The 72,089-nt window shown below is 37.6% G+C and overlaps 1 long non-coding RNA gene across 1 annotated transcript; it reads right to left on the minus strand.

The window, feature by feature from the left end:
* Positions 1–13,426: 13,426 nt before the first annotated feature.
* On the minus strand, positions 13,427–42,069 carry LOC136291822 (uncharacterized). Its single transcript, XR_010721753.1, has 4 exons — positions 42,043–42,069; positions 27,276–27,341; positions 15,484–15,540; positions 13,427–13,469 (listed from the first exon to the last, which is right to left on the minus strand). It is a non-coding gene; the product is annotated as an uncharacterized lncRNA (long non-coding RNA).
* Positions 42,070–72,089: the final 30,020 nt, after the last annotated feature.

Here is a 72,089-nt window from a genome sequence, read left to right on the forward strand (position 1 = left end):
TCCGTGATTCTCTGATTCTGTGATAGGAGTTACAGCAACCTGCACGCCTAGAAGCATTATGTCTTGGAGATTACATTTTTGTTAATTTTATACATTGCTTGTCTGTGAGGATCTAGATAATGATCAGAGTAGGGAATGTCAACCACACTAAAGTCCACAGTTCATGAGAAGAACATAGGGAAAAGGTCTGTGGTAGAAATTAAGCCAAATTAAATTTAAATAGTAAATCATTTACAAAGGTGTCAGACTAAAAGTTTGTTTAGGACAGAAGGAGATGGGAGCGATCTATTGGTAGATCTGTGGATCTTCAACAAAGAGATGACAAGGGAGTCTTTGGTTGTGGGTAAAATTACACAAGGCTAAAAACCCTCAATTTCTTTACCAAGAACTGGAGGATCCTCCAGAGGATGTATTAAAGAAATAATTAGAGAAACAGCCAAGGAAAGCCAGACCTGATGAATCCCAGAGAGATTTCAAGGACAGCAGAAGCAGAGAGGCCAAGATAAGTTACAGTTATAAGAGTGAGTCTGAGATCTGGCAAAGTAGATGCCATTAGATGTTGTGGAAAGAATGGTTTCATTTAAGGGCAGAGGAGGGAAGCCAGATTGGAAAAGCTCTAGGAAGAAAAAGTGTAAACAGCATATTCAGAAAGCTTAGAGATGAAAGAACAACTGCAGATGGGCCAGTAGCTAGAGATTGAAGGAGTCAAAAGTGTTTTATTTATGATGTGAGTCATTTAACATATGGTATAGCAAGTAGAACAGACTAGAAACAGTGAAAACAACAAATTAGAGGAGACCAAGAGGTCAACGAAAGGAACAACATAAGGGAAGAGAATGGGCATATGGGAGATGAAGAACCGGAAGAGAGAGGGTAAGAAGATGCAAACAGAAAAAAACCAAACACATGAAGCATGTTTGTATGCACAACCATGAAAGAAAAATCTGCAAAACGGGGACAGGGTCCCAAGCTAATAGGAAGAGGATATATCATGTCACATGTTTAAAAAAAAAAAAAAAAAAAAAAAAAAAAAAAAAAAAAAAAAAAAAGAAGGAGAGTGAAAGGGTGCATAAGTGAGTAGAAAGAGGATGAGAAAGAGAGAGAGATAAAGAGATAGAGAGAGAAAGAGATAAAGAAAGAAAGAGAGAAAGAAAGAGAGAGAAAGAGAGAAAGAGAGAAAGAGAGAAAGAGAGAAAGAGAAAGAGAGAAAGAGAGAAAGGAAGAGAGAAAGAAAGAGAGAAAGAGAGAAAGAGAGAGAGAGAAAGAGAGAAAGAGAGAAAGAAAGAAAGAAAGAAAGAAAGAAAGAAAGAAAGAAAGAAAGAAAGAAAGAAAGAAAGAAAGAAAGAGAAAGAAAGAAAGAAAGAAAGAAAGAAAGAAAGAAAGAAAGAGAAAGAAAGAAAGAAAGAAAGAAAGAAAGAAAGAAAGAAAGAAAGAAAGAAAGAAAGAAAGAAAGAAAGAAAGAAAAGAAAGAAAAGAAAGAAAAGAAAGAAAAGATCAAAGGCAGAACTTGCTAAGACCTTCTGTCAAGAGAAAAGGAGAGTTTAAGCAGGGACTTAGAGGTGGTGAGGAGATGGGCAGAGCTGCAGTATTAGAGTACAATTAAATTTGAGACAGCACAGCTGTGCAGCTAGCCTGATAGTAGAACTGAAAAAGTAAAGTTGAGTGGTGATGAGTAGAAAATGTTTTTTTAAATGCAGTAAAAACTATGGGTGTTGTATTCCCTACTTTCAAACTTCTCTTGTGAGAATTAGAAAGGCCCATTGGAAAGGGCCATTCTTCAGGACAGGATGAATGCTTCATGATAGTTTCTGAACAGAATTGTAAAGCTCATTAATGGGAAATACTATGTGAGAATAAGAACATTTATGATAGCCATGAAATCACAGAAAAGTCTGAAATTAGCACAGGTAGTTTTATGACATGCATATTTCAGTCACTGAGTTATTTTGTGTAAGCTTAGCCTGAATGATGGCAAACATTTCCAGCAAAACATTTCCAGTTGAATACAGTGTTATTTCCCCGCATGGAAGACCCAGCCCTCTCTTTCCATAGCACAGTGTTCCTTAGTGTGGTCTGAGAGTCCTGCGGAGCACACGTGCAGCAGCTGCAAGGCTAATGCAAATCACAGAAGGCAAGACTGCGACCGTAAAGAAAGATACAGAGACAGTTAGTCATGTTGGCTGCATTATGAACCAGATCACGAAAGCAATTCAGGTTAAAACTAACTCAGCAGAAGGTTTATTTTTAAACTGATTCATTTCCCAATCACCTTCACTGACTAGCTGCACAAAGACTTGCAATTGTAGAGGAAAGGCAATGGGTCGGATAGTGGTAGAAGGGAAGGGAAAGAAGAATGCAGTCTTCTTTCAGGGTTGTCTGGGCATTTTTTGTCTCTCCTTAAGGACTAAATTACCTTGCAGACAGGGGTTGAATAAACTACCTGATTTTAGACTGATGAATAAAATTATGTCTTACATAAGTTTTCCAACTTATCCAAACTACACTAGGTTCTCATCTTGTGACATCTTAGACTTATTCCCTGCAGCAGATGAGACAGTTTGTACCTGGCACAAGTAAAAGTGAACCCAAGTTTCTTAAATAGCCAGCTCATGCTCATAGTCAGCCAATTTTTTTTAAATTGCCCTTCATTTCCGTAGCTTGCTTACAGTGTTCTTTCTCATAAGTCCCTAATTCTTCTCCTTCCTCAAAGTACTGTCCGCCCCTCCCAAACTTAGATTGCAGCCATGCCCTCTTGCTCTTAATCTTGTCTAAGTTCCAGTATTGTTTCTCTCCACCAAAGAGGTGACCTTACAACACAAAGGCACTCAGGAGCAAACACAATTTTATCTGGTTTGCTGTACAAAAGCTCATCTATATGCCATCTCATCTATCATTTCTTCTTTCCAAGTATCTGGTCCCTGCTGAATTATCTGAATTTTTAAGCTATAGGTTAGTCCTTGTTTGTAGGGAAATTGTAGGAATCAAAAATGAGCATTTAATTCATGCCTTCCAGCATTTTTGGGGTCAAAAGTTGTTCTAACTCCTTGCCAGTGAGCACAGGCAATGGGGACTGTTAGCACACACACCCTTAGCACCCCTGGAGACCCTCATCTGAAATATCTCTTCTAAAGACCCCTTTGGAGAAACACTGAATCTGCTAAGGCAGCAAATTTTACATAGCCCACAGAAACACACTGCTTCGAATCTGAAATCATCTCAGAGCCAGGGTGAAACTGGAGAGAAAGGACATTTGCCTTGTACTATGCAGGACCTAGTGATCTGAACAGTTTGAACAAGGGCTCAAATCAGTTCTCACACTTCTCAGCAGTATCAAGATTAAATGTCTCTCCTTTTTGTCTTCTTCAATCAGCACTGGATTGTTTACATGAGCACTGATGGCGGCAGAGGAGAGACTGCAGAAAAACTTGTTTGGTAATTCAGTGGGCAGGGAAGGTGCTTACCAAGAGCTTCTAGGTCCAAGATCTAACCATTTCTCTAGTGCACCTTCTTCGCACCTTTTCTCTAAATAATTTCCTCAGAAAACAAAAATGGGATTATGTTATTTTTGCATTGATTTCAGACTACATAAATGTTGGAAACCCTAAACTTTTCACAAAAAAAAACCCCAAAACAAAACAGGGCACTAATTGTGTTTTAGCAAGTCCTGCCTGGAGCCTTCAGTTTGGAATCGTGTTTGAAAGTGCTGACCAGTTTCACGAACAGGACAAAGTCTGCCTGTAGATGAACTCTGTAGATGTTAATTATTGCTGATCTGGGTTTTTGCCTAAACTTTTCTATAGAGCTTTAAAAATGAGAAAATTTTGCAGTTTTGGAAATTTGAAGTGAAAAACCTTAATTTTTACATGAGAAATGGTTTTGACTCTTAATACTTCTTACCGATCTGGTCTCCCTTTTTAGCTGGCTGCTCCACAATGTCCAATGAATTCTCTGTCTTCACATATACATTGGTGAGGGAGGTGTAACTCTTTGCACACTGTGGAGAGCAGACATGTAGGTCTGGATAGCCCTCTTCACAAAAAAAAAAAACCCTGCAGGGAAATGTCTCTCTGGTTCATTAAATTAATGAACAGGCAGAATGATTTGTGAAAAACAACTGTTTTATAGGACCACCACCTGCAGTATGGACTGGATCCCACAAGGTGGAAGAAATCCAGCACATTTCAGATTAATTTCTTGACATTTCAACCTTGTCCTGCACCCCATCCACCAACACAGAACATATTCAAAATTAACAGATACTTCTGGCGACACACTGCAGCCATGGGAAATTGGAATGCAAGTCACGCCATATCTACTGACAGTTAATAAAGTACTCCACAGCACTGCAAAAGATCTATTTTCTATGTCTGAAGATCAAGTAGCTTGGTCTGGGTTTTACTAAATAGTGCTGAACTTTTGGCTGTTTATTCCCAACTCTGTGATGTAAGCTGCCCTCCCTTGGAGCCAAACTCCAAGTGCGGCAGTCATTCTGTACATGTACACTGCATGGAAAGAGTTACCTAGTAATAAGAAACATATGAAGCTGTGAGATCAGTTCCTCTTTCTCCCTCCCCAGGTGCTCCTTTGTGGTTGTGATTTGTGCACAAGTCTATAGAAAATGTTGCATATACAAGCCAAGATATACAAAGATCTCAGGCTCCCAACCCCTACTTAAGCATCTGCTTTGGGATCCTATAAAAGAATGGGGAACCTAAATTCCTTTGTAGGTCTGGCCTGCAGGATCCCAGTTGAATGTCAAGAGAGTGAGGTTTCATATGGCTGCTGACTGGCCAACAAGCACCCTGAACTTTCAGCCCTCTGGATTCCATTCTGGAATCATTTGGCATTCAACGAGCTCTGGTCTTATTGCACAAAGGCATTAATGTGTTTCATGTATAATTAATATTTTAATATTTAACATATATATTTAACACTCACAAACTGACCATTGCTTTGGATCCACTGTGTTTCAGAACTTCTCTATCCCAAGACACTTTTTCAAATCTTTCTCCCAGCAACCTTATCAGAGAGTCTCTCATTAAACTTTCCGCTATGATCTACATTTTTCTTTGTAAAACAAAACAAACACAAGCATTAGATCTTTAACCGGTGGTGGAGTTTGGCCTTATTACACTGACAACAGTGTAGTTACACTTCAGTTAAGAATAAAAACCACTCAATCTGCAATTACACCTACTTTCCTGAAGTAAGCAGGTTGCTGCATCAAAAACTAATTTGAGAATTAAGACTATTTGCAATATCTTGGAAATTCCGTCCTGAAGTGTTCACACAGAATTTTATTTCCATAAGAGTTTCCTGGAAAGATTGTTCTTTTTTTTTTCTTCTTCTGATACCAATACAGCCACTGACACTTGCAATGCTTCTCCTTTCATGTCACAAGCAACTTTTGCAAGAGTGTTATTCAACCCTCCAAAACGGGCAGCATCATTCATCTTAATAAAAACATCACCAAGACCTTTCAGGCTTCTATCAGAACCACATCCCTGCTTTGTTATCAAGCAACATATAGTTCCTTTTTTCATCTCTCTGTACATATAACTCATTTCCTTGCTTTGCTTATGGAAAACTCACAGGGGCCAAATCCGTCACTTCCCAAAATCACAGTATATCATCTCATCCACATTTTTTAAATCACTGGAAGAATTCTGTCATGCAAATAGAACAGCCTTTCTGACATTCTTTCCCTATCAGTCCTGCAAGGCATTTTGGTTTGGTTTTTTCCCCTTATATGGTTCCTTAAAGAACCTGTGCAACAGATGCAGAACTCCTTACAGCATGATTGTGTTCATGGTAAAAGGTTACAGGTGTCCAAAAGGAAACCAGCCACAATAAGGAATTATTAATCCACTTTAGATTTACTAAACACGAAAGAATACTTGAGCCATTGTTTGGTGATTGGTATCCCATTGTGTTTGGCTCTGTGCAGAGAAGCAGGCCCAGCCTCAGAAAAATTCCCATATTTGAAGCAAGGTTTCTTTATGACTTCGCATATACTAGTGCAGTGAAATGCAGAGAAATATCAGGTATCTTAGAGAGAGACCTATCATCTAGTCTGATAAGTCAGAGGAAGAGGAGGTTCTGAACTCAGCCACAACAGGAATATTTTAGCAAGTGCCCTGACACAACTACCAAGGGAGTCAAAATTCCTGAAATTCTGACTAAAAGGACAGTATCTTCCCCCTAACTATAGCCACTTTTTGCTTCACTTTCTTTGACCACATGAAAAACCAGCTGAAGAAAAGATGAGAAACACACATCCCTTCAAAACTCTTCAAAAGCATCTAAAAGAGCTAACTCAAGACTTAGGCAAATACTCTTTAAGCTGGTGGAGGAGACAGGAAGCTTGGTGTGGTGTCTGGAGTGGATCAGCCAAAGCAAGCATCTTTTCCCTCCTGTGTATGGGTAAGGGGAACCCGGGAAAAAGGCTCTCCCAGGCTGCCCTGGGCTGCGGGATGAGCAGTGTTGAGAAGCCTGGGTGCTCCTAATGCCTGTCCAGGACAAATCCAGCATTTAGCCAAGATCTCCTGAGCTATTTTCAAGGCAAAAACTCAAGCCAAAGATTTGATTCAGACATGTTCAGTTTTCTGTGTTTCTAATTAAAGTTTTCAGTTTTCATGGTTTTTTTCCAGTGTTTATTTTTAGCCAGATGATGGATTCTTTTATTATTAGATGAGATAATTTTGATTAATGATTTTTTTAAATCTGAGAACACAAAAGGAGTTTTCTGCAGAGCTTTGTGTTCTTGGTGAGCGTGGGAGACTGCCACTCTTCTTCACAAATAAATTTCAGTGTCACCAAATATTGGCCAAGATGCAGTGGAGGGAAGAGAGACATTACAGCAACTAGTGTGAGTTGTCCAAGGTTAAATAGAAGGGTCTATCCCTGGTATTTTGAAGTCAAAATTTTTACATACAGAGAAGTTTAAAGCCTCAATCTGAGGATATTTTTATCTCATGATCCATGAAAGCCTGTAAAAGGTTTGTTTGTTTGTGACACAAAGCTGGTCAAACCTGTTGAAGTAAATCAATGTTTTTCCATTGACTTCAGTGAGAGATGAGTCAGTGTACTGTTCCTCAGAACTAGTTATTGTATCCTCATGGTTTCCCAAAGCATATTTTCAAATCTTGTGGTTAATGAAATTAACAGAATCAAAAATTCCTTGCAACAGGCAATGGTGTCAATAAAAGGGGATTCATAGCTACTACAACTTTGGAGCTACCTCTATTGCTTTTGTATTCTGCAAATCCCTTTGGTCCATTTTCATGTTGCTTGACAGTTCAGATTTTTTTTCTGAATTAACCTACTGGAAGACACATTGGTGATGTTTATACAAGCTCATGGTTGAGCTTGTATGCAAGCTTTATGCAAGCCTGGCTGCCCTATGAGCTGATCTCATATTTCTAATGCCCATAGTGTTGTCACCCACTGTTTTGCATTAAATATCTTTGCTTTCTGAGCTATTTGTCAATCTTTAAATGCATCAGCTGATGCTTGACTACTTCTGTGTATTCTCAGTGCTGTTGATTCACTAACAGTGCCTTTTTCAAGCCTTTACTCTTTTGCTAATACTCTGAAATAAAGGCCCAGTCTTGGAAAGGGTCTGTATGTGTACAAATCCCTTCTGACTGTGGAGCGTCTCTGAAAAAGCATGGATGTCTTCCTAGAATGGGAGTATGGAACAATGTGAAAAATGAAAGGCAGTGTTTTAGAGGATGCGCCACTTTCATTAGTACATAACATTTTTTCTATCATTTGTTTAAAACACCCTGAAGCATGCAATTAAACCCTCAAGCATTCAATTAAATTATTTGACACTTGAATTTACTTTTTAAATTATGCTTATTTGTCTGTATAATCTCCATACATAATTGTTTTAAATTAATTCATTAAAGTCTTTGTTGCACATGGTTTTAATTAATTCTAATCTGTAACTCAGGCACATCAGAATCAATATCAAACAGCTTCTGCTTGCATGTCTATCTACAGAAGGAGAACATTCTCTTGATTACAGCATTCAGTTAAGAAGAGAAATTAAGAACTCCAGAAGGTTTTAATAATTGAAAGCACTACAAATGTAAGGTAGAGTGTTTAAAAAATTCTGGTATACTCTAGAAGCATCCAAAGGTGCTACATAATCTTTCTATGCACAGTCCTTTATACAAAGAAATGGTATTCAACCTTTTTAGAAGTTTCGGTGTCACAGTGCTACTTATGATTTCCAGAATGGATTTTTTTCCTCACTGACAGTGGTGAGAATCAAAGCAAGAAGTCAGATACTTATGAAGCTGGATATGTTACTGTGGGTTACTGTCTTACACTTTATCATATCCAAGACCATTATTGTACATTTCTGCAAAAGCTGGTGCATTGTCAAAGTTCTAACCACTGACTGCATCACTCTTCTAGTGTTATCATATTCCTGTTGCTATTTCTTTCCCATCTTCAAAAATATTGTCCAGAAAACTGATTCTTCCTCTTCCAACTTTGGAATAACAATCACTGGATATTTTTTTATATTTATACAGGTTAAGGCATTAGTGATCACAAAGAAAAAGCCTTTTTCAATGAATCATTTTCTTTACAGTTGAAAAATATTATATTGTTGACTACAGACAGACTTTCTCTTATGAAGATGCATTATTATTATTCTGAGAGAGAACATCAGAAAACCAAACTCTTTTAAATTGTCGTCATGAGAGGATAACATCTACATGCAGATTTTTACTTTTAAACCCACCATAATAAATTTTTCTATAATTTTACATTTGTTTCATTAAAAAATATATATATTTCTTAGCAACAATTCTGGGACTACTACTATAATTTCATCATGAGTTATTAAAATACTTTTTTTGCTTTATCTATAGCAGATTTTGGGACAGTTATTGTGTTCTTTTCTGGTACTTAAGGAATGATTTCTTCTGCAAATAAAATACAGAAATTCATATTAATTATTCAGTTTTGACTTATTTAAAATAATTTTTCTACCCTATATCACATGTTCTGGGTTTATTTTCCTAGATATTTGCCCATACACAGAGGTTGTTTATTCAGTAAAAAAAAAAAAAAATAAAAATAACTAAAACAACCACAAACCTTCAAAAATTGAAGCGTGGGCATATCCTAGCTGCAGTTCCTTTTGAACGACAGCAGCTGTTTTGCAAATTCATTTGTTACTTTTTGCATTTAAAAGTCTTTGAAATCTTTGCCATGCAAATTATGAAAAAGTAGTGGTAGATTTTGATTTTGAACATGCTGCATAAACGCAAATTGGTATTGCTTGAGCTCACTTACACATGCCTTTTTCTTCAGACAGGGCTTGGGGAAATGAAGACATGTTTGGAAAAGAGGCTTTAGGTTGAATCACTCATCAAATCTCCCCCTGAGAAGCAGATCCTGTCATATTGGCATAAATCACTATCAGCCCTTGGTTCTTTTCCTCTCTTTTACCAAACAGAAAAGAAAAGGTCTTCCGGCAGTGATCTCAATGTTGGAGCTGATTGGTGTCCACTTCAATTTTTTGAAGCAGAACTTTCATTTCCTTTCAAAAGACTTCAAACCCTCGATCTGTCCTGCCTAAAGCCCAGAGAAAACCTCTTTGCAGTGCTTTCCCCTTAGCTGGGAAGCTCCCTCTTCTGCAGCCCCAAGAGCAGCTCAGAAAATGTTTCTGTGTTGCACATTCCAATCCTGCATGCTGCCCATCAAAACTCAGTGATACACTTAGCAACATTCCTAGGTACCAAGCACTTGCTGTATACAGAAGTGTTGGTTTAATTTGTCCAGAAATGTTCCGGTCACATATGTAAAACTAAATATCTGTGTTAATAAAATTCTGTCCTTTTTTATCTTTAACAGAAAAGATTTTAAATTAACATAAATAGATTGTTTCTTATTTTAGGTTTGCAAGAGAGTGAGATCTTCAGAAAAGTCAAAAGACACTGTTTTTGAAGGAAGATTTGTGGATAGGTTTTACTTAAAGATTAGAATTTTTTTTCACTGAATTCTATGGTTAAAACAAAGATGAATTAAAAGTTTCATTATTTTGTGTTTTTGTAAAGCACTGGTTTGTTGACTGAGCCTTTCTTTCATTCTGGCAACAAAAGAATGAATTTTGTAATATTACTTTGAAATAAGGAATGGATGGTCTCCCTGTCTGGATGTACCAATATTTTGGCCTTGACACAGCCAACAGTAGCCATAAGAAAAAAAAAAGGTTGAGTAAGATATTGCATTCCATCTATCCAGCTGACTTCACACATACATCTAAACCCACTAAACACCCCTACAGCAAAATTTTCTGAACTAAAATGTAGCAACAAATTATCTACAGACCCAGATTCACTCAGATTTCTGAAACAGAAGCTTTGTACCTTCACTCGGCTGTAGCTTTTTAATCATGTCTTTTTTTGCAAGCTAAATTTAAAAGCAATAAAACACAAATTAAATAAAACTAAATTTTAAATTATGCTGCTTGCCTGGCAAATCTACTGAAATATTTGAAAGTTTACCAAATAGATCAAGTAGTGATATTTTCCAGACTCTGGTTTTGTCATCATGTAGTTTAAGCAATGATAGATGGCTTTCAGCCATTATCAGTCAGATAAGTACCAGTTAAAGGACTGGAGGGTTGTGGTGGTGATATGTCTGCCATTGGTTCAGTTCTAGTATAACCTGATCTGGGTCTCTTGCGATTGTTTCCAGTTGTTGAAACACTGCTTCATTTGTTCTCCTTTTACTGGTAAAAACAGATGGGTTCAAATCTTCTAAACACAAAAGGATTGAAGAGTGCCTGAGGGCAAAGTGAAGACCATGCGACTTCACAAATTAGTTTATATGTTCCTTGACATATAAGAATACACATTTTATATTTTTTCATAAAAACATTTCTAAAACTTCATGAGACATATTAAAGTTGCAGATGCGCCAGAGAAAGGAGACTTGGACTTAGCGTGTGTCCTTTGCACACACAATGTAAGATTTCTTTGAATTTTTCCAAGCCCCACATTAAAAAATAGATCAATCTGTAATGATACCTAATAATTTTAACAGACATTACCAGTATTTGACAGTCTTCCATAGAATACATAGATGCAGCTATTTTTTTCAGAGATTTTGGTATTTGTGCTACAGCTTTTTGAGTTAATAATAAGAATAGGATGATACTAGTATTCAAGTTCTAATTTCACTCTGAAAAGAACGAGTGCTCTGGGTGAGATTCCAAATATACCTCTCTCTTGGGTTTCTCTTGTATTAACTTAAATTACAATGAGCCATAATAGTCCATATTTTCCCTAAAACTTGGCTGTGTCTCAGGTCTCTCTGATGGCTCCTTCTCTATTCTGCTTCCCTGCCCACTGCTGCTACTGAAGTCCCTTTACTCAGACATTGAAATCAAGTGTCAGTGAAAAGTTAATTTTGCAAACACATTGAGATATGGGTTTTCTTTATCAAGTAAGAATCTCTCAGGAAATACTCCATAAATGAAGATATTTTTGAAGTTCTGACTCCTTCTACAATACATTAAAACAAGACACAAAAAAAGACTACTGCCTCTTAGGAAAGGATATAACTTATACCTGGTCAAAGAGAAAGTTTTCTGGCAGCTCGCTGTTTAAATTCTGGAACTATAACATTATGCTAGATTTTGGAATTCTGAATTCAAATTCAGATTCTAGTCCTGATTTGATTTTATACCAGTCTAAATGTATTCCAGAAATGAAGTTTCCACACCCATATTCTATGGCTGCAAAGAGTGAATATCCATGTTAAAAGAAGAAATGAACCTTCCAGGAAGCAACAATGGCACGTACAGGAGTCATTTGTTATGTTCTATCATCTTCTGTTACTGTCAGGAGCAAGACTCCAGATCTGTGTTTACAACCAACTATTACAGTGTATGTCATAGTATTTCCAAGAACCTCATCCACTTAGAGATTGTTTTGAAGGAGATATTATTTGGTGCCTTTTGGAGCCAAACTAATTAACTGCTTTAGCATTCAAACTTTGTTTTCAACCATCTGAGATCATATTTATAGGAGAGAGACATATTAACTAGTATTGAGATGCCACTCCCTGGAAACACTAACTCATCCCTGCAGATTAAATCCTCTAAAATATAAAATGTATTGTAGAAGATCCTGACCTGCAACATTATTCTTTCCTGGGGTGGGAAAAGGCAAAAGTATTACCTTCTTTAATGAGTGAATTAGGAATATGCTTTAAAATTTTCTTTCTCTTTGTTCAGAAAACAACACTTCCTTTAAAAAAGAAAAAGAAAATGTAAAAGAGAGAGAAAGTAACTTTAAAAAAGGGGAAAAAGAAGAAGAGGGCAAAGGAGAAAGAGAAACAGGTTTCTTACATTAGAAATTATTAAACTTTCCTGCATTAAATAGACAATGCTTAAATATATGGACAAAATTCAGGTTATCTCTAAGAAAATTGAAAATCCAGGCAGAAATTTTCTCTAGACTTGTAACATTTTCAAAAATTAGATTCTTGCTGAAATTTACCATTTTATTTCTGTTCTTCACTTGCTGTCACTTAGTGCTCTAAGAAAAGTGATTTAATACTATATGCAGATCCAAGTCATCTATAACATGGGGCAAATGCAAGTTTGCATTTTGCAAAAGTAATAAAGAAGCTGAATTAAGTTTTGGATCCTAATATTGTTAACATTGAAAACAGATATTCACCGTTTGGATATTCTATTTTATCTGTCAGAAAGTAGTAGAAGAGAAAGACTCCACCTCCTCTAGTTAAGAGTTAGAAGAGTTAGAACACGTGAAAGCTCTGCCTTCGCAATAGTTAAATTATTAATATTCAGAAAGTGTGCTTTTCTTTTACAGTTTCAGACATATTTATATATTCACAGTATTATAAAAAGTTACTTTCCTGGGGTTCTTCTAATTTATGAAACACTCAGGAAGAGCTCTATGGAGTCAGGGAACCCAGTCATGGCTTCAGAGGGAGGGATCCCAGAGTGAACCCTGTGACACCCATCCTGCCTTGGGCCCAGCTGGCACAGCCAGCCTCTGCCCTGTACCCAGCTGCAGGATCAAAGCGCGCTGCTCTTGGATTCCATCACCACAAGTCTCCGTCTTTCAGGGCTGGAGATGAGCTCTGCCATCCTTACAAGGAATATAAGGAAAGGAGCAAGGAAAACCTGGTTTGTTTGCAGAAGGCCACACAGCAGGCGGGCACTGGAGCGGCACAAAGCCGCTGGCCGAAGCGCGGCCGTGAGTACACGGCGCTACTGTGGCGGTCAGGCCGCGTGCCAGGGCAAGCCGAGACATTCGAGGATAAATTGGCAGTGCACGCCCCGAGAAGTTTTCCTCCATTTATTTTATTATGTAGTGAGTGATGCAGCAAAATCCCCTGTCTTAAACGGATGCAAAATACGCGTTTGCTGAAAATTTATGTCGTTGAATGCCAGCCTGAAGAAATGGAAGCTGGAACAAAAAATTAATAAAGTATCAAGATAAATCAACCTTCTGACTCATTTTTAAGAATTTTAAATGTGTACATGAACTTTATAAAAATGGTCAACAAACCATTTAGCTGATAGACGGCATAACAAAGAAAATTATATTTTTAAAATTCCTCAATAGAGATGGAAGAGACTGAAGGAATTTTGACATTGTCATTAGCTTGTAGGACGAAAACAATTCATTGATATCTATTCCACGTGTTAGCCTCTGGCTCTTAGGGATGTAATATGACTTTTCAACTTGAAGAAAACATGATTTAAAAAAAAACAGTACTTGAATAATTTCCCCAGAAAATCTGATTAATGCTGGCAATATTAAGTCATGGGCATAGCTCTGTGACTTGGGACTCTTGGAGCACTGAGCAAAACCTTGAAACTGGGCCTCTGGGTCCCTGGTGACAGAGTCAGTGTAATGTTACAGGAATGCTCATGTTTTTTGACACAGGGAATGCTTCAGCAGTTGATCCCTGCTCATTTTCACTCCCCATTCTTCTTTCCTTTGGAGAAATATAATTTATTTAATTAGAATAAATGGGCTATGCAAAGCATTTTAACCAAATCTGGGATGTAGCAATATTTGGATGTGCCCTCAACCACAAACTCAGCATGCCCATGCTTCTACAGTGTTGACTTTGGACTCCTGAGAACCCAAGCACAACTGGGGCACTCGGGGCAGGACAACTGGATAAGAGGAAGAAATCTGAGGGCCAAGGAACTTGACCAAATACTGTGTTCCAAAAGGCAGCTCTGTACACAAAGAATAAGGGGAGCAATAGTTTATTCAAGTGGCTCAGCACAAAACATATGGCTAGATTTCAACAGAGCAAAGGACTGGTGGGTAGTTACAGTGGATAGACATCCTCAGAAGACAGATACCCCAAAACTGATATGTTCAATACCATGATAAGATACAAGACTGAAACTTCTGAAACCAATTTGAGTGTTTCACTATGTTAATTGACAAGCAATGTTTCCTCACAGAAATATGACCTGTTTCTAAAACAGTTTCTGGGGTTTTTAACAAAGTATCACAGGTCAAATGTTGCCTCTTGTGGCTTTGTGGATTTTTTAGTTTTCTTTTAATTTTCACATAAATATAAAAGAAGAATACAGTCAACCTAAAAGTTTTCAGATTTTTCTATGAGTCCTTTCCCATCTCCAGGCAAACTTCCTGCCCTAGGAGGAATCTTTTCCTCCCTCTAAAATTTAGACAATTAATATCTCTTGACTTGAAGCACTGTTCTTGTTTTCACATTCCTGGGAATCACCTAAAAATGTCCCTTAGGTACAGAGGAGGAAAAGAAAGCTAGTGAGCTACAAAGAATAAAAATTAGAGGTACAACTTTGGCTTCTGGTGACAGGAGTGATGAGATTTTTCATTTTGTCAAATTTATAACAAACTCTAGAATCATACTTTTTGGAGACAATAGAATTCTAAGCTATTGAGTCTAAATTTCCTTTTGCTTCTGGTAAAGTGCAAGTTCTAGGCTGTAGCAGGTTTTTCTGTTTTGTTTTGCTATAATTTTATTCCCCTGGTAATCCCAGAAGCAGGACAAGAATTAATTTCAAACAAGGATCTTTATTGTTTGCATAGCTCTATACTTAGTTTAATTACAAAAACATGCTGGTTGTTTTTTAATTTAATTTTCTTTGAGAAAATGATGGTTCAAATTAAGGGGAAAAATGTTTTTTCAAAACTCAACAGTTTGGTGAAACCTTAAAGTGCTTTTCTTTCTGTAGTCTAAAGTTTTGGAATAAACATAAATGCCACCAGTTGTGGCGTCTGGAGGATTTTTTACAGAATCAAAGACCTAAATCAGTCATTGATTATGGTGAATTGAGCCCAGACAAGTTACAGAGGATGAATTTTCTAATCACACTATCATGTTAATATACACTTTTTTTTAAATCCACTGTGTATGAAATTTTTCTGAACATGAAGGTCAACAGTTATTAGCCACCAAAATTTCACTTACAGGTCAGACTTCCATATTTCAATGAGCAGTTTGTAGATTCTCACTAAAGAGGACAAACTGGTGTTGAGAAAGGGAAAAAGGGTTAGTCAGCTTTCTTTGAGAAATAAGAATGCAAATTAAAGTGGAAATAATTAAACTGCAAATTTAGTTCACAGACAAAAAAGTGAGGATGTGTTCAAAAACACCAAAGATTCAGCCAAAGCTTTGGTCTCACAAGAAACTTAACATTCACTGGAAGAAGGATATTGCAAGATGCATTTCCATGTGATCTATGTTGCCACTTCTTGCAGATCACTGGAAAGTCTCCTACTGGGAGGAAAAAAAGCTCTGAAACCTCAGAATGATCTTGAACTTTAACAGAAATTATCTGATTTGAAAATTCAGCCTAGAATATATTATTTTCATAGTGGTCTTTCAAAACATTGTTGTCTTCCAATAATGAAGAAATAACTGCAATTTGTTACCAGCATTTTAACAGAAGAACAAAGGAGATTTTTCACCAGTGCCTGTACTAATTGCACCTTTTCTGATGGTGATTCATTGACAACAAAGGGAGAGATATCCATGGGCTTAAACTGTCTTTTGCTTTTTGACGATCATAGGAAATATTCTCTTAGGATTCAGGAAGAAACAAAAACATTCAAAAATAACTGTTATGTGGGCACATAAAATCTCTGTATTTTTACAAGGACATAAATGTCCAGTAAAACTCAGCTACATATTCATCTAATACACAGAACTCAGTCAAAGCCAAAAATTATCAGATAGGGCAGAAATTTATGTAGCTCTGAGTGTTGCTCTTAGGAAATATCACCCATTTCATCCCACCACCTCATTCTAGAATTTGATTTTCAAATTGTCCAACATGTTTATATCTCAGAAATAAATTGTTTACAATGGGTGTAATCTACCACAATCCAAAGTGTCTAAACTGTCCCATTTGCCACATTAGAAGGACCAAAAACTTCTGTAAGCCATGGTGTGTGTAAACCATTCATCTTTTCATCTTTATGGTGTTTTTCAAAAATATAACCTTTAATAAATGGAACAGAAAATAAAGCGAATCTTGAAAGATATACAGCACAATTAATTTGATGCAGATTTTGAAAACATGCAATTTACCATATCCAGTGGTTCACTAAGCATAAATCTTTTGTACTTGAAAGTCAAGTATTCTAGAGATGAAATCTCAAATCTGTTGAAGAGAGGGGAGTTTCCTCTTTGATTTCTAGGGGCCTGCATTTTACTGTAGGCACATCTTCTTTTTTAAAAGCACAATTCACATGGAATTATTTGAGTGGATAAATTTTATTAAAGCTGGTTCATTGTCTGTTTCTGTTTTTAGACTTGTAGCACATACTGTAATTCTGAGATGGTACCAAAGAGAAAAGAGACATTCATTTGAACAAAAGAATTTCTTGATTTCAAAGGGTCAGTGACACTAAATCAAATCTTCTATTCATACATGTTTATGAAATTCAGGAAATAGAACACTTAGATAACTTCACCAAATACTGTACTTGAAAATATATAGTTTATTTCAGAAATGAAAATAAGCTGCCTTCTAAGGGAGTATTTATAATAAGGAATACTTAGGGACTTTGTTTGAAAAATACCCTAGAAATAGTCGAATAACTTCTTTGGTCATGTCTGACAATTATTCTCACTGAAATATTTCTGAATTCTGTATTCTAGCTTCTTCAACCAGAGAAATAAATGTGAAGGTGATAATCTTTAAATTACTTACTCATTGTATGTTTCTAAAATTTGTTTGCATAAGTGTTTAACCAAATAGGCTGGAGGCACAATTTCTGAAGAGCCAATATTAGGCCCTGGCTCACATGGGGGGCTTAAATACACGCTTTCTGCAAAAAAATGTGATATGCATGCCTGAAAAATAAGCATATTGCTGTCAGCATCAGTTCTTGCATCTCAAATTAGATGTATTCCCAAACCTGTTAAAACCTGAGTTTTATGGTTAGCTGTTCAAAACCCAATGTTTGAAGGATGAAGTCTGACATGAAGAACACCACCTTATTTCTTTCAGCTTCTCTGAGCAATCTGTGAATTCCTTCACGAGCTTTCCTTTCCTTGGTGACCTGAGATGACTTGAATTAACTATGATACACTATGTGGAAAACATTGTCTCCAATCTGTCCTTCCCCACTTCTCACTTCTAATTTATTGGCCACCCACCCCTCTTCTTTCTTTTTGTTCTTGTCCAAATTTTCCTATTTCCAGCATATGTTTTAAGATTAAAAAACTCTTGTTTGGCAGACAGTATAAATGCTGTACCTCAACAGATGTTTTTAGTGTCAGTGCAAGAAGCGGCCACACGCTGATGCGGTTCTGCTTGGCACCATTTCTTGTCTGGAGAGACTGACACTGTATGAATATATTCATTTTACTGTTGAGTTCTTTTTTGTCATTTTTTTTCCTCCTTTCCACTCTCATGACACTGTGGTAAATTTGTTGTTTCTGTGACTTGTTCCCTCTTTGCATATGACTTTGTTTTATAAGTCATCCAAGTCTTGTTTTTGAGGATGCCAATTGACCTGAATTTACCTTTGAGCACCTCTCCCTTTCCTTTAACTGTGTTACCAGGAATATGTTTTCAGGTTAACTTGTAGCCTTTACCAACTGTTTTCATGTGTCTCAATATCACTATTTCTCTCCAAAACGTATTGCTATGCAGGCACATGTATCAAAATAGTTAGGGCCTCAGTAAGTATAATCCACAAATTCAACAGGTTTTTTTATTTACTCAGCTGGTCATGTTCTTGTACGAAGGAGGGTTTTTTTCAAGCTGTATTTGAAACAGGGGACAGGTTATGTAAGGGCATAATAAAAATATGGCTTTTGTGAAGGCACAAGCATGATCCAACAGAGACTCGCTTTCTAAATCTTCTTCCGTCTCCTAATCTGAATGGATTTTTCTGGCACTCTGATGACAGGGGAGGTTCTTCTGTGCAAATTCATGCCATGTAACAGACGAAAATGAGAACTGGAAAAGTGGACTAGAGAAAAAAAATGTGAAACTAAACATTATGAATTTAGAGTGCTTGCTGACCATAAAAATCTCTTCTGGCTAAGTGTTAGCAAATGGTGCCATATGAGACACCACAACATTTCCCTCAGCTTGCGAAAGGCCATAATTGTGGTGCTCCAGATAATCTCATGTGGTAACTGCTTATAAAAATTGACCCTTTAATGGCAAATCTCTGTCCCATATATTTTCTTTATTGTGCCTTTTTACAAAACGTGAAGCATAAGGTACAAGAAAAACAAAAGAAAAACAAGTGATGGGGTACTCGATTTTCAAAGTACAAGAATATCTGCCACATCCACAGCCTCCCCATGAGAATGCCTGATGAATAGCCCTCCAGAGTTCAGAAAAGGCTTATCCAGCTGACTCCATCAGCTAGCAACAGTGCTCTGCTGTCTCCTCTACTGCTAATCTGTTGCCTTTTCAACTACTTGCAGAAGGAATATATTCTTCTGGGCCACCTTTGAGAAAATGAGAACTGGTGTGTAAGCCCAGTCAAACTGTGGGGGGAAGGGTGTTGTGATCAGTGTTGTCCACTTGCTAGTTAAAGCTTCTAACTGCTAAGCTACTGCCCAAAGCACAGATCTGTGCTGGTAGCACTGGGTTTGTTTAAAGAACGAGCCCTGCTAAGAGATGCATGGATCCTTTCAAAGTCAGCATCCAGAAGTGGATACGGTCCTTCTACTCCGAAGAGTTCACCTTCATTGCCTCTCCTTTTTGCTAACCATCTCCTAGACCTGCTTCTCTCTTCCCCAGATAATGGCTGTGAGCTGCCTGCTACACATGGGCCTGTATACTTTTGTAACAATGTCGTCTTTTTGGAGCTCATTCCAAAAGCCCGCCCATGAGGCTGCTCCACAATGGCTTCGGAGGAAATGATGCTGCTGTTTGGAAGGAGCAGTGTACGGAGCAGCTCCAAGAGGCAGCCCCACTGCTCAATTTGCTTTTCACTTGCTGTAGATTCCTGCTGGACTCCCTGGGCCGCCTTCCTCCCTCTGTTTTGCACAAGTAGCTGAAAACATTAATTCACTAGTTGGGGGAGATGGCGCTCAGCCTGACCTTAGATAGCACTCAGTGGATGCTCATACCTCTACTGCAGCTGGCACAAACACACAAGCCTTCAGTGTCAAAGGTACATGTCTCATTCTTCCGGCTGCTTTTGTCGCAAACAAATATTTATTTTGGAGAAAGCAGGGGAAATCCAATTCTCTACTTGTGGTTTCGATTCTTTTTGTCTGCAGCATGTTCTGCTAGGGAAGTGATGCACAGCGGTTTCTTTTTCAAATTTGCTTCTGGCTCAGCAAGAAGGTGGGTGGCAGGGCAGTTGGAAGTCATCAAGCACAAGCAATAATATTTAGTAACCTTTCGTATAACTCTGCCCTCCAACCATTGCAATGGCTTCCATTCTCTGTTCTTACTGGGGGACAGATCCTGGGAGGTCCTGAGTAAGTTTGAATTTGTCTGAGAAATTCCAGGTCTTGAATTTAAGATTCTAAACATAGCACAGAAAAGCATCACAAAATCTTTCTTACCCATGATCCAAAATGACACAGCCATAAAACTGGGGTTAAAGTGAAGCAACTTTCCTAAGGGCACTGGAAGAAGGCAAGCAACAGGACAAAAAACACAAGCCGGCCACAATAGCACCCTCATGCTAAGAGTCAAATCCTGAACTCCTGGGCATTGCTTGATTAGATTGGATTTTTATGAAATATTTATACCCAGGATGCAGCAGGTGTCAGATTTTTCTCACCCCAGTAGCAAGCGTAGCTTCCTTATTGCCACCAATTAAACAAATGTCAGCATGAAAGGCATGTTCAGAAAAAAATTGCCTCTAGATTCCAGTAGTTGCGAGTGGTTACTTGCTAATGACTAACAGTGATGATTAGTGATATTCATTCATGTGGTAGACTTTGAAAGCAAGAAGTGAAGTTTAGCATCCCTAGCTAATGCTTTCCCAAAAGTAGTATGATGGCCCATTCAATGTGCTAATAGGTCTGTTAGTGGTTTTGACATGCAGATTTTGGAAAGGAAGAGAGGCAACTTGACAGCAAATGTATGTAGTGCACAAATACAGTCATGCCATGGAAGAAAGTAGAGAAAATATCTGCTTCTTGACCATGTAATTTTTCTTTCTACATTATTTCCCCTTCCACTCTTTTATCTAGAGAAAAAAGTTATTCTTCGTCTTTATGCCCACTGCAAGCAGAAAATTATATGCATACTTTGAAGAAAATGTCTTTCTTTTAAATAAGCTGTTCTATTTCACAGTGATTGCACACATGTATATTGGCACAACATGAGCCCAGAGGAAGGCCGCACATTTACCCCAGAGAGTTACTAGAAGTTCTCCATACTGTAAGAACACTGCCAAGTGCAGCACCATTCCCGGATGCTCCCAGATGGCCAAGGACCTCATGAAATTGAAAAGAGCACCATGAGAATGCTCACCAGATGACAGGAAAGGTGAAATTTTTCAGCATTACCCCCCACTTAGCTGAAGCACTCACTAGTGGCGTTCTCTCCAATCATGGATGCAGCCCTGACTGCAGTGTCAGAACAGGCCATGACAGCCTCTCATCTATATGAATAGTCTGCACACAAAATGACAACATCCCCGGATTGTTAAGCTGTTGACAGAAAGAGCATCAGAAAACACCTGGATTTTCTCATCCTGTCAAAAATCAGAAATAAGAAGAGAAACAAGAAATAAGGTAGAACTTTAGTAGCATCCAAAGTGTGGAGGAAAGACATGAATAATTGACAAAATTTAAGTTTCTGACTGAGATGGAATTCTGAGCCAGAAATAACAATATCTCTTGAAAGAAACATCCCATAAAGCATGGATGTGATAGAAAAAGATTCTCTTAGCCTTCCGAAGGAAGCAATATTCAGTAATAAAAATATCTTTGACAGATACACCAGTGAGGAAGTTGCTGCAGGTTCACAGTGAGGATGTAAGTGAGGGCCATTAGCACCAGTTTCAAGTCTCATGGAGGAGAAAAGTCCTTAAGTAATGGAATCAATTTCATCAACCATTTCAGAAATTTGAAGGCTAGGAGCCAGAAATTCATCTGCAAGAAACAAAGTAAACGGTTCATTTTGTAACTACATTCCCCCTACCATGGCCCAGAAGATGTTTTAAAGAAAGGAAAAGTTACTCCCCTAATCAATTATGAAAAGGCACACTAGTCTTTTCAATAACATTCAGAGTTTGACTTCTTCCTGGAGAAAGATAAAAGATAACAAAACAACCACAGAAGCAGAACATGTCTAGCTGGTGTCTGAAAGAAGTATAGGTATTCAGCTTGACACACTCCACACATTTCTAGGAACAAAATTTAGGCAGCTATCCCTAAGGGCCAAGGACTCCTTTTCTTCTGCTCTCTCTGAGGCCTATCAAAAGACTCAGCAGCAATGCAGAAAGGCATCGTCTATGCTGAAGAATGAGTTCCAGCTTCCAAGAGACATTCTGCCCACCCATGGTTGTTTGCATTCATTGCCTCTCATAAAATGCACTTTTTATTCAAAGAGGAGAAACAAAGGAACGTCTGCTGGTACTGAAATCTTGGTTTGGATCTCAGGGCTATTGAGGGAAATGTGCTCTTAACACCTCAAATTCAGACAGTTGGCGCAGGAGATAGTCGCCCAAAGGGTTGAGGACACTCACAGTGTCAATGGTGAGGGGCCTGGGTTCGTGTCATGTCCCAGCAATCGTGACAATGCAGAGATTGCTTCCAACCACTTGTCACTATCCATAAAGATTGTATTACTCACAGTGGACTTGTTACTGTGACAACAGTGACACAGTCAACCTGTTTGGACCCAGAGATCTCCTGGGATGAAGGCAATAGAACATGGCAAGTACCCTTTTTCCCTGGAATTCTTTTCCTGGCAAATTTAGCCAGCGCCTTGATTCTGGAGATAACAGCCAAAAAAAAAAAAAAGCAAGAGTGCAACAAAGTTTTTCAGGGTGTAGGAACATCTTCTCTAGCCCTACCAAATTTTGGTGGATGAAATCTTCTGTTGAAGTACATGACACAATCTGACCAAGCATATGTGGTTTTTGAAGACCCAAACAAGGTCAAAGCAAGACCACTGTCAGAGATATTTCTGAAGATTAGGCTCTCCCATCCTGTAAGGTTGAGGCTTGAAAGGTGGACACCTTAGAAAAGTCTGGAATATGCGTTTCTCCTAAACAATAAAGGCAACTTGCACACCAGCAAGTGGAAGCCAGAAGGAATTCTGTCACTTTCTTGAAAAGGTCCAAATAAAAAATGGAGAACTGAGATAAACATGCAGAAGCCATACACAGCTCCCCAGAGGAAATTAAGTAAAGAATAGTTCAGGGTTTACCAAAAGAAGTCTAACCCATAATGACACACTGAAAGCTGTCAAAAAGCAAAGAACTCCAGCACGACTGTGTCGCTGAGAAGGGAAACATGAGACTTTTCTCATTATACATATGCGGATTAGATCATAAAGCTCACATGCCAAAGTGCTGAAGGAATAAAATATGAGGTCTCAAGTGGCAGGATTTATTTATATGCTCTGTATGAATGTATATGTTCATTAACACTTAGAGCTAGGAGACACTGATCCACCTATTCTAATATAGAGCATAGTTTCTGAATATATACATTTTTAAAAATATCTACTAGTGGATCTTGCAATTCTTCTTTACAAAGGTGTAACAAAAAATCAGATTTGGCCTTAATCCTCAAAAAGACAAGAGAAATTTTAATATTCATCCTATGAAAAGAGCAAACAATGGCTTTGTAAATTCTTAGGGTCTCAGTTTATATTACTGTGACTTGGAAACCTAATTTTTAAAAATTATATGATGTTGGAGGTCATGATCTCCCAAATATTGAAGAACTTGTTTATAGTTTGGTGCTTAATAACCAAGTGCATTGAACACTTTCTGCTCTAAATTAAGCAGTTCTTGGATCCTCACCAAACTGCAGAATGCTGCTCCAGACAAACACTATCCCAGCTCTGATGACAGTTTAAATTGCTTAATATTTTTAAAACATTAATTATTTGAAATATTAGAAGTTAATTTAAAAAGGTGATTAATTACTAACATGAAGCAAAGTCTCGGAGAGGTAATAATTTATTTTTGTCAAGCTAATCCCAGATTTTTGGTTCATATTTACTTCTCTCCTTTGCTATCTGCTTTTACTTTAGATTTATGGCATATACACAACAGAAGTGTTTTTGAATCACTCTTTGCTAAGCTATTCCCAGTGTGACTGTTAAATGTCAACCCATATAGATGAAGTTATGGTACTGGACTGTGGTTACCACATTCAACTGTAGATGTACTAAAATTAAGCACTTGTATTCCCGTTTAGCTGCTTGAGTCATTCACAACAATAAAAAGAAGACCACTTGTTTAGGTGCCTCTAGTTAAGTGACTAAATTGAGATCCCATGTGGCATACACATTACAAAATAACATTAGCTTTTTCTTAATAGGCTCCCATGAAAGCCAGTGGGAATTTAGCCATGGAATTCAAAGGGGACAGAGTGCACCCAAGTATTGGATTGTGTAATAGCTTTTATTTTGATGTTAAGTTTTTGGTACTTTTTTCTCAGTAAAAAGATTAAAAACACAAGTTAATAAATCTTCTAATTAAACCACTTACCAATATTACAACAATTATGTTGGGATAAGAACAAGCAAAAAGAAAGGCAATTATAAAAGAGGAAAAGAAACAAATGAAGAAAATGCGACAAATAAGTGGATTCTGGCTTTGTCTGTCACTTTGGCTCCTTGTCTCTCTCCAAGGCGTCTTTTGGGGGACCAGGCTAGGCAGCAGATTTCAAAGGTGTTGACAAGCCTGGCAGATCAGTCATTCCAATTTGTCCCTCAGCAACAATGCCAGGCAGCTGTAAATGACTCTAACATTCTCTGCTTCATGATGATTCCAGGATTATGGATAGGTTTTTGTCTTAAGTCCAGCATGGACTCCCTCCTATAAGGCTCAAACTTCTGTAGACAGTGAACACTTTCAGTCTACAAGCCACAAGGCTAGCCTCTTTTTCAAGGTTAAAAGGGACAGAAATCTTTTAAAAGTTGTAAAAGTACTTCAGGAAGTAAGGGAAGTGTGAAAGAGATACCACTCACTTTTCTTTCAAGGGGATGTATGTTCAGAAATCCCTTCAATAGTTTGGAAGTCTTCCATCATTAATTTGGAGGCATGTTACAAGTTTTGTTCTAGTTCAGATGATAGACTGTTACATACAATATTGCATAATAACAGTAATAATAATAATAATAATAATAATAATAAAAAATTACATAGATGTTTAACAAAGGGTGGGAGCATTTCCCAAAATGCCCCTTTGGTGCTTAAACAGCCCTCATCCCATAAATGAAATGGTCTCTCCTTTCATTACCTGAGCTCAGGATCAGATTACGAACAGAATCTGCAGTGAGATGGTAGGCCATGGACACTGATGGACAGCACCTGCCCCTCCAACCCCCTGAGAGGCTAAGAGGGCTCACATAGGTGTGCTGCTCTCTATAACACTTGAGGTATGACCAGAAACACTTGACACTTCCATCTCCTTTTCCTTATTGCCTGGCTGCCCGGAGTTACTAAGCCTTGGTTTGCAGTGCGGAAACAGAAGGGACTAAAATGACTGAAAAACGGACTACATTTTTTAATATCTTCATACACTAAAAAAAGGGGGAGGGGGTTTGCCTACATTTTCAGCATTACAAAGCTGCAGAGGGAAAAAAGAGACTTTGGCTCAAAACCAAAAACTTTAAATTTGCAGTTGTGTATATTGCACAGTTCACTCTGAACCATCTAAATAAATGTAGTTTTGTCATTGTTTTCACTGGAAACTGGCACCAAGCCTTAATTTGGTAATTTCAACTCAGTTTTACAGATGTGAGCCAACGCACAAAGCATATGGTTTCTGATGCATTACAAGTTAGAACTGCCTAATGAACATCGTGTTAGAAGATCACTTTCTTTTATGTATAATTTATTGTGTCTTCATCAGTGAAACCAATTCAAAGCACAAACGCAAAGGACGTATATTGGGGTTGAAGAACTACAACAGAATATACAATAGTAAATGTGCAAAATATTTTGTCTTTCTACCATAGTTCCAATGGAAACCTTAAAAAAATTGAAGACTCTACTGTAAACAATTACTGTCTCCTTTCAGCAGGCTTTGAAGAGCTAAGAAATCCGGGAAAATAAGTGTTTCAACTCATTTTTAGTTAAAAAAAGAAAAAAAACCCCTAAAGCATCATCCCTTTCAGGATTGAATAAAATCAAAATGGATGTTTAGATCAATAACTCCGGGGGAAAAAATACTTCTGCTCTGGGCAGTATCAAGAGAATTAAAATTTTATACTACTCTTTTTCACTGTCACTTTACTATCTTCCCAGCAAGTGCCAACACAAAAACCAGATCCAAATATTCAAAAACATTAATTGTTCTGGAATACATGTGGCTGACTGACAATAGGATTTCTTTTTTTATCTCATTATTTCTTTCATGGCCAAATTATTAACTTTCATTTTCCTACATATAATTCAGTTTGGGAATAAAATTGTCTCTGGATATAATATTTCCAAACTGTTGCCAAACTGGTCACTTAAAATCACCTCACTGTTTAATCTGAGTAGAATTTAAAATAAACAGAGGGGGTTTTGTGTACATACAAATATGGGTGGGGAGAGTAATATTAACAGAGTATTACTTATCCTTCCTAGTTACGCTTCTTGTGTTTGTCTAAGCAGCTTCTTGCCAACCTTAAAATTCATTAATATGGGAAATACTGAGCTCATTGGCTGCAACACCTCCATTTTAGAAATCAAACTACTACTATCCACCATATGTTCTGGCACAAACCCAGGTTCCTTCTCCCTGTTCATTCTGCTTCTCCCTCAGCTTCATTAAAGCCCCACAAAATTACCTATGGAAACAAGAGCTTTAGAAAAGTCATTTCAAGGATCGTGTCAAATGCTGCTGCTTCACGGCCAGAGCCACGGCAGGGGAGGACAGAACTCCATGGAGATCATGAGGGCTCTGACTGGGTGCAGGGATGTTTCCACATGGAAGAGATTACAGAATTGGAGAACAAAGCCAAGCAATTTGTTCATCCTTCACATGATCATGTATTTTGCATATGTTGTGCAGCCATGTACCTTTCAGTTGGGACCGGTTATGTTATGCTGAAGCTCATCTTATGAAATGCTGATCAGTTAGACCACAGATGCTGATTTAAGTGGGCCTTTAGGAGCTGGCCTTCTTGCCCTGAGTGATTACAGAACCAACAGCAAATTTACTGTACCAGGGGTAAAATAAATCAAGAACTGAAGGACAGCAATCCCTAACAGGGCTCTATATGGACCTTCATCCCAAACTTCTCTTGGTTGTTTTTTTTTGCCATTAGAGCATATTTTTGTTTACTGCAGCCAGTGTCCAGGTTTTCTTAGAGTTCTGCCAGAAACAAGAGCTGGGGCGTGTTTATTTCTGAGGGCAGATCCAAGAAAGGGGGTAAGTTCAGCCGGCTAGCAGGCGCTAGCATCCAAGGGAATGAAAGAGGACATGGGGAAGGTTTTAAATACATAAAAACATCCATAGTTTTAAAAACAGAAATGGACTTGCCAGTAATCGTTCCTACAGACACAGAGACTTGGAATGGGGAGGGAGGTTAATGGGGTGAATGCACAGGTGGAAAAGGATTAGAATGTAGACAGAAATAGAGAACTTACAGATGGGTATCCAGGACACAGTGGAGGAGAAAGCTTCAAGACATAATCTCAGGAGTCTGGTGTGACCTGGCAAAGAAAAAACATCAATTAGTACTGGAGTAGATTGGTCATGGGTTGAAAGGCCTTGGTACATAGAGATCGGGGAAGATGATATTGCTGGCTGGGTGATATCTGGTGGGATACAGGTTTGGAGGATTTGAGGATTTGGGAACTTGGGTTGAGGTAGCAGAGGATCCTTGTGCAGTTTCCCAGTTTGGCATTAAGGATAGCTTGACGCTTTCACCACAGTAAAACACTGCCACCCCTACTGATTCTCAGTATTTCCTCCTTTCCTTCCCCTCCAAATGAGGAGGTCTGCAAGCACATTTTCTCAAGGCTTTTTTTCACTGATGGAAATACAAGAGTTCTAAATCACAGTAATAAGCAGAGTTTAAAATGTCCAGAAATATTGAAAACCACTGAATATTTCCACAGAGTTGCACTATGCCTGAGGAGGGTTATGAACCACTAAAAGAAAAGTGGTCAGCATTGCAGTCATGCTCTTTACTTTCAGTGTAGCTGAAGCATTTGACATTCTAGCAGAAAAAAATTGAAGACTCAAAACATTCCAAAATCTTGAAATGCATCTTTTAACATTAGGAAAAGCATTAAAGGTTCAGTGAGGTAGAGTTAGTCTGGGGAATCATCTTTGTCATTCAGAAGCCACTCAAATTCCCAGTGTCAGACAATACATGGGATAAAAACTGCAGAATACCATTACTGTGATAGCTATAATCCTGTATAAGTGTTAAACCACAAAGGACCTGGTAGGCGGTAGGGGGGAAATAGTACCTTAGGCAAGAAGAGGAAAGAGCTCTACAGAAAAGTTTGAGGCAGCTGCTTGACTTGAGGGAGCTGCTCCCAGAGGAAGAGCTTCTTCTTGGGCAAAGAATGCAAGTGGACAGCTTCTCTGGGGGTGGGAGGTCACATATGGCACAGGTTTGTAAGAGATTACCCGCACCTTGAGGGAATGTGGCTGCTGCAGGAGGAACTGAGCACTTGCTTGCACTGGAAGGATGAAAGGGTCAGTGGCTGCTTGGCCTGTGGTGCAAAGGTACAGGGCCATAGATTTCTGGGTGGAACAGGACAGGTGAGCTGTGCTGATCTGCAGGAGTTTGCGGACACATCTGTTTGGTTCACACCAAATTCTAGTTCTCTTTGTGTAACTGGGCCACCTGACTTTTGGTATCAGCTCTGGCCAAACACAGCAACCTTTGAGCCCTGGCTGCTAAACATGACAGTGAGTGCTCGGTGCAATCCAAAAAAGTAACAGCCCATGTTTGCTATAAGCATCATGTTCTGCCAACTTCTTGTACACTGGTGTCATTTCAGCCTGGTGGGTGGTGGGAACTCAGTGAAACTTTTGGAATTAGGCATGTTTGAATTCAGAAATAAATCTGTTTCTCTTCTTTTTGTTCTCATCATTTTCAGCTAGATATAGATCTGTCTAGACAGAGTGAAGCTATATTAATAACTCCATTATTATTACTATAGCTAACAAAACATTCTAAGTGCTTTAAAAATAGTTCTCATTAGTGGGAAGAAATTTCATGTCCAAGATCTGGCTGAGCTGTCCTTCTCATGTTGCCTAAGTAAAGGTAGACAACGACTGTCCTCCCACTCCTCTCTGGATGTATCCTAGGAAAGCCCTTCAGAGTTTGTGATTTACCCCATACACCAGTAAGTATTAACAGCTTCCTCTTACAGCAGCTGGGCTTTTATTGTCAGTGTTCATTTTCAGGACAATTTTGCATTGCTTGTTTTGTTTTGCTTCAGCTGAAAAAGCAAATGCTGTCAGATTCCAGAACAAAACTAACTGTGGTGAAGAATTCTGAAAATACTACACAGGAATCCATTTCTACTAAACGGAGCTAGAAAAGCAGCATTTTTGTAGCCTACTTTTAGGATCTTGTAAAACATGATCAATTCACATTCAGTCAGCCTGAACAAAAGCTCTTACTTAAAGTTTAAATTTTGGTGGTGAAAGGTCAGCTGCTGTACGTTCCCTTGAAATAGCCTAAGCATTCAAGTTGAACATCATATTTTTAAGAAAACTGCATCACTTTAATCAACGCACAAAAATCAAACAATAGTTTTTCTTCGTAATTGCACTAGTTTGTGTTTAAACTAGTTCATTTTAATCCAAAATAAGTGAATAGAAAGCTTGGAAGCAATATGAAGCAAACCGGTTTATGCTCAAATGTAATTGCAAAATCCACATTTGACTTCATTCTCCATTCTTTATCTAATATAGCTTCATGAAGCTTATCTTGTAATGTAAAAAACCCAAATGTATCAATCTTTAAGAAGCTGCAGGTGACAGAAATGTCAGCCATGTAAACAATTCATGCTGTATGAACTGAAATTTCATTACTTTAGCTATTTTTTCTAGAGGAAAATATTACATTTACTTCTTAATATCAGCTAGAATAATACAATAACTTTTCATACAATTGAAGATCTGGCCAAGGAATCCAGAATTTAATCTCTGAGTAGTGACAATGTTTGATCTAAGCAAACTACACAGGCTTATAGAAACTTCTAATGCAAAGAGGGCATGCAGCACTAACAGTGCTACATGTTCAAGCATTAAGTCAGAGATTTCAAAAGGAGCTTGGTGTAGATTCTTCTGGTAGTATGTCCTGAGAGATGGACAAAAATGACACCATTCAGAATGTCTTTGATACACTGCTCTGGGTACCTCACACATATTCCCAAGCCAAATACGGAGTCAGGTACCTAAACTAGCCGCTTGTGACACTTTCTGTAACTGGTTAAGAGAGCCACGTTCCTCCAGCAGAAGAGAGAGTCAATGTATGTGAGTTAGATTTTTGGATTGAGTTCCTCCAGGATAAACTTTTGCCACTTGGCCCTTCAGGGAAAGCTTGGTACCTACTTGTAACTTTCCAAAGTAAAGGATGTCCTTAAGACGTTTTGAGCTGAAACAAGTGATATCACTCCTCCAAAATATTGCCATTTCAAAGAACTTGAGTTTTTCTGCCTCATGCTGCCACAGTGTCTGACAGCTGACTCTGCAGAGGCATGTCTCTGATCATACCGAGTCCCCAGCAAGCACTGTAACACTTATCTCAGGCTAAAATCACGTTGATATTAAAAGTAAGTCTCTAAATTTCAGTTCAAGTTCAGTGGTTAGTTATAGAAGTCAACAGAGATTTGTGATGTCTATTTGAACACTTTTAGCTAAATCCTGAGTAAGAACGAGACAAAGCTGATAGAAAGTGAATTTAGAAACATGGCGGTTATGAAAAGCCATGCTCAGCAATAACACAGGTCTTCAAGACAAAGAGAAAAATCTACGCTTTTGCAACTGTTCTGGATTCTTGTCCTGAGTTGTCTGTTTCAAAGTTTTGTGGTTAGTTACACAAAGTGCTACTGAGCTGAGAAGCACCAAACCCAGAATCTGTTGGACTCTGAGCTGTTGCTGACACAGTTAAAAATCCAACTGCACCTGGGCAGTCCAAGGTGTCATTTCCAAATACCATACTTTAAGTCACTCTCATTTTGGTGGTTTTGTTACACTTTTCCTGTTTATCTTCTAAAAACTCCCATGGCATTGAAGAACTGATACTATGATGGAAATAAGGCTCAGGTAATTTTTCTGTATGATACTATTAACCTTGTCTACCCTAAGAAAAAATGCATCAAATATTAAGTATTCACTTAAGAAAATTGGTATATTTATAATGGCACAGGTTATATTTTTAAAACAAGATGTTCATATTTTCTAAAATAAAGTTTTTTAAGAAAGAGAAATACAATTTATCAAAAATACACTTTTAATGGATGTCTCACTTCAATAATTTCATGGTTTGTTAATTTTTCAGTTACAGGAAGCTCATTAATGACCTCTAAATCATCAGAAATTATACCCAATGCAAACTAGACCCTTCCCCAGAAAAGATTCTGTCCAGATGCATTTTTGGGGGAATGGGGGTTTAATCACTGCAGGAACAATAATGCTCTGCTTTTTCTATATATAGAAGTAAATTGCAAATTAACAACTTAGTTTTCCAAATTAAAGGTAAAAGCACAGGAAAGCTGCTCTAAAGGACACCTGTCACTTTAGAAAACCTGCAATGAAAATGCAATTTTTGTACCATGGCAATATTCAAGAAAACTACCAGGAGAATGTTTTCAATCAAGGCATTCATTTCTGTCCACAGCTGTTCTGCATTTACTTTTTTAGTTCACATTACTCCGATCTGTTTGTCCAGGGCTAATTCAAACTGTGAAAGAGCTATATGTCACTCACTAAGCAAGAGCATAATTAAAAGTCCTACTACTACAGCTGGTTTGAAACATTTGAGAGCTGGGGAATTGCAGGGAACTCATATTAAAAGGATGTAATCACAGCCTCCTGTAAAATTTAATAGGAAAAAGTAATTTCATGATTGCAGTTGGTTTGAATGAAGCACATTTCTCTAATTATGTATATCATGTGTATACACGTAAAAATTAGATTCTATCTGTATAATCAGGGTGATTTAAAATATTCCTGAAATTCAGGATTATAATTAATCTGGGAAAACTATTTACAAATCATGAGATCATTTTATATCATGGTGTAAGATAAAGCTTTCTTACAGATGTCTCCCAGTCACACACTTAAATTATCAATTTTTGCACCGTGTCCAGCCTTCTGGGGGGATGTAGGGAAACACACTCATGTTGTAGCAGTTTCTTATTTAAAAACTGAACAAGTAAGTGAAAAAAACCACATGGTTCATTGTTTGGCATGCCACTGCTGAGGGTGCCTACACATTACTCTGTTCTTCACCATACTACTCTTTCTGGAAAAATCATTCCAGACTGATGTCAGTTTGGATATATGAAGGCTGCAGACTTGTTCTAATTGTAGTACTAAAACAAGCTGTGCTAGTGCCAGTACTTAACAAATTTCATTCCAATTCACAGCAATTTTTGCTTACTTTTGAACTAAATCAGTTCTGTCAGTTTTGTCTTATTAGAAGAACTGTACTTTTCCCTTATAATTCTTACACCAAAATACTTCAGATAAAGCTGAAACCAGAAAAATCAAACAGTAGCTATTTTGCAGATCACATCAATAACTCAGGAAGAAACCTAAGGCTGGTCCTCACCAGGTTTATATTCCTAAACTAGAACCATTCTATATTAGCATGTTTAGACTACTTGCTCTTAGAGTGTTGGTTTTTGTAGCAGGACTTTTGCAGATTAGGACAAGTTTGATGTTTCTTAAAAAAAGTTTCAATTAAGAATGTTGCCATTATGCAAATACACTTTAAAAATATATTTGTTTAAAAAGCATCAAGTTTTCTGTCTCCTTCTGCCTCTCTTCATCTCTCAATTAGAAGAACTCTGGGAATTTTTAAAAAAACCCTGATTCTACAAAGTTCCAACTGCCTCCTGCAAAAGCAAAACCAACGGAAGGTAATCATGGTCAGTGCCTCTATAAACAGATTGACCTGCCAAATCAAGAGAAATACTGAGAAATATTGAGAAATCAAAAACATAAAAGAGCTAGTGGAAAACCTGGTTTATATTTAGTAGAAACACTTTTAACACTTCGAGTTAAACTTTGGAACTGAGAGAGTAAGTGAAAATGTTTCTGTAATGCCAGCATGCAGGGTATACAGTTGAAATAATTTCTGCTGTCCAGAAAAAGGGACATAGAGTTCCTAACAGAAGCCAGGAGGAGTAATTATGCATTAATTTGAATCATGAAAGTTATTCTGAATTATACACTAACAGGAATGTTACATACCTTGTCATTTTGGTTTACTATGAATAAGGGTACAAAGGACGTTGATTCAGGCCTGTCTTTACTATATACTTGATCAGAACTTTTGAATATTTCTCTAATCACAAGGTTTCCAATCTGATTCCTTATTCAGTGTTGTTTCAAACTGCACAATGTCATTTTAATCAGTTGGAAACTGCTTAATTCACCCTCTAGTAATACTATTAAAATTTATTTCATTATTCATATGGGAATTATATAGTTGCTTCACAGAATATGTTTTGCACTCATTTTGCTTTCTATGTCTTTGGAAATGAAGTCCTAGATGTTTTACCATTCTTAAGATTTCATTTCATTTCAATTCACACTAGCATTTCACATTTCAGCAAGGAAAATATTTCTTAGCACAAGTGAAAGCACAAGATACTAATTCTGAGTATATTTCATGTGCTTTCTCTGCATCACTTCAGGTAGCTGCTAAGCCAAATACCATATAAATGTAAAGTGCTAAATTTACAAAGAGTTCTATTCAATGAAACAGCAGAATACCCTTTTAGCTTGCCCAACTGGATACATCTGTACAGAGACATCTGGAAAAATGGCCTAATTTTACATTGTAAAAAAATGTAGAAAAGCAAGCCCTTCCCATCTCCATTTACTTACTGCGAATTATATCATGTAGACAACTGTAACTCAAAATAATATAATTCCACACACTGTTGGCATTATTTTAAATACTTTTCTGGATAGTATTTTAGAATTTAGTTCTTTTTTTACCTACACCTGACATTTTCCTGTTGTTATTCTGACATTTCCGGTGAATCATCTCCTCCAAAATCCAAGAGAGCCTCTTAGGTCAATTTTCAGTGTTTAATTTGTATTTATTTACAGATACAGAAACTAGACCTGCTATGTGTTTGTTTCCTCTCAAACTGTTTTAGGCTAATACTTTTCTCACCATGGGGCCACTCTGTCTTTATTTAACTTGGTTATATTTAAATTCTGTCCTGTAACCTTTGCTATTTTTTTTTTCTTAATAGAAAAAAGATGATGCACTATTAATGTGGCTAAATTTTCCATTTGAACTATTTTAACTTGGTGTGCTTCACTACTTAATATATTTGAGATTGCCTAAATTTCTCCCCTCCCCCCCCCCCAATCAAGACCAAAGAGAAACATATTGGTAAAATGAGCAACTTAAAGATGACAGGCTTACTGTTGGTATTCTGCTCAGCATGTAAAGTTGGCAGCTACTTGACACATATTCCAGTTTCATAGTGATGGACACTGGAAAATGCAGTACTTTTCTCTCTCAGCCTTTCCTAATTCACTCCATGTGTAAGGAGAGCTTACCTCATGCACCCAGATTTCTAACACCCCCTCCCCAAGTAGGGGCAAGGTCTCCAAAGCAAATAAATAAATAAATATGACCTTGGTGGTTTGTGGTTTTTATACACACTCTCAGTCACATATACTCAGAACCACTAAAAATCAGCAACTCCCCAGAGAGCCAAGATTTAATTTGGATCACACGTTACAGGCCAGACCAGAGAGTATCTGTACAATAACAATATTTACTTATATTCATCAACAGATGGTTAAACAGCATAGGGAGAAATGCTTGAAGAAAACTGAGCAGTTTTTCACAAAAATAATGGCCACTCCAGCTATAGATCATCAATCAAAAGCATATCAGATATGGATACAATATTTAAATCTTGTCTAAATTGGGTTTTCAAATTATGTTATAAGTCAGGAATTTCTTCCTTATGTGTCTAACTCAAAACTGAAAGTCAAGTTTTCGCTATAACTCTCTGGATTTTTGCCCATGTCCATTTACTATGCAAGACAGAAATCAGAAACAGCACTAGGATGAGATTTGACATTTGCAGCTGAAAACAGAACTTTTTAGAATTGTTTCCAAAAAATTGACTTCACCTGCCATAGTTACATGTGGCCATGTGTAGAATTATGAGAGAAGAACATAAATGTCAAAGCCTAACTTCCACTATTATTTAGCTGACCTTTTTATATACATCACCCTTCTCTTCAATACCTGCAAGATTAATATAATTTCTACTTTGGATCATTTCCTACTCCCTATAATAAGCATTATAAGAAATTAAAGTATTTTTAATCCCTTTTCAAGAAGCCTGTTTCACACTGGGTTTTCCCCCTATATTATACTAATGTCATTTCTTCAAATCCTAATGTATAATCTGGCTAAGTAGAAGTTCAAATCGGGCTTCCACTGAACTTTTACTTTATATACTATCTGCCTCGAGTTAAAAACAAAAAAAAAGAAACACCAAAAAACCTCTCCTGCCACACATACATGCTTTGCAAAATAGTGCCATGAAGAAAAGCATTCTTTTGTAACATAGATTATCTTGATTTCTAATAGTGTAACACAGCTCTCCCTCACTACCAGGAAGATAGATGAAGTCTAACATTCCCCAAAAAGAGGTAAAGGAATAACTCAGAAAGGGCAATTGTTTATGTTGCTTGGAGAGAAAGCCTGCAAGAACTGGTGGTGCAGGATCCACTGTTCAGATAAAGGGCAATTTGCTCATTAAATTACTTCAGATACCATTCAAGTTAAATGCAGTCTGCAAAAGTCATCTGGAATTATTATGTATGATGCAGAAACCTTAATCATCAATCACATGCTGGAAAATTGTCAAGGGGCAATAATACTGGCAGATAAACTTCTAACAATTTTTAATTTTCTAGCATTTCATCCATTCATATCCCTCAGACACAGAAGGTTGACTGCTCAAAGGGTGGCAGAAGACTTAGTGAAATCAGATGATCATGCTAAAGAAACCAATTTTTTATGTATTTTACTTGGTGAAATATAATACATAAAACTGGGGGTTTTTTCCTGACATCAACTATAACAGTAATCTTCTTCATGACTCATCTGCCTATCCTAACCATGATACTAACAGACAATCTGGTTCTTTTGAATCAATGTTCCTTAGGACAATTTGCTACAGATGTGAAGGAAACCTCAGCCCAGCATGAAAACAAAGACTTGTTTAATAATTATTTTAAGCACTCATGTGAAACTAAAGAGTGAATTTCTGTTTGTACAACATGCAAAACTTTACTTGCAAGATAGGCAAATGTCTCGGTACATGTTCTGTTTCTTATCAATTGCTCATTCAAATAATCAAGTAGTGAAAAATACATTTGAAAAAAGAGTAGCAGATGAAGACTCCTGTGGTCACTTTTGGAAGCTAAGGTGTGTGTTTACCTGGCAGTTTACCACAGTGGAGAGGAAACACTGCTGCTGGCAGTAAACTAAGAGTCCAGTTGCACAGTTTAACAGCAGCAGCATGAACTTCTGGGTAGGTTAATTTAAATCATTTTTGTAACTGTGCTGTAGACATACCTTATCTAAAAGTGATTGTAGAAAGAGATGGAGAGTAAAAACCTTGTGTGATGTAATCCCTGAACCACTATAGGTAAAAAAAATCCAATGATGCATAAACAAAAAAGACACACTTCTCTCTCTTGTCTTCCAAGGCTGTAAACAAGAACACTACCTGGTTATGTACACTGGGTCTTCTAGGCAGAACAATTGTTTAGAGGTTCTTCCTTGCCGGATTTTTGGGGGAGTTTTCCCCATCACTAGTGACTTTTCATGATATTATAATGGTTATCTATCACCTATAGAAGCTTTTAACTATCAAAATATGTATTTTTTAAAGCTTTGGTATCTACAGTGTCACAATGTTCATCATTTTTTGCTGTAAAACAAGTGTGCATTTGGTTACATCTTTTATCTGGTGCCACCCCAAGAAAGTACTGCTTGTCCTAACTAGCAGTACTTTCCCATCCTGGAAACTTAGCAGGTACCAGTGTCTAAACAAGCAAAAGAAGGCACATTCACAATAACATGCAATTTTGGACTAGAACACTCTGCCCCAGGTGTAGATCACATGGGTTCAATAGAAAATTAGACAAGTTCATGGAAGAAAATACACTGGGGCAAAGACACCTCAAACACACATCATTATTTCTGGTTCAAGAAGTCCCTGACTTTCAAAGTGTTGCAGAACTGGGAAACTGTTCTCAGTCACTGCCTGCTCCCCTGCCCTTCCATGCCTCTGTAAACACCAGCCTTAATGCCACTGTCAGGAACAGGATGGAGGGTGAGCACCAGCTACCACTCCAGTGTAAACACTCAGGGGCACGTGCAGGTCAGTGCTGCCAGAGCTCAGAGCTTGCTTCAGTGAAAACTCTAATGGATTGTCAACAGAAAGCAACCTTTTGAGATTTATTGTGGACAGTAGCTGCTCAAAGAAGCTGTAAATTAGAAAATAAGCTTTTCTGGGCAGAAGACAGCTTTTTTTTGTTATGTGTTTTTATGGTGCCTCATGTAATGAGGACAATAGGTTTACTGGGACAGTAAGTCCAGAACATTTCCAGTCACAGCTTCACTTAAAGGGCATCATGACCTCTCTTTCTGTAACACTTCTGGGATTATGTCACTATTCCTAGTTCCTGTGCCTTTTATACTTCTGTGACTATAACTCCAAGCAGGAATTACAAGCCCATATTTGGGAATTAGTGTCCATGACTGCTACTATATTATAAGAAATACAAAGCCCCCAAAAGACTAGTTAGTTAACAAACAGAAATAAACTTCTTAGAGGCTAAACCATAATTCTCTCCTGTAAAATGTCTGCCATTGTCTTTTCAAAGAAACTGAAACAATAGACTAAACAAAGACAAGAGTTAACCAGAGTGTTTTTCATTCTTTAAAAGAACAAGAAATGTAGCCACAGATTCTTGCCAGCTTCTGTTGCCATTTAAATAGTACCAAAGATACAAGTATTTGGAAAAGGAAGGTTGAATATGAACCTGCCAATCTGCAACAACAGTGCTCTTATCTGTGGTACAATAATATGAATAAATTAGTACAATAAAAATAGTTTATAAGGGCAAAAATAACAACTTGCCATAACAGTTAAGCTTTTTCTCCCTTTAAAAACTTCTAGTAAACAAAATATAAAGATGTTAAGAGTTATTCCTTCCCTATTTTCTTTTTGTACATCTGTTATCTTCTTGCAGCCAATTTTTTTACTGAAAAGTTGATGTTTTGTTGAAGCAAATCCAGTAGCTGTACAGCTGTGCTGCTGTGCAGAACAGAAACCCATTACTCACCATCCTGAGAGCCATACAAAACTTGGGAAGAATAATTGGCTCTGATTTTCAAGGTTCTCCATATATTCTTCTCTCTTTCAGTATTCTAGAGATCAAGGGGTAGAATACACCAGTCTTTTGTAGTACATCATATAGTCCTGCTGTGAATGTAAGGTAGGTTCTTCCACCTTTCACCATGGAGAAGTGATTTTCATTTAGTTTGCATTTTCTCCTTGGAACAGCCTGGATATGAATAATCCACATGCCATAGCTGACCTATTGCTAGTTGACATCCTAGCTTATCTCTTCCACATACACTCACCTTTAGGAGAAGAAATAAGAAGGTCACCCATTTTCAACAGCAAAATGGTGCAATTTTAGACTTTTTTTAACCTTACAGACAACCCAGAAAAATAGGGTGGTCAGCTCCTTTTAATTTTACTAATAATGGTCCATATATCAAATACAATTTTTTATCATATGGTAGAGTGTTTATATGTATCCCCAATATCTAAATCTGAATTTTTACTAGCTCCTATGCAACTAAATCTAAAATAATAACATTTTCTAGCATCCCCTCACTTGGAAGATAAGAATTTTTGATAATTCACTCTCTAAAATTTGTATCCCTGCTTGGTAATTTTTTCCTTTTCTTGACCAGCTTTTCTCTATGTATTTCACAGATGTTCTGGTTCAACTAATGTTCACTGGTGGAAAAATATGTGTGTGTCAAGTAGCTATTGAAAAGGCTTCACTATTTTTGTCAAATGTATTTCTACTCCTCTAGAGGAAGAAGTTCTCCATAAGTGTTTAGATATGCGAATATGGACACTTTTATCCCTACTGCTCAGGGATTCTAGGAATGCAGTATCAATGGACACATTCATATCTGCTAGAGTGTGGACTGAGTTTTGGTTGGTTACTGGTTCAGTTGGTTAACAGTTAAGGATTTCTACTTTCTTACTTCCCAACAACCTCTGAGCAATTGCAAACTTCCCTGACATGAAGTTTCAACATGCAAAAGCTGTGCAAAAGTTCTCTGGGTTATCTCATGCTTCTGTTTATTAAGGAGGCCCACAGATGGGTTTTAATGATCATCCTTTTGTTCTGTATATAAAACCAATGTTCTTTTCTAAAGAAAATAACACTGTGGAGATGAGGTATGTTCCAGTTAGCACTAAATTAGAACCAAAGTATTCAAAAATGTCTGAGTGTTCCTGCCCTCAAGTGTTGGCAAACTCAGTAGAATACTTTTATAACTTGCTCATGTTAAGCGTTCCTTTAGGAGGAGATGTATAAACCAGCATTATATCAGGTTTAAAGGGCAGTAGGAAGAAGACATGGTTAATGACAAGAAACGGTACACAAAACAAGTCTATGAAATCCCTACAGCAAATTTTTCCTTTGTGGAACAAAATATTCTGACATCCAATCTTCAGAAAGTTATCAGTTCTGAAAGGCAATAAGCAGTGAAACACACAGGAGAAAATGCAAGAATCAGTGTGAAAATCATTTTCTCATTGACATACCACCCTAACACAACCTTCCTTTATCTGGTGCCTCCTTGACATTTCCTTAATTTTTCCTTTCACGCTAGTCAGTTCCACAGTAATGGAATTACATTGATCTTTCCCATTTCACTCCCTTCATTCTCATACACAATTTCCACAGAAGTATTATTTTCATTTCGTTAACACCACTTCCACCTCTCAATCCACGTCATTAGCTACTCTTCATCAATTTGCATTTTTTGCACTATTTTCTGCTCTTTTATTTTGTATCTTCCTTTTCTTTCTATTTAAACTCCTTGAACAATATCAAAGAAAGGATGTGGAACCTTTTTCACAAGAACAGATATTTCATTCTGCATCTGTGATTACATCATGTCTTGCACTGCTGCAGATATCTTCCCAGGCACTCACACCCCTGATGTGCATTTGGGTGGTTGGAACCTGTCCTGCTTGGGGTGTCTCCATCTCACAGTCATTTTCCACATAACTCTATGCTCATTTTTCCACCCCCAAAGCACAGTCTTTCCCAGCAACTTCATCACAATTAACTTGCCTCTTTACCTGGAGTCACAGGTTTCCACCACAGGCTTCTTTCCTTCATGTGATTGTATTAGTACTGTGCTCTTTCTCCATGTGACAAGACATGGCTTCACACTTTGCCTTTAAGCTAACAAGCTAGCATCCCACCAAAAATTTCAAGAGGCGTCTGACAAACCATTACAGATATTTTTCCATGTACCACCATGTGTATGGAAAGCCAGTCTTCTCCTGGGGATGCTTCACCAAAGAATAAGACATGCAGTATTTTAAAGGAACATATTATCTGCAAAGCAAGATCTAGAGGGTGACATTAGCATGAATACCTAAATACTTCCAGGGTTTTCTGTGTAAAAAGGTATAAGTGTAGCCACACAGACTCTAGTATACAGTTTCTGCTCCTAGTTTTTAACAAAATTAATGATTACAGCAAAGAGAATAGAAATTACGAAGAAATCTACTTTTATAGTTACTTTCGAAAGTGAATGTTAATTGAGAGTGAGTTTGATGGAAATAATAATCGGTTAATGTGTCTCATATCTTAAATTCTAGGTCCTCATTGAAGGCAAGCCTTCCAAAGGGCCACCTAAAATTTTATTCAGATTATAACAAAATGAGGTTTCCAAAGACAAATTAGCTTGGAACTGGATGAAAAACCATGACAGCTGATGCAATGTAGATACGTTCATTAAAAAATCCATGTGTACGTAGGTATGCACAGTATTATAACACACAAGAAAATACACATGAATTTACTAACTTCAGGCCAAGAGGATCTTATGTTGCTATTTTTAAAGTAGGTGATAATAATAGGATTGCACCAGCAAAGAAGCAATCTTTAAAGTGGTGGAAGAAGTGTTGGGAAACTCCTAGTTTCCCTTCAGAATAATCATGCTTAGTCTCCAGGATTTTGGACTCAAATGTCTAATTAGAGAAAAGTAGATGTTAATCAAATCTAGCTCAGGACTATAACTCTATTCAATATAGACATGTAAATATGTGTATACCCATATAGATATGCCTACGTCCATAAATGTCACAACAGTAGAGAAAGCAAAAAAGCACAGGAGATAAAACCCTTTGCTTTTCTCTGCCACTTAACAAAAGTAAGATATTTCAAAGACATTTCATCCACTTTGTCCTTTAGTTTTCCCTCTTTAAAATAAAAAAATAAGAACTCACTTCTATCTAGAATGGAAGAACTTGGTGAGAATTGCATTAATAGGAGTGTTTGCTAAAGCTTCCCTCCACTAAGAAATTGCCTCCTATTTCCAGTGGAAAGGAAAACTTCTAGCAATACTGTTAATCTAGACAGAAATATGCTAAGTAGAGCAGTATTCTCAATGTTTATAGGATCTGGAGTGAGGGAGATCCAGGGACACTTTACAGATAATCTATTTTCAGTCACTTTAAAACCTTTTCTATTCAAATAATAATCACAACAAATGAAATACACTGTACAAAGAATTGCATATAGACTTGTAGTACTGCTCGGTTTGACCTGTCTATAATGTAAATGTATCACTGCTCCAAAAACAGAAGACAAAATATAACCACTTCAGATTTTAGCTGCCTTCCTGAAGTAATTCCTTGAAGAAAGAATTTCATTAAGCATTTTAAAGACTTTACCCTTAACCTGTAACATAAGTTGCACACACATGCATCTCCTTTTAATGGATATAATTCACTATTTGTGATGTCACAAGAGTGCTCTTACATTATTTAGATTTTAAAGTACTATTACTGGGAGAAAAAAAACCCTGTGTCTCTTTCATGTATGTCTTACCTTACAAAAGTATAAAGAGGGTACAGTTCCCAATGTGTGATGCTCCATGTTTTTGAAATTACAGCCCTTAGAAATTATTTTGGCATTGAATCAAAACCACTAACAAATTGCTAGTGGTAAAACATTGCATGAACATTGTTTCTTGCAAAATATTGGAAATAACTATTGTAGCATTACCCAACAGTTAAGCAACCTCTGTTTACTGTAAGTATTAGCTCCTTGAACAACGTGTCCTGCGTACGTAAATTCATTCCCTTTGGAACCGAACTCCCAACTCCTAAGACTTGGATCACAAAAGTAAAACAAAAATATATGCACAAGTCCTCTTGCTAACTGGTCTAATATCCATAGCTGGAGGAAACTGCTTACTTCAAATAGATAACTAAATAGAACATGGCCAAAGAGAACCATGATTATTTTTCAAATACTTCCTCACAAACAGTGGAGACAGCCTTGATGTGTAACCTTAAGTCCAATTTCCCAGTTTTCCTCACCTAGATTTTTTAGACTGTTCACCTTGGATTTTGTAAACATGGAACGGAAGAACTCTTCTGGATTGAAATATTTCCAGTTCAAATCCATCCTTACAATGGAGCTAATACTGACTCTCCTCTGAGTTCTAAGAACATTTCTAATTATTCTTTCACAATTATTCCGAATATACACTGTAACAAATAAAGAAGTGGTGCCTTTTTATCCATGTCTTTGAGCCTTCTCTTTTATTCTTTCTCTTTTAATTCATTATTACGTATAACTTATTGATTCTAAACACACAAATCTTAGAGGAGAGTTTGTTATTTAGTTACTTCTACTGTGGTTGACAACTAACATACAGAAAAATAATTTCGATCCTGCATTAATCCCAGAAGCTTAACAAAACTGGAATTTGGGAAGGAGCACAACCATCTCCACTGTACACTGAGAGGAAAGAACGTCACAATACATTTAGCACATACTATGCCAGCAGTAGTAAAGCAGAGATGGGAGTTAGCACCTGCTTAAGAGGAGAACAAGCATGCTAACACTGGGAGTCAGGGGAATTTCCCACTAAACTACAAGATATAGAAAGTAGGTCACTTTTACTCTTTTACTCTTTCGAGAATGATAAAAAGCAACAAAATTCTGAATTATATATGAACCATTACATTTAATTTTCTTCTTCTCCAGCAGCTCTCAGGAGTCTTGAAGACAGAAAAATCTGTATTTTATGACTCTGGCAATTATCTAAGTTAATGCCATAGAATTCTCCCCAGCCTTTTTTTTTTTTTTTTACTTACAGATCTGTCAGCCTTTATATTTTACTCCCCTTTACAATTCTTTCTGTACTGCTTGCCTCTGATTTAGTGTTTGCTATAAAAGTTTACTCCAGACATAACTTGGCACACAAACGTCTTACAAACAGGCTTTACTGAAAATAAATCTTTAATATATCTGCAATTTAACTTACCTAGCTCTCTTGCCAGGTGTTATTGGCAGGAAATAGGGTCAAGTTCAAATGTCTGGGAGATCCTCTTAAATAAATGTGGGGCTGAAGTGCCCCACCCAGAAACCTGGGAAAACAAAATATCCTCCCTAAGTGACCCTAAAAGTCAATTATTTTCTATTCTGAAACATGGAATCTATGCAAAACAAGAAAAACTTAATGTGGGGAAAAGGAGAACTGCAGTTTGACAGCAGACAAAAAAAAAACAGTGACATTTATAAATAGGAATAGCTGATAGTCTGATAGTAGAGTTGAATTTAGGGGTCACATTTTATTGAGCATAACGTAGTAGGCTAAATGTAAAAAGCTGGTTACAACACTTGCATAGAAGAGAAGAAACACTGGAGGTCAGCACCCAAAACAGAGGCCTAGTAAAAGAACCAACAACTGCAATTTTCCTTAGGGACTAAGTTCAAATTCAGGGCAATGAATGTTGTTCAGTTGAGTTCACCAAGGATGAGAAAGGGCAAAAATACAGGCACAGATAGAGCAGGCAGCGGGAAAGCCCCAGAGACAACTAGAGAGCATGTAGGATGATTTTTGATAAAGAAATGAAGCAAGGAAGAGGGGCTTAGGGTAGAGAATTATCTGAGGAGGCTGCTAAAGCAATGAGCCTCTCATGTTTACTTCTGGCATTCAGGGAACTGGAAGTTTGTAAATATAGACAGAATTGCAACAAGGAATGATTACATTCCATCATAAATTTGTAAAAATATTGCCCTCAGGTATCAGCTAATCAGACTGGGCTAAAAAGAGTGAAAACCCCTCAAAACAGCTCAGCAACCTTGCACCTGAATCCTACCTCTCCCAGTGCAAACATCTTTGTAACAGCCCCTCCCTTTCACCTGCTGAGCGCCACATTGCTGCCAGCACAGCACTAGAGTATAAAGGTGTATTTTGGCAAGTCTATTCCCACTGGAAATGCCTCCCTGACCTCATGTCAAGACTGATCTGAAACGAAGCCAGGGGAAACCAGGGGCACTGGTGTGGCACAATTAGCTCAGGCCTCTCCATCCCTGTCAGCCATCAGGCCTCACTCGCACTTTATTCATTCTTTGCAGCCTTTAAAAATTAATAGCACCAAAGGCCTTAAATGTAGTCTTTCCCATCTGGGAACACTGGCTTGCCACAAGGCTTCAGTTCTGTTACAGCTCTCTCAATTTAAAGCCTTAAGGAATGTGTTGTTTTCTTATGTTCCTACTCAGCATGTAGCATATGGAAGATGACAGCAGAGGTCGATCTTGTGAGTTCCACAATAATATAGAAAACACAATTTATAAAGAGACAAAATAAGGGTGAGAAACAAAGGAAATCTTCAACATGGAGTGATGCCAGGCATGGTGGATTTCCAGACAAAATCTGTGTACAGGCAGTAAAACTGAACACCAGAACTAAGTGTCCTCACAGAATTTATTATGGAAGGAGAAAAAAATCGTTGGTATAACACTGAGGGGCTATAGTAGGGGGAAGATGATCAGGACAATCCTGTTGGAATAATGCCCCCAAATGCTGGAACAGATCATCAAAATATTCAAGGAGCCCAGTAGAAAGAACAGTAGATACAAAAGTGGGGTTTTTTGCCTTTACCTGAATAAGTAATTGCATTGAATACTAAGAAAAAAATGTTTATACTGCAGAGTTCTCATTCTTGGCACCCACAATTAATCTCAGAAAGAATGGAAGCAAATAAGTCCTACATTTTTAAAGCAATAGACCTAGTCTTTGAAGCATGCCACTCATTAAAAGAGCAACTGAAGTGATCAGTGAAAGGAATATAATGATAATGTATTGATATAGAACTATGCAAACAGTATGGAGCATGCAGGTGCCATGTATTGTAGATGCCATCTAACACATATGCTCCAGACTGAAATTTGACAGAAAAATTAATGGCCAACCTATAAACTGCAGTGACAGAAACAGAGAAAGCAGAAAGGATGTATCTCCACACACCACTGATACGCCAGGAAAAACAACCACAAGCATCTATTCTTGCTGCTTTTGAGACCATTTGGAAAGGCTTCCACTGAAGGGAAAGCAATCTGCAGCATCAGTTAGCAGATGCAGAGATTCTTTATGTACATTTATTATAGAAAAAGGCAGACAGACGCTCAGCTGCCATTTTTGCTCATATTAGTAAGTCAGCAATAGATCTAAATCAAACTAGATGGCAGAGCCACCTTCACTTCAACTTCAGCCACATCATGAATTAGCAAAACCAGGTGCTGATGAGGTGTAATGAAAATGTTTCAAGACCAATAGGCCAATATAAGCTGTTGATAAGAAGCCCATGAAACAAGAGATAATAATTCTTGGATTCAGTAGCAGATGACAAGATTGGATTTTATTTAAAAGGGACCATAATCCCTATGGATTCAGTAGCTGACACCGGGAAATGGATAAATACTTCACAACTGAGAACAGGTATGCCAGACATAATTCAGGAAGTACAGCTCTTGCCAGAGATAAATTCCGGTTCTGAGTGTATACGATACAGCATGAGGTGTGCAGAAATGACTGTGATCTTTGTAACAGAAGGAGACTGCAGATTTCCTCAATCCCAGCTTCAACTAGGAACAGATCAGAACAGACCTACCCATTTTCACAGATGAAACTCCATGGTCCAACTACACCACTCCAATTTCTGAAAGAAAGGCCATCAGAAGGACACAGACAAAACCTTTGATTTGGAAACTGAAAGCTTAGCACAACTAGCAGACTGTGCTCAAATTGCCAGTATGTCAAATCTTTTCCTGTTGTAATCCTTAAACATCACATTTTAAGATTTTATTATGCAACTATCATAGTCAGAAAGATAATATTAAAAGAAAGGCCTTTATGTTATGCACGTCCCCAAAATAATGGACTTTTACACATCAATCTGTACCACACAACTCAGAATGAAGATATCTCAGTAATCTTGAATTTGTCCTGCCTTGTTTAATTTGGTAATCTTTTACCACATACTGTTTATTAATATATTGGTTATATTTAAAAAATCCTCTTATACAATCACTTTATTCTTGTCTTCAACCAGTATCTGTGAAAGACAGGGAGCAGGAGCAACATAACTTTACTAAAAGTAGAAGAATATAGGAAAGGATCAGGGTATGAAGCTCTGGTCTGTTTTCCTCACATAACTATCTGTGGCTGATGACCACCATATGAAATCATCCCATAATTCTCTTACAGCTTAACTCCTGCTCAAATATTGCTTGAGTAACACCCAATTGATTTATGATACCAGTGGAGTTCCACAAGTGATAAATATTGTATATTACAAACAGGCCAGATCGGCCAGATCACAAGATGTGAAAGAAACCCCTGTTTTACCCCAACAGCCTCAGAGGTTTGGCAGATTAGTAATACATGAATATTATTACTGCATTTATTACTGCTGAGGAATTTCAGCAGATCTTCAGCATAAAATAATTTAGAATATCAAATGTGACGTTTGCCCTAAAAGTGATCATTTTGTTGTTGTTGTTGTTTCTCAATGCAACTTTAGCCAATATGCCAAAAGAAAGATAGGAGTTATCCTTCCCTCAAGGCAGCAAATACGTCACCCACGACACCAGAGTGATCATCACCCATGGCACCCAGGACAGTGCATAATGAGGTGCAACCCTTCTCTCCAAGCACTTCCCACTGCCATTTTTCTTGTGAGTTCTTGGGTTCAAATGAGGCTTCCTTTAAAATAAAATGGTACAGATAGACTTCCATTAGCTTCATGGATTGAAAACCCCAACATATATTAGCGGTTTAAAATTAGTAATAACAGTTCTGCCTTCTTTCAATCTCTTGAAAACTGTATAAAGGTCACAGCACTGCTGATGCCCACATTTTTCCTGTTTTACACAACTGAGTAGATGAAGTGACTCATGACAGCCAAATTCTGAGATCAGGCCCTAAGCAATGATGACATCAGATGCTGCCAAAAGACATTTGATTCCTCTATTGTGAAATGCCAGGTTGGTTCTGGGACATGGTGAGAAGCCAACTCCAGTTTAGAAAATTCTATAGTGAGCTATTGTTTGATACTAAATACAAGATCATCACTCCTGCTGCTGCTGCAAGTCACAGGGCATCCAAGGACACGTCTAACAATATTGCCGCTTTCTTCTTGTGTTTGCAAAATACAGCAACAAAGTTTCATGCACCCAAACTATAGAGAGTGTCTGGGAGAGAATGGAGATGCAGGACTTGATGGCGAGAGTACAAATTAAGAAGCTGAAGCTAATTAAGCTAATGAAATCCTATCACGAGCAGTATACAGCATATTGCTTTGAAGGGGATCTCATCTCCTACAAATTTCTCTACACCTGACATTTTGCAAAATCTTTTGATTTATTTCTGAGCAATACAATATTTTTATTAGGTTTGTCATGCAACTAAAAGGATCAAATATTCCTTCACTCTCTGATACTATTTTAAATGCCTAAACAGAACTATTGCTAATTTCAGCCAGTGAGGGTCCTGTCCTAAAGTGTGAGTGATGGCACTGTGGTAAATTTACAATATTCACAGCAAAAGCAGAAAAATATAACTGAGAGAGCAGCTCCTTAAAGCTGAGTAGTCTGTGCTTGGTAGATGTGGGCTTGCTTGATTGGCAACTGTACAATTTATGTTGCAAGACAACTCATGATGTGTAACATATATTATGCTTTTAATTAACTTTTTTTCTATTTTCAGTTTTGACTTTGGAAAAGAGGACAGTTGCACAAAAGGAAAAAAATACACAATTTATTTGATTCCAAATAAAATTATATGAAAAAATTCTCAGAGTGCAGAGTACCAAATTAATCTTACTAAAGCAATTGTATTGTCTTTTTAAACATTTAGAAATAGGACAAGGATAGCAAGTGTTTTGCACTGATAACAGCAGTATTTGGAAAATTCAAGTAACACATATGCATAATGAAATACACTGAATATTTGGGTTGTTTTTTACCAGATTAATTTATAAAGACTCTCCCTTATTATATTTTATCAGATCAAGCTTCCAATTTACCCAGCAGCCATTCCTGATGGTGTCCAAGACAGATCCCAGAGAAGAGTGTGAGAACAGTATAATATAAAGCACTAATTCCCCAGAATATTTTTCAGCCTCCTGGGATTTGTGGCTGATGCAGCAACTATCCTGATGCAGCAACTCTATCTTTAATAGTCCTCAATGGTTTCTTCTTGGACTTTTCACATCTGAGAACTTTTTACTGTACACAGCATCTTGTTGCAAGAATCTTGACAGCTTAAAAATGCAATTTGAGGAAAAAATACCTCTTTTTTCCTATTTTGATACTTCCTGGTTTTACTTTACATATTCTACTCCTTTCTATAATTCTTCACAGTAAAATTATGTTACATATTCACTTCTGTGCCCACAAAGCTCATGGAACAAACCCCCAAGAAGCTGTGCTAAGGCACATGGAGAACAAGTGATTGTGACCTTCTACAATGGCACGACCACATCAGTGAACAAAGGAAGGGCTACAGATGCCATCTATTTCTGTAAGGCCTTTGACATGGTCCCCCAAAAAAACCTTATCTCAAAATTGGAAAGGAATACATTTAAAGGATGAACTGTTTGGTAGATGAGGAAGATTGGGTAGTCACATCCAGAGGGTAGTGGTGAACAGCTCAGTGATATGGTGGATGTTCAGTGTCCAAATGGAGATCAGTGACAAGCCATGGCCCTCAGAGATCTGTACTGGGAAAAGTACTGTTTAATACCTTCAGCAAAGACAGAAACAGCGGGACTGAGTTCACCGGAAGAAAATTTGCAGACACCACCAAGCTGTATGGTGCAGTTGATATTCCTGAGGGATGGAATGCCATCCAGAGGGGCCTGGACAAGCTTGAAAAGGGGGTCTGTGCCCAGCTTACAAACCTCAAAAAGGCCAAGTGCTGGTGTTGCACCTGGCTCAGGACAACCCCAGTATCAATCCAGGCTGGGGGTGAACACAGAAAGCAGCCCTGCTGAGAAAGCTTTGGGGGTGCTGCTGGATGAGAGGCTGGACAGGACCCGGAGATGTGCACTTACAGCCCGGACACCGCCCATGCGCCGGGCTGCCCCCAAAGCTCCGTGGGCAGCAGGGGAGAGAGGGGATTCTGCCCCTCTGCTCTGCTCAGGTGACACCCCCCAGAACACTGGATCCAGCTGTGTGGTCCTCAGCACAGGAAGGACATGGAGCTGTTGAGCAAGTCCAAAGGAGGGCCACAAAGATGATTAGAGGGATGGAGCACCTCTAAGGTGCTATGAAAGAAGCCTGAGACACTTGGAGTTTTTCAGCCCGTAGAAGAGAAGGCTCTGGGGAAACACATTGCAGACTTTCAGTACTTAAGACAACTTATAAGAAAGATAGAGCCAAACATTTTGTAGGGCTTGTTGACTTAGGACAAGGGGTATTGGTTTTAAACTTAAAGAGGGTAGATTTACAGTGGATACAAGAAAAACTTTTTTACAATGAGGATGGTGAAACACTGGAACAACTCTTCCATTCAGGGTTAGGTTGGATGTGTCTCTGAACAACCTGATCTAGCTGAAGATGCCCCTGCCCATTGCAGGGGGTTTAGACAGGATGATCTTCTATAGTCACTTTCAATCTATTCTATGATTCTATCATTCTATTCAGAATAACTTAGTATTGTCAGCAAACTAAGTTACCTCAAAAATTTCTCCTTCTTGTTTCTACATCATTTATTAATGTTGGGAACATTGCAGGCTCCAGGACAAATCCCATGGATGCTTTACTGGTAAGCTCCTTTCCCTGTGAAAACTGACCATTTATTGCTGACTTCTGTCTTTTTCGTTTATCCTCTGACTTCTTAGATTCTTGAAAAGATATAACCTAATAGGTTAAATCAACCATTATTCCTTTATCCACAAGCTTATTGATTTCTCTGAAGAATGCTACTGCATTTGAGGCATGACCTACCCTTAAAAATCCATATTGATTCTCTGCCAACATACAATATTAATTCCTGTTCACTGGTTCTCCAAAACAGTTATTTACAGTAATCCAGCTTCCAAGCTTCTCTAGAACCCTTGGGTGAATATCATATATTGCTGTTCGTTATTAACAATTTCCTCTGTAAGCACTTCTACAGAACTATTGAGTTTAATAACTTCTTGGAAGCAATGTGCATTTGAGTTCCCCACTCTTCCCACAATCACAAGGTTATGATTATAGCCAGGTAACCAATAGCTAGAGTGAAACCTAACACAACTTAATGGCATGTGTAGAAAGGGATATTCTCACCATTTGTGAACATAAAGAATCCAACAGGACCTTGATTTCTTCAAGACTTATTTTCTACATCCAAAACTTAAATTAATTTTAATCTAACCTGAAAAGCAACTGTAGAATTAATCCTTGTAGGAATCTCTACATATAAAACTTCAGCTATTGAGAGAATTAGTCATCCTAAACTTCCAGGTCAAATCTTTTCCTTCCCAGATATGAGATAAACCCCAACCACAATCCTACTTATTATATGGGCAGTGAACTAGCTCTTGCAGCTAAAGTGCATTAGGGAGAGTGACTGTATAGTCACCAATAGTCTCTCCAAATATCCACCCTTCCCACTTTGGTGAACAAGGTATTCCATAAGATACCAGAATAACAGCATTTGCCCTTCATGACGCTAACCTGCATTCATAACACTGAAGCCATTCCAGACCCAGGGACGACTAGGCTCAGTGGGCAATTTCTCCTAAAATCCTCTGCTTTTAAGCCAAAAAATGGAAAACAAACTGAGTGAACACTTCATTAAGAAAAATTGAGATTCATTAGAAAACAACATTCTTTCTAATCTTTGGTGATCCTAAACAATCCAACAGTGAGGTTGGAGGAAGAAGATTCTCTCTTTTAGGTAATAATACCACCCTAAACCTAAGCCTAATTTTCTTTTTTTTTTCTTTTTTCTTTTTTTCTTTTTTTTTTCTGTTTAATTTAAAGTGATCAATTTGTATAGTAAATCCAATTATAAGGCATTTGTTCACAGTTATGCAAACTTTCATCCTATTTCTGACAGTTTTGCAGAATGCAAGAATAAAAAGTCTTTCTACCTTTTTTCTGAAAACCTGATTCCAGTCCTAGCCCTAAAATTATCATGTACTGTAGAGAGAGGAAGAATTTGTACTGGAATACCTAATATGAAGCATATGCTCCTGCCTACGCCATAGTACTCTCTCTGACATGTTTTTTTCCAGTTCCCCAGCCTTATCCCAAGCCTTCCTTAAATGGAAGATGTGTCCAGGAATACTGAAAATAAAATATTTGCTTATGACTACACTAGCTTCCTACTGAACTCTTATAAATCCATCAAAAATCAGACTTGCTACAGCCTTCCTTTCTGATACTTTATCTTTCTCTAGTTCCTATAGAAAAATTAAAGATATTCACCCCCAGGAATAACAACAGTCTTATTCCTGCCAGTCATATGGATCTGACACAAAAACAGGTTCTCATGCCTTTTCCTTGTTTTTTCCTTTTAATTTCAAACCTAACCCATAGGTTACCCACATACAGGAGCCTTCTGGAACAACTGAACATATCCATTCCTTTTTTCATTCTTTATGGCCACACAAGTATCTCATTATAAGATGACCTTTTGAAAATTTGTTTTAAATTTTAATCCAAACCTACCGTTAGAAAATTATTAATCCAGAATAAAGTTCAAGAATTAGTGAATTAAACCACGGTTATTAAAAGGCCTCCTTCAAAAAACAGTTACAAGACAATAATAAGGCACTGGGTCAGGTAAAACTCTTATTATAATTACATTGTCGGAAGTTTATAACTAACCCTAAAACAGTGAAAGAGTGTTTAGCACTGTACCAGCAATAAATAAAGATAATGTTTCCCCCATGAAACCCAGCATCTAAAAGAGAGCCTTGAAGAGGACAGGATGCTGTAGAAGGCTTAGAAGGCGACACTAAGAATGTGATTTCATTGCAGATATGCCTGACCCACCTGAGTAAAAAAATGTTAAGAGTAAAGAGATTATTTAACTGTTATTGCTAAGTATTAATATGTCTTTAAAAGACACAGTTTAAAAGAGATAGCAGCATCTGGTATATCAAATTCAGAGGTTAGTTTGCACTTGGAGAACTTGGTAGGCAATCCAAAGATGGGAATGAGAGATAGAGTGGGATGTGAGAACCCCTGTGTATCATCTGTGCTTTTGCTCATTAGATGGAAAAAAGGTACATTATATCCAGCAACATATTTGTGGTTCTGGCACACATTCAACCAGATTCAGCTGTTGCCACATCACTCTGCATTATATAACCCGCAGGGATGACAGAAACTACTGACAAGGTGGTTGCAAAAGACTGGACAGTTTTTTACTTTGACGGGTTAATACCAGCTAACTATCTCCAGTGCTAGCATCTGTCATTCCAGAAATATCTGTTTTTAAAGGGATCTAAAAGAGCATTAAAGACTGCACTACAAATTGTCTGCAGGCAAAACTGCAAGTGAAATTTTGGACATTTTATGTAAAAACCATGGCTACTAAGATGCCATTGCTCCAAGATAACCTAGGTGATAATTTAAAGTGTGGATAAATTACAGAGAAATACATCTACAGCTAATGTTATCTTTTAATCAGCCTCTTTCCCAGTAGAATTAACATTTTTTCTCAGGAGGTGCACATGTTTTATTACACATACAATAATTTATAATACTAGAAAGTAAGTAAAGCCAGATTCAACTGGAAAGACTAAAATTCATCCAAACCGCTTTCACTGAATTACTAAGCATTCCCTTCAAGAAAATCTTCCATGGTCTTGTCAGGAGGGGAAGCAATTTATCACTGAATCCAGCCCTTAAGTATCTGCACAGAACTTCAGATTTCAGAAGTGAGCTCTATGACTTTCTTTTACAGGTTAAAAATACTTGTTAAAGACATCTAAACTGTTGCTAAGAGAAATGACACATTTGGCAAGGATATGTGAGTGATAGCTGGAAATTCTTGAAAATAAAGTAGATTTGGCTTACAGGTTGTTTTTTTAACTTACTTCTGAATCTTTAGTAATAGTTACCAATAAAATTAAAATCATTATATAACACAAATTCAGTATACATTCACCAAAGGACTTCTATGTCCTCCTCATACATCAGCTGAGACAAAAATACAGACAAAAATTTAGATGTAGATTTTAAAACCTTTTGCAGAAATGTAAAATAAACACATCCCAATTTGTACATGCATTTAAGTACAGCTTTCTTCTTGCAATAGTGAACACTGAGCCAGACTCAGTTCTTCACAGCTGTCTACACTAGTGTACCTTGGGTGTTAGTCATTCAGGTTGCTCTTAACATACACTGGAATAAGTGTGCTGGGATTTAGATCTTATCAGGCTAAATTGGTGTAAGAACGTGACTAGGAACCAACCTCATAGGTTATGCATTTCTATGAAATCCTTAAGAAAATGAGAAGTTTGATTTTTTTCTGCCATGTTTGGAAGAGAAATGTGACGTTACTCTGTGTATTGCTAAATGGTGCTATAGAAATACGGAGGCAATGACTTAATAGAAATTAAATTGCTACTTCAAAACTCTAAGCAGAGAAACAGTGAAGTTCTAAACCATTCCTTGACTAGAAGCACATAACTATTCCCACCAGCTTCCCCTGGGTTTCCTTGATGGTTTATGAGCTCCCTGTTGGACTATATGATGATCATGTACAGTACACAAGCTCAAGAGCACTCTTGTTACTGGGTTTCTAGCACTAACATCTCAGACTGTCCTTTGCATTCTTAAGTGTTATATATTTCTTAATAATACAAGGGGGGGGAGGGGGGGGGAAGTCTTGATCTTGTTCTGTAAACATTGTTGTCAGTCCAAAACAGCTCCAAAATTTTTAATAGAAAGAGTGGAATATTGCTTGGGATTTTCATGTGCTCAGATGCCAAACTTCTTTAAGAACCTTTGCATTAGTTGTAGCCATGACCTCAGCTAACCCAAGAAAAGCCACAGGCATGTCTCCTTTCCCTATTGGCAGCTACTTTAATTGGCAGGTTCACAATGAGGACTTTTGTTTGCATCCTAAACATGCACAGCACGATTAAAATGTTTAATACTTTCATCCTCAAAGTACAGCAATCAATATGTTGGGTTTTTAACAGGCCAAGTCATTACACATTTAAATAGCATCATTCAAACCCTTAAGGAACTTGTTTTACAAGGACTCAAAAGGTTCCCTATTGAAAATTATATGGATTTAACTCAGTTTAAAAATAGACATTTTGTTTGTTTTCCATTCACTTGCTCTACTATTTGATGCTCTTTTCTTGCACATGAAGTCTCTGAGTATTTTACTACCCCCTGCTGTATGGAAATAAAACTGTGCAATAGATGTGGACTGTGCAACTAACACCTCCTGAGAGCTCCCCATCAGCTGGAACACCAAGGGGATGGATGCAGAGTGGCTGGAGGTACAGGGCTCTGTTTGGCTCATCTCATCAAGTTCCTAGTGGCCATGGTGTGGGTAACAGAGAACAGTTTTCTTGACAGCTCCAAGATCATAGACTGCTACAGGAGTGCTGCAGTTACTGGGTTTGTATAGTGCAATATCCTCATGTTTCCCAAGCAACAAAAAGTGCTTTGCGAAGCAATGAGTCAGATGCTGGTCGTGCAGTAACCACACACAGGGATTTATGTTTTCAGGAACTATGTGTCCAAGAGCAGGATATTCATATATAGGTCTCTGGCACTAAACCTCTTGGCAGCCACTGAATTAGACTGAACACCTCTAAAGTTATGTGAGCAATATTTGGTATACTACTGTGTACCAGCACAGCCCACATAATATTCACTCACTTCAGCTGCTATATTACTTGAAGAAACTCTCCACTTTCAACCCAGATGAACTGCCTGTCTTGGTAAAGGGCATAACATTAAATTGCCTTCCACACTTGCACAAGGAAATACACATCCTACTTGCAGTTTGTAGGTCAAATTAAGTGTACACTCAAATTTTGCTCACCCATTATGAGAAGCCAGAGAAGAACATTTCTCCTCCATTTTCTTCAAGAAGTAATTTGCCAGAAAATTTCCTGGGTTTTTTAACATCAGTTCCCTGTGCCGAAGAAAAGGGATTCATGCTCATCAGCATTTCCTCTCTCACTGCAGTTCACACTGAGTTAACCTCGTGTTCAGAGAGAGTAAATTTGTTTCAAATTGACAGTCCCCTGATGTCAAGGCTGCTTGGTGGCTGGTTCTCCATTACCCTGCCCCACCTGCCTTGCTAAGTAGCAAGGTGGTCTGATGCTGGACTCCCCAGCTCTTTGTCCGAGCCACGCTGCCTGAGAGGTAGGCCTGACTTTTTCAGTGTTTGCAAATCCACTGAGACTTTCCCAGATCAGGTTTAGGGATTTTTAACACATGCCTTACTGAAGACATCACATACCTGTATTCTTTTCTGATTTTGGATGCACAACATCATTGTTAGGAATGTCAAAATTGTCTGTGAAAAAGGAAGTACATTTCCCACACTACTATTTGCCATTGACTGCAAGGGTGGTTTGCACAGTTTGACTGGTAGTCTTGAGAATAATACATTAGGAATATTTTTTTCCATATTAAACTGCAGCACCCTAAAAAGCTGGCTTTTTAAAGATAATAGATGTTGGACTGTAACCTAGTGTGAGGTTGGAATAATGGTAATTTAATATATATATTCCCCAGCAGCAGAACAAGACCCAGATGAGAATTCCCAGAGTTTCAATTCGATGAAATGGGGAAACTACCAGCTCCAAAACTTTTGCTGCACCAGTCATTTCCTGGTCTGTGCCAAAACTGATGCACATCCAGTGATGGACAAAAAGTCTGCCAGGTTTTCAGTGCTGTTTACAGTCAAACACTGCCTGCACAGGAGGCAGAGAGCAGTTTGACATTGCCTGTTTATACCTACCACCTTTGACAACAGGCTTAGGCAGAAACAGATAGCAGCCCCTTACAATCACTTGTTCCTTCGGGTGAGCAGAGACCTTGGTCCATAAATCATTTCTGGACTTTGGCACAGTGCCTGAGTCAGCCACCATTGTGACACCCTCCCTTCAGGGCAAGCAGTTTGTCAAGGGTACAAAGCAACAAGAAGACATGATTTTCACCACTGCAGCAACAAGAGCTCAGCAGGTAGAGATAGACACCAGGCCAAATTTCATTCCAGCCCCTAAAAAAGGACTGAAAATCCTTGTGCCTTGGGTCCTCTGATGACATTCATCACTGGGTGATGCCAGTGGATGATAAAGGTGCAACAGGCAGGGGCTATATAACATATGCTGTGAAAGAGAGGGATTAGCCAGACAGTTTCATATAGCCAACTCTCTGTAAATCTAGTCATGTCCAGCACAACTGACTTCCCCAAATTTCTATTAGCAATTCTTATAAGAAATAATTCACTTAACTGTACTTTGCTGTGATATCAAATACTTATTTGACTTTTTTTTAATTTAATATTTTTCAGTCTATTCAGCTAGCTCAAATAATAAAAATGCCTTATTCTGTCTTCACTACATTTAATTCACTTCCCATTTCAGGAAACAAAAATCAAGACTAAACATCTACCAAATGTTATTCCTCTCCAACTGAATGTGAAGGATTGTCTGACGATCACATAAAAATTAAACAAAAAGGGCATTGTTCCCTTCCAGATTTTTCAGCTGGTGTAAATCAACATAGTTTCAGTGATGCCAAGTTGCAGGGATGTACATCAATTGAGAATCTTGCCCTTCATCTTCAGAGAGAGAGACTTCACCTACAGTTTAGTTCCTCTGTCTTTCTAGGCTCAGGAAAACTTCAACCTACTTTCCATTCATGCTCTGCATATAACCATAAATAATCCAATCTGGTTTAAGTTCATTACTTCTCCTAACCTGAGAAGAGGTCTCATGGAGAACGCACAGAACAGATGTGACTGGTCAGCCACTCTGTCCAAGACTGTCTGGCTAAGATCCAGGTATTGTGATTACTCAGTGTTTCAGTTCTGATTCGTGAAATGCATCTTTTGCAAAGAAAAATACGCACAGGCTTTGCTCACCCCTGGCAGTCCATTGACCAGGTTCCATGGTGCCATCAAAGCTATAAAAAAATTAGTATAAAAATGAAATAATTTTAATTTAATCTAAAATGTAGTCTTGAAGGTACTACTATTTTCCATTCAGTTTGATCCTTTTAGCTTCCTTATTCCCTCTCCCTGAAAAACAGAGGAGTCCAGCTACAGCAGGGACTGGGTATCCTCTTCTGACCGCTGGGAATTTGGAAGCATGAGAGGAAAGAAGCCTTTAAAGGTACAACTCTAGGATTCTCAAGCTTCCAAACCCCTTGCTTGGTGTGCCTCATGCATAGGCAGAAAGGTAATTGCAAGCCAGACTCAGAAACACATTTGCATCACCCACTTCTCCAAAGGAGTTGGAGGGACCCAATCCTTGAAGAATCTCTGAAATGCTGATTCTAGACTTCTTGCCCTCACTGGCTGTAGCACCATTGGTTGTTTGTCTTCCCTCAGCCTCCCCTGCCTTCCTCTCCATGATCCTTCTCTGTTTCCCATCTTCAACCACAGTCCCTCCCAAACCAGACTAATGAAAGTTTTGTTTCCATTCTATAACTCAATGTGTAATCAAATACATTTTAAAAAATAATAAAACTGGGGAACTGACAAGACCTGTGTCTACCATCACCCTATATCCAAACACTGAGGTTTGAACTTGGCTCAGACATCTCTGAAAATGTCAAATGTGAATTTCCACAAACACAAGGAAAAGGTTCTACAACTGATGTAAACAGAATAAAGGTGCATTGCTTAAAGTTGCCTAGCAAACACACAGAGTAAATCATAGAGGAGAAGGAAGTTGCAGACTTCAGCCTGACAAACTCTTACACAGGTTTAACATTAAGCAAGTAAGAGTTCCACCTTCAAATGGGACACTCACAAGCTCAAAGGTAAGTAGTTGCCTAAGAACTTGAGAAACAGATACGTCACTCCTGTAGGATTTTTTTGCACTGAAAAGTAAAGTACATGTGGACCTTAGATATTTCTATAAAAATTCAAACCAGGCAAGACCAGACAAACTTCTTTTTTCACTTGAATTTGTTTTAAGGGTGACATTAGAAGCACATTAGCCGCCCCGTAAAAGAATTCAATTGATTTGCTTAGGTCTATCAGTGCAGTGAAAACAGATCAGAACTCAAGGTATCATTCAGGATAAAATATAGGAAAAAAAAAAAAAGCAAAAGAAAATTCAGGATTTCTTACAAGGGTTTTTAAATGGAGGATCAGATTTATATGGCAAGCACTCAGTCCTCCTCCAGAGTGTCTGGCCACAGACAAAACAAAAGCCAAGTCACCTCTTGTCCCAAGGATCTGACAAATCTGGACTACAAAGCACTCTGGCAGCCCCCCTGGAAGCTTTCAGATGTTTTCACACCACTGAGATGTAGCATGCAGTGTTGACATTATTAGAAGCACAGCAGTTGCATTCCCACCTTCAGGGTGTCCAGCATCTGCTGGGCTCTGGCAGTTGCATTGCTCACGGCAAGTGAGTTGGTGAGTTCACAACTAGCCAGATCATGTCTGCATTGCAGCAGAAGACTGAACTATAGACATGTCAGCACAAGAACAGTCAATACCAAGGAAATGTGGAGATTGGATAGGATGGGATGGGATGTGAAAAATGAATGGAGAAATAAGGAAGCTAATTAGTGGAGAATAAAAGACGTTTAAAACATCAGCTTTCCCTGATGTTTTTCCTGTTCCATGAAGACTACAATTCTCTTTGTGTTTTGGTTTTCTGTTTGGGCTGTTTGGGGTTTTTTGATATTGTTACATCTAATTTTTCTTCCAGTACACTCTTCTATATGGTAATAAAATGCTTCAGCATTGTCCATTCCTGAAAATGATTTTATGGAAGGAGACAGCAAGAAGCACAATTCCTATTGCAAAATAAGTAAAACCCTCCCAATGGGTCTCTGTTCATGATAATATACTATGGGGAAAAAAAGACTACAAACAAGCAGAATAATAAATAGCATGTGCAAAATTCGCAGTAAATTCACTGCAGTATAGTAAATATACTACAGGGACTACTTACAGAGTATCTTCCACTCCATGAGCATCATCAACCATCTTCTGTGGTTTGGCACATCAAATATTTGCTATGTACTTTACCATTTTAAAAGCATTGCAAATCCTTGGCTGGACACCAAGCAAGTGCTGTACATTACATTGTCAATTGTTGCCTTGCATATTCAATGACTGACCTCACCTCCCTCCACAGTTCAATGTGTAGAAACACCAATAAAATATATGATGTTTATTTCCAGTGACACATGTTATTAAATGTGTCTGTCACACTGACAAAGCAAAGGATTTCTCTTTAAGGGGAAGTCTCAAAGGAAATCTACCCCATTTGGAGACAAGGACTTCAAAATTATATTTGAGAATCAGTTCTTGGTTTGCAAATTGTGCAAGGTCCATTATCTAAAGAACAACATAGGACTTTCTGCACACTGTGGAAGGACAGACATACAAGCAATCCTTGTGCATTCCTTAAATACAACACTGAGGAAAACCACACTACACACTTGTTAATAAATGTGTCACTAATGTAGAACATACCCCAGATAGAGCTATCTGCACATGAAAGGTAAGGGAAGAGAAAGAGGAAATTGTAGACAGGCAAGACAGGGACATTTACTCTTGCAAGGCTCTTGACTGGGCCTGAGGATCAAATTCCGGAGCAGGTCCCAATACTAAAGATGGATCAGTTCATCCCCTCCTAGCAGGCTTCAAGGGTTTTCTCACTCCTGCCTGCCTTGGGCGCATCAAAAAAATCAGCACAGTAACACAACACTATATGTTATCCAAGAGGGAAAAGAGGAATACTTAAAGAAATTAAAAAGTCCAGGTGAGTGGAAATACAGAAGCAAATGATTGAGATTATACTTGTATACGGACTAGAAATGAGTCTACTAACAAGGTTGCGAATTGTGATATCATCCAGATTCTGGCAGAGGGAAGAGGGATTGCCAGCTTACTGAGTACAACCTAGATATCAGGAGTTATCCATCATGAGTAGGAGCCAACTACTGGGATGTTGTCAAGTGACCCTAGCTCAGATCAGTAACAGGAGATTAGAAAAGGTCACCCTCACTGCAGGGTGATCATGGTTCCATGATCCAATGTGTCCAATTTCTTATCAGCACATTGACACTGACTTATCTGCTCTAAAAGATATTTTCTTACCAACTCCAAAAACTTTTCACTACTGGCCTGGCCTGGATTAAAGCTGGAACCTGCAGCAAGAAGATTCCTTGCTAGTACAAATTAATCTCAAACTTTTTATTGCATTCTTCTTTTTAAATTTTCTGTGAATAATAAGAATGAATTTGCAGAAATTCAAGGAGGTGGTACAAAGAGTATTCCTTCATTTCTGAAATGAAGAAGTACATTCCAGATTTTATTCTGAAAAACAGTATCAGGAAATCAAAACATCTACAGCGTGCATAAGGATAATAAGGAACCATTATTATTGCTATTATATGTCAGTCATAATGTCACTAAAAACCTTGTGAGTTCTCATGGATTTGAACTTGTATGGAAACTGCTTTTATTAAGTACTGCTTTTAAAAAACAGTAGTTTAGCATATTACAGTTCCTGTTAGGTCACTGAGTTTTTTCTGAAATACATTAAAATGAAATAATAACTGCCCCCACAGTTCAGCACAAGAGTTTTGGATTTTGTACCCTATTATGACAGAGGATACATCTAAGTATTACATTAGCAAAGTGTTTACCTCACTATGCTGAAATTATATCAGTGAAGAATACACGCTTTAGGGCATCTAGCTGTCTCTATCTGTACTCCGTGACAATCTTTCATCAGTAAGTGCATCCCTAGCAAGTGCATTTCTGGAGCATTAAGTTATCTGTATCCTGTGTGACATACATTCTTTCCTTAAGGTCAGCTGAAATGTAAATCCTGCCCTTCCGCTCAGACTCTACTTAGATCTGCAGACAACACTGTATTTGTCAAAATAACTCCTCGTAGACATGTGGCCAACTCTATTTACAGATTGATACTTATGCACCAAGGACTGATCCCAAATCTTGGTTTGAGTTATTTAACCCGAGGAATGGAGCCACTCTAACACTGTTTTGTCAGAAGATTGATTACCAGTGGCCAATTGCCAATGCTAAACTGATCCAGTTTGAGAATGGATTTCAAATCCAGACATTTATTTCAGGAGATCGTTTTCTTCTATGCCAGCTTTTCACTCCAAAAAATATGCATATGTCCAAAGTTCAGAGTTGCAAGGATAAGTTATATATTCAGAATCAAATATTACCTGACTCTGCAATGCGTGACTGAAGCTGCAAATAAAAAAAAATAAAAATAAAACTTTTAAAACTTCAAATAGCTTTTGAGAAGTAGAACCTGAAAGTCACCTCAAACCAAATCAGCACTGAACTCTAATAACAGTCCATGTCTAATGAACATTGTCTGCTGTTTCACACATGTTTCATGTGTATATTTCACATGTGTTAAGTATGTTAGAGTGACTTCCATATTCTTTTGAGAATGATTCTTATTTCAGTTGCTCAGTATGTCAATAACTATTCAGAATTACTGTCAGTGGGACAGTAGCTGTCAACCACTTGCTAGCTTCTCTACAGTCCTTCTGTAGGCAATTTTCCAGAAAGACCTTGGCTCCCCAAATTCTACAGTCTTAGTTTAAAAGCAGGAAATATAACCAACAACAGGAGACTGCAAAAAGTAAAACAAAGAAAACTTTGAAGATCACTAGATCTGAGATCCAAAAAGACATCTGATTGTATAACAGAGGCCACAGATTTTCATCCAGGTACTTTTGCATTGAGCCATGTAATTTCTGTTTGAACAAAATATATCTTCCATAAAGGCATTTAGTCTTATTTAGAAATGTCAAGAGAGAAAGAATTCACTTCTGGGTAGTTTGTTCCAGTGGTTTACGCCAACAGTATTTCCAGAGCCTACAGAATGAAGAGATATTTTTTGCACTTATATTATTCCAGCTCTCATCTCTGCAGACAGAAATTCATTAAAGTCAACAGACCTCAGTCATCCCTGATTTAAGCCAAAAACTTCAAGTTTCATTGACTGTCTTTACTTTTAATACAAGCAAACTTTTTTTTTCACGCCAAGAATACCCAAGATGTTTACTAGTTTGACAGGGAGAAGGAAGAGATGCACCAATTTATTATGCTGAACTGTTACAGTTGGAAAAGGACTGAAGATGCTTGGGTGTGCAGACAGTACAGAAAATATGGATCCTCAAAAAATTAGCCAAAAAGACATGGTTGGCATTGTTGGCAAAAATACTTATGATGGTGCAGGTACAGCTTGGAAAGAAAGTCAATCATTTGCTAAAGAACTGAATGATCTAGATGAGGAGTTTAGCATGGAACAAGGAACACAGAAGGTGGTTGTTCTCAGTGCAAGATCATCCTTTTCCTCTCCTTTGAAAACATCTTCCCACCAACCCACTTACTCAGGTGAACTGATTTTGCATTGTCTTCGATAATTTCTTGCTGACACTGTCTCCATTCATAACATGGTAAATATGGTCAGAGACTCCTCAGAAGTTTGTAGTAAAGCTGTTGCAGTGAATGGCTCTATGGGGTGCAGTCAGCAGTTACTGTAAGCACTCCTACCTCCAAAACTGTCACAAACACAGTCGATTTCTGCTTGTCTCTCACAGATGGCCTTCTGGCAAACAAATGGAAATGGCACTGCTTTCCTCTAAAGAAGCACAGAGCAACAGTCCTTCGTATCAGCCAAAAGCTCCAGTTCAGCTGAGAAGGGAAAAAGTTTGGATTAGACTCACAGTTAAAGTCTGGATGGGATTTAAAAAAGGAAACACAGGGAAGCAAAGGCTCATGAGCAAGAATAGTTGGAATGAAGAAAAAAACACGAGAGGAATTAATAAAAAATTATGTAACAGGTAATGTAATCTTCATTGAAGTTTTGTGGATACCCCTGAAAAGCACCCTATTGTAGGCTACAATGTTGTTCTTTTTGATTTTATATATAACTGGGTAACAGCACTTTGGGGTCTTTCTGGAGCACAACACAACGCAAAGAAGGTGTACCATGTATGGGTTCATGAAGAAAATTAACAGGGAGACCAATATCACAAACATAGGCTCCACCCTGTCTCTCATGAAAGTAATATCATTAGTCATTTCTTCTGGCACTCAATAATTTTTTTCTGCTGGGAATACGTTTAGGGAAAGCAACTTTTGACACCTGAGCTGCCACTCTACTAAATACTTCTCACCAGAAATTCACAGGATCTCTTCCATAAGCTAAATTGCACTTCTCCATTCTTCCTAAGAGCAAACCCTGAAAACTTTCATTTTAGGACTAGCCTCTGTCTATGCTTTGGCATTTAAGAGGAATAAAAGGAACAACCTGATATTGAATATAAAATCAGTACTTGGAACTCCAGAAATTTCCTTGCCATTTAGCCTTTAGACACAAGATGGCAGCAAGAAATTCATTTCAAGCATTTGCTCCCAGTAGCTCAGCGTTACCTGGCAGTAACTGTTAAAGATATGGGTTTGTGGGCTTTGTTATTGTGCGTATTTGAAGGTACTCACAAACACTCGTGCCCTCACACTGTTCTCCTAACACCCATGGCCTTGAACTCTGCTGTTAGCTCGAAGTCATAATGACCAAATATTTATTGCACTGCATACGCAACCATGCACAAAAAATACTTCCGTGACAAATGCTGTTGTTAAGGTGTGTCAAGCACAGCCCTTCTAGTGGACATAAATCAGTGGAAAACTCATTCATTAAGTCTTACCTTATTAAGTAGCCCCTTGTTCCTATTCTTTCTTACTGTGAAATCTTTCCTTTCTCATGATTTTTAGCTTTTACGATCTAGAGTCTTTATTTGTACTGAAAATTTCCATCTTTTTTTTTAGATTTCTCCAACCTGTGATGTTTTAGAACTCATCTGATCCAAAGTGTCAGCCTTAGAGCCACACATGACATATTTTTTCATATTTCTAAATATTTTGTGTCAGAATGAATTTCTGCCCTTTAAATTCAAATGAAGAGTGGGGTTTGCCATTACACAGGAAAAATATCTAATTTTACCCTATTGAAAAATGAATAGTGAAAAAATTCAGATTAGTCTACAACTCAAAAGTTCCTTAGTATTTGTGAAGCATTCACAACTCTTGTTAATAAGAGAAACTGCTCCAAGGACTCCTACAACTAAAGCAGTGCTCTAAAATTAAAGGTTTTGAACTTGCCACCTACAACCAATAACAGATTCAGATACTCTGTGGATCAAAGGAACACACAAATAATACACACAGACCATAATACCTCATATGAATTAAATAATAAAGCAAGTTAAAGAGGACACAGGGCATTCCTACAGAGACGGCAACATTCTGGAGCAACATTCCTCATGCTGCAAACAAGCCAGAGCTACACTGGCATTGCTCCACCTAATGCTGAAGTAACACGACAAAAACACACTAAAATTTTTTAAAAAGTAAGAAACGCTAATAAAGGTACTCATATATACATCTGGTTTTATCCATCTACCTCCTAAATTGATTCAACTTCCTGGTAGAGAAGCCACTGATTTTAATTACACAGCCCATCAACGACATATGTCTGTAAAATTTAATACATATTTTCATTGTCTTTCTTTAAATGATTTTCTTCATACTGTTAGCATTTGATTTTCTTCAAGTGTCTTGTTAAAACCAGGCTATCTGATATGGCCTGATAATACATATTTAATCTTTTAATATCTCAAAATAAATATTCTGCTTCATAGTAGCCAGACATTGCACTTGGCATAACAAGGACACACAGCTATTTTATCAACTTGTTTGAAAAACATGTGATATACAAGGATACAGAAAATTTGGCCCTTTGTTTGAATCTTGTAAGTGTTTCTTTCGCCTCAGAAATACATATCTGTCTTCCAAAAAAAACATCTCACAAGATTAATGAATATTCCCTTTGTTAAAAACTTTCATATTCTCTGGTCAAGAGGAACAATGTCCAGCTAGTAATTAATCTGCACTCTGGTTCAAGGACAGAATTATTTACTTACAAACTTGGAATGCCGGAGATTGAAAACACATTTTTATCAGGATATTAACAATACTGAGAGGTGAGGTGAGGTCTGAAGAACTCAGATGAAATTCTTAAAATACTACCACAAAATATATTTGATTATTTACCCTTTTTAGCACTGAAGTTTTCACTGAGCATCAGTATGACTGTCTCAAACTAAATAAACCTAAAATGAGCCACAAAATTACATTAACTTTTTTGTTGGAAGTAGTCCTGATGTTCCCACAAATACTAAAAATATGTGCAGCATCTATTGTGTGTTTAGATGGAAATCAATTCTTGTTTTCTTCAGGAATAGTATTTCTAGCATAACATTTTAGGGACCCCGCACTTATTATTTCCTATCCACAAAGTTCTGAATAGATTCTCATTTGACTTGCATTTGAATAGCTGAAGACTGAATTGCATTTTTAACTTTTCCAGATAGGAATTCCTATTTTAATAACATTTGTTTTTATCTGTGATATGCAGAGTTCCCTTCAGAAAACAAGCACTGCAGGAGCAAAAATCTCTCCCACCAAACTAATTACAGCAAACAAGCTCCCGAGGCCAAAACTTCACATCCCTTTGTCTTCCTGGAAGATTTTGTCATGACCTTAAGTCTTCTCACCTTCTTCTAGCAAACTACAGGCAAAAGATGGAAGCAGAGATGTAATTTTTATTTTTCATCCTGGGAGACAAATCCTAGAACTTCCAGTAAATTGCTGCCCAACTTCAAGGTAAGTGAGATTTTTGATTAATCTCCTTAAGCTGCAGATCATGCAAGGAGAAGCACAGACCTGTTGCAGGGATGCCTCACATGGAGTAACCCACAGTTTTCCACTGACACAGCACAAAGCAGGGAGACTCAAGAGAAGAACCAGAGCCAAAAGGTTCGTCTGGAAGAGTAGAAAGCTGTGGCTGATCTTTCCAAATTGTCATCCAGTTCTGCACTTGGTTATACCCTTTCTCCACCGAAGTGGGCAGATCTGAATTGCAACAGAATGCAGCTACAAATCAGCCAAAATAATGTAAAATTAATAGGGGGGTTTTTTTTCCACCTCTCATGTATTTATAAACAAATAAACCTTGAATGCACTCAAATATTTTTTATATGTGCTTTCCAGAAATTCTGAACCAATCATATGGTACTATGTATAAGTGAGCTTCTGAACTGATGCACATGTATTCATAGAAACCATATTTTAAGACCTCATGATGAACAATGGTGCCAGGCACTCAAAAATTTATCCAATTTTGTAGCAGAAGCATGTTTAATATGCACCCGAAATTAAACACTTAGAGTTACACTTGAGTTTCAAATTTATCTGATTCAATACTCCCAGGGAAATTATCAATAACAATTTTTTTAAATTATAAAATTCGTTAAATCTGAATAATGAATAATTCAAAATATCTGCTTTGTTCTTAAAATGTAGCGAAGTGAGAATCTACATTTATCAAATAAATTATTCATTGCAAGATTAGTCATTCTGTTCTGCCAATACATATCACACAAACAGATTCAATTACTAGAATTATGGCTTGAGAAGAAACCTTGTCTGATCTTAGCTTACAGTTTCAGCAAAATCACTTAGTCAAACATAGGACTTCATTAGGATAATGTCACATATCAAAGAAAATAAATGCAGTCTGAAGAAACCACTTAACCTAACAAATCTTCAAATAAAAACAAATAAGGTAGTTTAAAAAATAAGTTATATGACACCAGTGAAATAATAGGCTGTTCTGGAAAGAAAACGGTACTATAAAATTTTGAAGAAAAAGATGGTTATTAGAGAGTGTAAATATTATAGGCACAACATTTTCGAATACTGAAATTAAATTTTGCAAGAAAGTAGGAGTCTTTAATTTGGACTGCAGTCTGAGACTCAGCTACTTTAGAAACTATGACACAAAGAAACTTTTAATACTAGCTCTTCTAATTCTTTTGTTCCATTCTAGTACATCCAGTGAATCAGATTCATCAGTACAGATAACCTGCAACAGAGCCTACATAAAACTACTGTGCTGGAAAACAGAGATTTCAATCAACTCAATAAATAGTAATTATGGAAACAAGAGTAATTTTTTTAACTGCGAGACATTAGAGTTCTATGATATTTTAAACTGAAGTGAGCCCTTCTCCTTTATTATTTGTGCAATATTTGTTATAACTCATAAATAGGATTTGTTTCATTTTGCCTAGACTTTTTTATACTCAAGAGACATAGTGACTATTCAGAATCAAATATAAGCTAAGTGGCACACACAAAAGTAAAAACACAGAGACCGAACAGGTATTCATTTCAGAAAATACAAGTATTTCCTACCAGGAGCATGAAAATAGGATGATAATTGAAGAAATTATTGGATAGCTTACAAAGATTTCATTTTTTCTTTCAATCTCCAGGTCTTAAGAATCTTAAAAAAAAAGGAAATTTCATTTCAAATGAAATAACTAAATCTCAAGTTTTTCACAACTGAAAAGCAAGCTTTACAAAACTAAGAAAGAGATTTTTAAAACATTAGAAACCAGAATGCAATTAAACCAAATAAAAATATATTGTTGGGACAAACAAATTGATACTGAGACTAATCTGATTCATGATTTTTAATGTCTGCTGCAACAGGTTCCTTTCAACTAATTGACTTAGCCTTATTTGACATCATATACCATCCTAGAATCACAGAATGGTTTGGATTAGAAGGGACCTTAAAGATCACCTAGTTCCAACACCTTCCACTCAACCAGGTTGCTCAAAGCCCCATCCAACCTGGACTTCAACACCACGAGGGATGGGGCAGCCACAGCTTCTCTGGGTAACCTGTGCCAGTGCCTCGCACCTTCACAGCAAAGAATTTCTTCCTCATACTTAATCTAAACATCTCATATCTACCCTCTTTAGCATTTTTTACATCATTTCCTGTTCTATTATCACCCCATGCCATTGCAAAAAGTTCCTCTCCTGTTGTCTTATAGGTACTGCAAGGTACAAAAAGTTCTCCCTGGAGCATTCTCCAGGCTGAACATCCCCAACTCTCTCAGCCTGTCTTCACAAGAGAGATGAAACCCTTTCCTCCAATATGTCAACTGCACCACACAGTTTCATGTCATCTTCAGACTTGCTGAGGGTGCCCTCAATCCCAACGTCCATGTCACCAACAACCATGTCAGACAGCACTGGTGCCATTTTGACCCCTGAGGAAGGCTATTATCATCAATAAAAGGCAGCATTTCCTAGAAGCCAGTGTTCAACAAAAGATAGAGCACATTCTAGACATTGGCTTTTTTCTCACTGTAGTGCAAAAGTTCTTTTTGTTAAATGTTTTTTGAGGAAGACAAAATATTGAAAAAAAATCACCCAGCAAAGAGCATTGTCTAATGTCCAAGTCTATCTGCACTGAGTTGGTAATGTAACCACTGCGGAAGTATTTTTCAATGCCTCAGAAAAGCCTCATTAAGATTAGGACCTGAAAAAATACTATGCATTACATTATCTGTGCATTATTGTATTTATAGCAACAGTCATATCCCATTATTCAAACTCTAACACAGTAAAACCTTGCCCTACAAAATCACCACAAAAACTACTAGATGTATCTATCTACATAACTAGAAATATTCCAGCACTATTGAAGTCAATGGTTCTTTATACAAAGGCTGTAGTGGAGCCAGGGAAAATAATATTTATGAAAGTAAGCAACAGATACAATCCTTTATACTTTTATTATTAAACATATTTTAATATTGCACTTTTTTGTGTAACTTTACTAAAATCTGAAACTATTGAAGTTAGGGGAGAAATAAAATATGGGCTCCATTTTATCCAAGGTGACTAAATTAAATAAATAAGTAGACAGACAAATAAAATGGAAAATTTAAAAAAAAAAAAACTGAAACATTTTAAGCTCACCCATATTCAAGCAAAATCCAGAAGCTATTTTGATAAATAAGAAAATCTAAACATTTCAATCTACAGTGGCCATTTTAAAAGCAAGTAGTCCAAATGCTGTGTTTGAAGGAAAAGAAAGTAAGCAGCAAAAAACATCAGATGAAAGAAAGGCAATTAAAAAATATATTGTAAACCAGACAAAATTGTATAGTCCAAACTGAAAGAGCACAGGCAAGAGAATGTGACAGGCAGACATGTACTTTTAGAAGCAACACACTTTATTTTGTACAAAGTGTTCCCTTGGCTTGTCAATGTGTAAAGAACAAACACCAACCAGGAGTCTTATTCACCAGAAAAGGAATTGTGTTATAGCTGAACTCAATTAACCACCAGCTGAAGAATTTGATCCAGGAAGCTTAAGATGCTTAGAAACCAACTGAGTGAAATGCAAAGAACAATCTCTAAATATTTTGGAATAGTTATATTCCAGGAAAAAAATTAGAAGGATAAATTTAGGGGAAAGAAAAAATATCTACATATTCTCTCAAAAACAATTTCTTCCTTAAGAAAACTAGTGGAACATTATCTAGATATTATTGCAATATTTTAAGTATACAACTCTATGGAAAAAAGTGATCGCCAATGTCTCATTTTCACACTAGATTATGCTTGAGAAGGCCTCAGAACAGTTGAAGTCATTAATAACTTGGTGGAACAGGAAATAGTCCTAAAACTTGGGCAAAGACAGAAGTGGAAGAGACTGAAACCAATTTGAAAGAGAAAATCCAAAGTAAGTGTGATAAATTAGTGAGGAGAGGGGAATGAAATCACTTATGTTCAAAGTTCTGCAATAAAAGAAAAACTCAAATATACAGTATCAAAAAGGGAAGGGTGGAAAAGAAACAACTGGGTAGGCTGGATCACACACTGAATATGAGTCAACTGTAGATGAACATTTCAAAACAGAATAATATAATTCTGTGTTTATTAAAAATAAAGCTCTACATAAAAAATGGAAGGAAATTATCCACTCTACTAATGACTGGTAAAGCCTCTTCTACATCTATTTTGGTCTCTCAATTCTAAGAAAGATGTGGTAAACTGGAAAGAGTCCTGAGGAGAACAAAGAACAAGGGGAAAATTATAAAATGTGACCTATCAGGAAAAACAGAAGACTGAAGACAGAATTATAAACATCAGCCAATGTTGACTTTAAAAATTTTAAAGTCATCACATATCCTGTTTCCATCAAAGGATGGCAAGAAGTAATTAGCTTCATGTGTGAGAGAAAAGTTAGATTAGATGTTAGGGAAAGTCTTCATAGCAAGGAGACAGGCCCTCTTAGTATGGGTACAAGAAGCCTGGTAAGGAAAGTAACCACAGCATTACTTTGCTCCAAAGAAAAATTTTCAGCTGAAAATGGAATAAATAAAATTACTTCAATGAGAATTGGAGGAGGGAAATGCTGGCTCTTCAGCAAATAGCCTCTTTCACTCACAGTCTTGGTCTGGCTGCCACATCAAATACTCATGACCAGCTCCTTTCCTGGTAAAAACTGGTACAGCTGCAACGGCTTGAAGTTTTTCTTGGTCTGTATAATCAGGTGGCATCAGACCTTGTCCCTTGTCTATGAAAAGAGAAGTTGGACATGCTTTTATCAAAAGACAGCTGTGGACAACTTCGGACAGCAGCCTTGCACCAGTGGTCGATTCCCTGCCACCTTAACAGAGAGAGTTTCGCATGAAGCTGTGCTGGTCCTTCAGGGAGGTACCACACTGACTTTTCAATTATCTTTTCCTCTCTGATAAAGCTATCGTTAGATCTAGCATCTTCCTCCTGCCGTTCCATTACACAGACCATCCAAATTAATGGTAAGTCCCTAATGAGCAAATACATTGGACAAGAGGAGAGCAGCAGCAAAAGAAACTCCAAAACCCACCAAATGAGGCATAAGGTTATTAAATCTAAAACCCTGCAGTTGCAGGAGAAATATTTATTTGCCTCCATCTTGGTATTCTGGCCAAGCATATTTGTTTGGATTTGTAAATAGTCTGGTTCAAATAAGCTGTTTTTCTGAGTAGCTGATTTTAGAGTTTCCTCTTGTGAGGAAATTTTCTTGTTGTTTTGGAGATAAAAATTGAATATATTTTGAAAAGCCTGTCTACATCCATGGGGGCAGAATAATATTTTGACAGAGGAAATGCCAATGTTTCTCTGCTTCATTCCTGGCCAAAGTCACTCACCAAGGTATGGGAGGTGCTGGGCAAAGGTCAGGCCTTTGGGTGCACTTTGGCTAAGTTTCTTCCTGGCTTAAAAAGGTTATTCGGGAACTATTGGCTCCAAAGAACACAGATAGTATCTGTGATTCCTTCTTAGGTAATCCATTTGTTTATTGCCCTTACCAACATGGAAGACCTTATTTTCACAGAGAAAATGAGTGACAATGCTCATTGACTTATGCTCATCTCTTTATAATTTGCTCTGGGCTATAGTCACTGCTGAAGTGTGTTATAAGATGCGCACTTGCAGTGCA

Source organism: Chamaea fasciata, unplaced genomic scaffold, assembly GCF_029207755.1.
Source record: "Chamaea fasciata isolate MVZ Bird 193981 ecotype frontalis unplaced genomic scaffold, bChaFas1.0.hap1 SCAF_7, whole genome shotgun sequence".
NCBI lineage: Eukaryota > Metazoa > Chordata > Aves > Passeriformes > Sylviidae > Chamaea > Chamaea fasciata.